Genomic DNA, 72,089 nt, shown 5'->3' with positions numbered 1-72,089 from the left:
TCCGAGCGAGATCGGAATCGGCTCCTAAGTGTCAATATTGTGCATTAGGAATGTTGTTAAACAAACGGAGTATAATGTTTACTAGCTGAAGAACAAGTACATAGGGAAAATTATAATAATATTGAATTCTGTGTTGTATATTAGCATCTCATGCACCCTTGTGCCATGCTGCAGGTGTATGTGTGTATTAGGGTCATGATTTTATTGGATCACTGACGAAATATCGAGAAGAAGAATATCGAATTGCCTAAATATCGAAGGAAAAATATAGAATGCCAAAATATCGAAGCCCTATCTCCAAACAGGGAAGTACAAAAATATAGAATCCAAAATATCGTTGTAAAAAATATAGTTAGTCACAATATCGAATTATTTTAAATGTCTTAAAATTAATGTAAAATTAATGAAATAAAACATATAATTAACTGAAACATACTTAAAAATACTTAAATTACTTTAAAATTAATAAATAATTAATGTAAGTAAAAAAATTATAATATTACATATATATTAACGTAATATTAATTAAAACATGCAATATTTTTTGCGTAGGATAGCGGGCGGGTAAAATTTACTATTACCACTCCAGTAAGTGCAATAGTAGGGAAAACTTTGGATAGCGGAAGGGTAAAAATTACTATTCCCACTCCAGAGAGTGCAACAGTAGGGAAAGCGTTGGATAGCGGGAGGGTAAAAATTAGTATTCCCACTCCAAAGAGTGCAACAGTAGGGAAAGCGTTGGATAGAGTAGGGCTAAACGTTACTATTCCCACTCCATAGAGTGCAACAGTAGGGAAAGCGTTGGATAGCGTAGGGGTAAAAATTACTATTCCCACTTCAGAGAGTGCAACAGTATGGAAAGCGTTGGATAGTGGGAGGGCAAAATTTACTATTCCCACTCCAGTGAGTGCAACAGTAGGGAAAACGTCAGATGGCGTAGGGGTAAAAATAACTATTCCCACTCCAAAGAGTGCAACAGTATGGAAAGCGTTGGATAGCGTAGGGGTAAAAATTACTATTCCCACTCCAGAGAGTGCAACAGTAGGGAAAGCGTTGGATAGCGTAGGGGTAAAAATTACTATTCCCACTCCAAAGAGTGCAACAGTAGGGAAAGCGTTGGATAGCGTAGGGGTAAAAATTACTATTCCCACTCCAGTGAGTGCAACTGTAGGGTAAGCGTTGGATAGCGTAGGGGTAAAAATTACTATTCCCACTCCAGAGAATGCAACAGTAGGGAAAGCGTTGGATAGTGGGAGGGTAAAAATTACTATTCCCACTCCAAAGAGTGCAACAGTAGGGAAAGCGTTGGATAGCGTAGGGGTAAAAATTACTATTCCCACTCCAGTGAGTGCAACTGTAGGGTAAGCGTTGGATAGCGTAGGGGGAAAAATTACTATTTCCACTCCAGAGAATGCAACACTAGGGAAAGCGTTGGATAGTGGGAGGGTAAAAAATACTATTCCCACTCCAAAGAGTGCAACAGTAGGGAAAGCGTTGGATAGCGGGAGGGTAAAATTTACTATTCCCACTCCAGTGAGTGCAACTCTAGGGTAAGCGTTGGATACCGTAGGTGAAAAAATTATTATTCCCACTCCAGTGAGTGCAATAGTAGGGAAAATAATAATTTAATATTTTATTAAAAATAAATACATTATTAATACCAAATAAAAATATTAAAATTAATTACCAATCACACAATATTTAATAAGTTATGTATTATAAATACCAAATGTGTTTTTTATTAATAACCTATTAATAACTAATTAACAACCAATTAATTTTCAATACCAAAAATTAATAAATACAATTAATACCAATTAATAATTAAGACTAAATTAATTAGCAATATACAAAAATTATTTCAATAATTAAATATTTACAATTAAATTAATTCCCACCATATTCTCCTATGAACCCACAACCCGCTACAAATAATAAATTAATACAATTAACATCATTATCAATTAAACAATGAATACTAATTAATTACCAATTAATACAATTTTTTTACCAATTAATAATTAATCACGAACCAATTAATTTTCAATACCAATTAATAATTACCTAATAACAATTAAATTACTTCCCACTCTATTCCCCTATAAACCCACAACCCGCTACAGAAGTAAAACGCAAAATTAAATTACAAATAATTAATAATTCCTAAAAATTATTATTTAATGTACTATAATTAAATTACTTCCCACCCTAATCCCCTATAAACCCACAACCCGCTACGGAATTAAATTACACAAAAATTAAATAACCTAAAATTCGTTACTTTAAAAATATTCAAACATACATTCCAAAATTTATACATACTTTTAACACATATACTAACACTTAAAACACTATAAAAAATTCGATATTTTTAACAACTATATTATGACTGTCGATATTACTTACTTCTATATTATTTAAATCGATATTTTATTTCTTACCTGATTTTCGATATTCTTCACCACTATATTTTGGCAATTCGATATTCTGTCCATTCTATATTAAAAACTCGATATTCTGTCCTGTCGATATTCTGTCCTGTCGATATTTTGAATTCGATATTATGTCTGTTTACCGATTTTATTATAGCAGAACTTTACATAATCCTGCATAAACCAAATTTTAAAAAGCAAATACCTCTTTTTATGTGTTTTGCAAAAGACATCATCTGTGCAAATAGTAAAAAACTAAATTAAAACAAAAGTCTTCTACACATGATGGCATCAATGGTTAGTAATGGATAATTGAGTACAGACCATGTGTTCTATTGTCTTTAAGTCTTTGATCTGTAATCAAATTCAGCCTACATGTATGTTAACACACATCACACACCCATAGAATGTGGCACACAAGCAATCACGCATAATTCAAGGCAAGTGAAATGTTTTTTAAATATTTTTTTCAAGAAACAATGTAAGGTCTCTGAAATCACAAATTATTAAAAAGGTATGCACATTGTCTGATAGATTATTTTACGCATATATGTGGTTTATATTATTTTAATGTAATCATTCTGACTAGCACAGCTAGCCACAATTTCACAGCTGAAAAGCTTATCATCAGATGTTAAAATGTTTACAAAATGAGTTTGGATTTGTGTTACTGGACATGCTTCACCAATGCAATGCATCACATTAATAATTATCATACAATGCCCTTCAATGTGCTGCCTTTTCTTTAAGGGAGCATATAAGAATTTTAGAATGTTTATCTTGAGTCTCTTCATAATAAAATAAAAGGAACAAGTTATTGATTTGCAAATCATAATGCAAGCCTAACACAAAATCATAGTAAGATTGTGACAAGACAACGTGTCATCAATATGTCTATGTGGATTAATGTATAGAAACATATTATTTAACAATATTTTCAATTTGCTCTAACTTTATTGTTATGTTCTGAGGTATTATTTATTTATTAGTTGTCTCGTGCTTTACTTGCATTCCTCGTGGGATTGTCCACGAGAGGGGGGAGATTCTAGAGTGTGGGGGAGTTAGATTGTATGCCAAGGAGAGAGCGGAGGCGTTACTCTGTTGATGCTGAATTACTTGAATAAATACTTGAAAAGGATTCCTGTCTCCGACCCTGACTTTACAATTGGCGACGAGTTGAAAAGGAAGAACCTACGTGTCAAGTTTCTGCTGTCTTGCTGATTACAAGCAATTTTTCTGTTCCTGCCTTCGTGTGTATCCGCTCATCGAAGAACAAGAGTGAAATAATTTCGCAGAAGTCTTTCACCGAAGACGAAACATGCCACAGGTCGTATCCTCCTTTAAAAAAGGGAACTTCTACTCACTATTTCTCTCCTTTTGGCATGTTTGGATTCAAAATTCTATCGTTCCTTCTCGAGCGCTTTCAACTGCCGCGTCTCGCTCTTCACAGCGTCAGCAGAGTTTGCCTTTCCCTTCGGTCACGTCTTTGCTGTGACGTGCAAGTTCACGTTGCGTGAACCCAGCGTGCCACCATTTTGGATTTCCCTTAAAGGAGCCACGCTTTGTTTCGTGTAAGCTTCACAGTATTTCTTGTTCACGGTGATGCGCGCACCTTAGTTCAAGCGCATCAAAGACTCCTTTTTGCCTGTGCAGTGCGTGTGTAAGCTTCACTGTATTTCTCGTTCACGGTGATGCGCGCACCTTAGTACAAGCGCATCAAAAGACTTCTTCTGCCTGTGCAGTGCACAGTCAATGTTTACGGTGATGTGCACACCATTTTAAAAAAAATAATAACAATTTCCTACGTTTAACATCTTTCTACGAGTAAACAGCACATTTTTTTTTCTTTCTTCTTCAAAGAATTGGTAGTGCAAAGAATCTTCATTACTAACTTGAATAGTAATAGCACATTATTAAACAACTCGGTGATGTGCACACCTTTACCGTCCTTATTCTTTTAAATATTTTTTTTTTGGAGCAACTAATTGAGCAAACTCTCACGTTACTGGCCCTATTGTTTTTTTTATCTATTTCTTGTTGTTGGTTATTGCTTTCAGACAATCTTTAACATGACGAGTCAAAGTTACTCTATTCAGCCTCCTCAAGCATTCTGGCCCGCCGGTTCTGAACCATGCATGAAGTGGTCGCAATGGAAGGCGTATTTTCTCAACTTTATTGACACTATTGATGAAGACGGGAAAATGACACCACAGAGGAAGAAGAAACTTTTGTTGCATTCCGTTGGGCCAGGGGGGTTAAAAGCCTATGAGGAAATGACTAAAGCTTTAGGGGGTGGGGACGCAAATGTGTTTGATGCGATCGTAAATGACTTTGATACATATTTTGCACCTAAAGTCTGTATTGGAATTCTAAGATTTAAATTCTTTCAAAGGAAACAAGAAGCCAATGAAACTATAGATGAGTATGTTTCAGCTCTGAGGAAACTTGCAGACGACTGTAAGTTTGATCATTTGGTGGATCAATTCATCAGAGATCAGGTAGTAATGCATAACAAAGATCCTACTGTCCAAGACAGATTATGGATTAACAGTGATGCTGAGTTAAAAGATATTCTAAGCATAGTGAGAAAAGCTGAAATGTCTAGTCGTAGTGCTAAGTTACTTAAACGTGATGCTGCTATCGCAGAGAGTTCTGCAAAAGTTGTTAGCAAAATTAAAACGAATTCGCTTCATTCTAAATCCAATAACTCTGTTAAAATTAAAAATGACACTACTGTAAAAAAAAAGGAGTACATCCGGGGCAGCAATTTTAGATGTTACCGATGTGACAGTCCTTCACATTTAGCTTCGAGTAGAACATGCCCTGCTTTAAGGCAACGATGCTCGAATTGTGGTATTGTAGGCCATTTTACTAAAATCTGCAATAGGAAAAAGAAAGAGAACGTTAAATGTATTGATGAAGTTGATTATGACTCTAGTGAATGTGAGGACAATATAAAAAAACTTACCATTAGCGACTCTAGGAGTTCACAAAACATGGATCCTAAGGAGCTATTCATTTGGAACATTTATGATAACAATGATAAAGTTCTTAAAAAGCCATTATGCACCATGCTCATAGGTGGTATTTCTGTACAAATGTATGCGGATTCAGGTTCACCGTATACGATAGTAGATGAAGAGACGTGGAAATCTCTTTTTGCAACACGTTTAGGCAATAAACTCCTAGAACCTGACATTCAGCCAGTGCGGTTTTCAGGTGAAAAAATTGACATGGTTGGGTACAGGTCATTGCTGTTTGTCTTTAAGAATCGACAGACTACTAGCAAATTGTATGTTGCAAAGAAGGGACCTTCTGTGTTAGGTTGGAAGGATCAAGGGAAACTGGATATAATGCTCAACCCCAACAGTCCAGACCCGGTTATGGTACTTAATGAAGACAATTTCCTTTGTAAAGGGTTGCTAGAGAAATTTCCAAAAGTCTTTAGTGGCAGTATAGGGAACCTGAATGATTTTGAACATCGCATTATATTAAGAAAGGATGCTTGTCCGAAAATCCACAAAGTGAGGCAGATTCCTGTTCTTCTCAGAAATGATGTGGAGAAAGAATTAGAGAAGTTAGTCAAGGCGGACATCATTGAGCGTATTGAATCTGCCGAATGGATTTCTCCGATTGTTGTGGCAAGACGTAGCAATGGTAATTTAAGATTGTGTGTGGACCTAAGACACCTTAATAACAATATCATTGTAGATAAATTTCCTCTTCCCAAGATTTCGGAAATGTTGTCTTTGGTAAAAAAAGCAGAATGGTTTTCCACCATAGATCTTTCTGCCGCTTACCATCAGATTTCCCTTGCTGAGGAGAGTAAAGCGTTAACAGCTTTTATCACCCCTTTTGGGTGTTTTCAGTACAAAAGGCTTCCTTTTGGGTTAGCCTCTGCTGCCGCTATTTTTCAAAGGCTGATGTATCACTTATTTGGTCAAATCAAAAATGTAAGATGCTTTCAGGATGACATTCTTGTGTTTGGAGCCAATAGGGAAGAACATGATAGAATCCTTGATGAGGTCTTTACAATTTTGGCGTCCAAGGGTTTGACAGTCGAGCATTCCAAGTGTAAATTCGCAGTGAAATCTATCACTTACTTAGGTCATACCATTAGTAAAGAGGGTATTTCTCCTAAACGTTCTCTAATTGAGGCCATTCGGGATGCACCAAACCCCACGAACAAAGAAGAAATTCGGTCTTTTCTAGGTTTAGCTGAATTTTATTCAAGGTTTTTAAGGAATTTTTCCGCAAGAATGTTCTTCATTAGACAACTTCTCAAGAATAATGTACGGTTTTTATGGAGTAAAGAATGCCAGTCTGAATTTGATAATATCAAACGAGCCATTGTAGAAGCACCAGCTCTGAAGGGGTTTGACCCTGATTTAGACAATATTGTCACGGTAGACGCAAGTAATAAGGGTTTAAGTGGCGTTTTGTCTCAAATAGGACCAGAAGGGGATGAGAACATTGTTGGTTATGCTTCTCGTGCTCTATCTCCTTCTGAAGAGAAATTTTCTGTTATTGAGAAAGAGACCCTTGCATGTGTTTGGGCAATGGATCATTTTCGATCTTTTATTTGGGGAAGGTCCTGTTTGATACGTACTGACCATAAACCTTTGGTTAAACTTTTGACAACGGAAAGGATGTTGAATGCCTCAGCTAGAATCACTAGATTGTCATTGAGGTTACAGGATTACATTTATCAGATTGTTTATGTTCCTGGGAAAAAGAACGTTGTTGCGGACTTCTTGTCGAGACTACCCATTGAAATGCATGAGTGTGATTCTTATGACTCGGATGATGAACAAGTTGCTTTGATTCACAATCAAGGGTTGTCCAACTTTGATGAGGTTGAATGGTCTAACAATTATAGATTGGATGACACTTTGCAGAAATTAATCATTTTCATGAATAAGGGTTGGCCTTGTAAAAATAAGCTTCCTAATGCATTTAAGCCTTTTTGGGAAATAAGGCATGAGCTTTCTGTTACCAAGGGGTACATTTTTAGAGGTGATAAAGTAATTCCTCCTCTTTCAATGAGAATGAAAATTGTTAAGCTTTGCCATGAGGAGCACAGTGGCATTATCAAAACCAAACAGAGGGTCAAGCAATGGTTTTGGTGGCCTGGTATTGATGTTGTGGTTGAGCGGATTGTGCATGAGTGTGTACCTTGCTGCATGTCGGACAAATCTTTAGTCACCTTAAGGCCAAAATTGGGTGAGTCTTTCATTCCTGAAAAGCCATGGCATACCATTGCAATTGACATTATGGGTCCAGTTGGTAGTGAGAAAAAATACATTATAGCACTCATTGACATTTTTTCCAGGTGGCCCGTAATCAAGGTGGTTGATAAAGCTGACTCTCAAGAGATTTTAAAATTCCTGGATAGAACCTTCATTGAAGAGGGTTTACCAGTTCAGGTTATCTCTGATAATGGAGTTCAATTCATGTCCAACTTAACTCAAGAATATTTTAAAAGAGCTGGCATTAGACATAGGACGACTTCGCTTTACAACCCTTCTGGCAACGGCATGGTTGAAAGATTCAACAGTGTTCTTAAAAACTCTATTCAAATGGCTGTTCAGAACAGTTGTGACTGGGAGGTGCAAATTTGTAAGACTTTATGGAAGTATAGAACTACACCCCATGAATCTTTGGAAGTAACACCCGTTGAAGTAATGAGAGGTCGAAGTGCTAGAACTAAATGCAATCCTGAATGGTTACTGGGAAGTTATTCTACTGCTTTACCTTTTGATGTTGTTAGATCCAGGATTGTTAATAAATGTAACATGCATCATGAAGTGTACAACAAGAAACACAATACTAGGGAGGTTTGTGTAAAAGTTGGTTCTTGGGTCAGGGTCAAGAAGCCTTGGAAAACTAGCAAGGGGGAAAGTCAATATTTTAAACCCTTGCAGGTTAAGAAGGTTTTAAGAAATGCAGTCCAATTGTCAGATGGGAAAGTTTGGAACCTTAAAAGAATCCTCCTCCAAATTTTCATTTCCAAACTCCTCCATTGGTAATCAACCGACCACATGATTCCCATTCTGAATGGGATATTGCTTCAAAGGGGGAAGGGAATGTGATTGATTCTAATACTTCTAATTGTGTTAATGCTGATCATGATTGTATTAATAATGACATAGTTATTCCGAGTGGAAGTGGTATTGTAGAATCATCTCCTTGTGTTCAGCAAAGTGATGTAGAATTGTCATCTGGTGGGGTTCATGAAGAAGATCTGTCTGTGGAACCAAGTTGTAGTACCAAACGTACTCGTTCTAAACCAAAATGGATGTCTGATTATTTTTGTGATGTCGCATCTTAGTTTTTTTTTGTTGTTGTTTTTTTTGCTAATTGTTTTGATTATTGTATAAGGGGAAGATGTGTTATGTTCTGAGGTATTATTTATTTATTAGTTGTCTCGTGCTTTACTTGCGTTCCTCGTGGGATTGTCCACGAGAGGGGGGAGATTCTAGAGTGTGGGGGAGTTAGATTGTATGCCAAGGAGAGAGCGGAGGCGTTACTCTGTTGATGCTGAATTACTTGAATAAATACTTGAAAAGGATTCCTGTCTCCGACCCTGACTTTACATTTATTTCATCTTTATTTTTTATTTTAGGTGATATGAACAAATGCCATGGCTAAGGACACCATTTTTGAAGTCAAAAATGAAACCTTCCTAATAAAGACTTGCAGTGTCATAGAGAGAGAATTTGAAATTAACAAAATCCAGATTCAGTTTTTTTGGACCAGTCAGAGGGGAAAATACTTTTTAGGCTGTAAACATTATGTAAAATAATTGTTGTCTAAACAATATTCTATGGGAATGTGAAACACAAGAACTATCTACAGAAGAAATTGATATGACTGACCGCTGAAGGAAGTGACCCAAATAGGGCCACCCGGGTCACTCTCAACCTCCTCTTGCCTTCCAAGAATGAAAAGTCGATAACACAGTAGAGAATACATTAGTGAGAAGGCTCGAGCTGATGGAGGTCCATGTTGAATTGTCGCGCCAGTGGTGAGGTTTTATACAAAGGGGCCCGTTGGCTGTTGCAAAGGGCCCAAAAGCTTGATTTCAGATGTCTTAGCCACGCAAAGGGTCCATGAGCTGAGGGACACCAATTACGGGTCAGGACCACACTGCAGGTGGGTCCACAGACAGGTGCAGGATGTTGGGGAGCCTTTCATGTCACTAAGTTTCAGATCAGGAGGCCAGCAGACTAGCCCTTGGAGGCAATATGGTGTTATGGGTTCAAGTGTGAAGTTGCAGGTCTACTTCTTTTCTCACCCAGGCAAAAGGCCAGCAGGCAGCATGTCAGTACATCAGGGTAGCAGTTTTTCATAGCAGAATTCCAGCACAATGGCATCCCTTTCATCAACACAGCAGTCCTTAATACTGGCAGAGCATTTATAGGTCCCTTTCAACAGCACGGCAGTGCTTCTTTCTGACAGAGTATCCACAGGTCCAGAAGTGTACTGAAGAGCTGGTGTCTGAGGTCACCATTTTATTCCCTGGTGCTCTAGTCCAGGAAAGTGGAAGAAGCGTCTAGACAGTGGCTTTGAAGTGCATGGAATTTCATGGCCCCCGTTCCCTGGCTCCAAGCTAACTGCAATTACAATGTGAGGTTGTTGGGCCCTTTGTGTGAAGGTAGAACACAGGCAATTCAGTTGCAAGTGAGTCTGTGCTAAGCTCCACCCTGTCCTACCAGCAGATGGCCCATTTAGGCACACCTAATCCCTGTATTGTATGACAGTCTGGGAGGAATTCACAAAGTCTAACTGTCACTTACACCCAGTCATGTAACCCAGGCCATGCTACAGGCACAAAAGGTCTCAGGATGGAAGCATGCAAACTTTCTAAAAGTGGTCTTTTTAAAATTGTGATCAGAAACCTTACTTTGCTAATAACTAGGGCTTTTCATTACAATTGCAAAGACACCAAACATGATATATCTACCAGCTCCCATCTGGAAATTATAGTTCACTAAATAAGGAATCCCCAATGTTATCCCATAGGAGGGGTAGGCCTTACAATAGTGAATATTGGAGTTTTTCACTACCAGGGCATGTACAATTTAAAAGTACATGTCCAGCCTTTTCATGACAGAGCACCCTACCCTATGGACTACCTAGGGCCTACCATAAGATTGTCTTATATGTAATAAAAGGGGTGTTTAAGGCTTGACAAGGGGGTTTCAATTCCAAGTTGACATGGCAGTTTAAAACTGCATTCAGACTGCAATGCTAGACTTGGCACATGTTAAAGGAGCTACCTAAGTTGGTGGCATAGTAAGTGCTGCAGGCCCACTATTAGCATTTAATTTACAGGCCCTGGGTATATGGTATGTCGAACTACAGGGGATTTATAAGTAAATTAAATATTCCAATTGGTTATAAGCCAATGTAACCATGTTTTAGGGGAGTCAGCAGAATCACTTTAGCACTGGTTAGCAGTGGTAAAGTGCACTAAGCCCTAAGGCCAACATGATATTCAAAATGAAGGAGGAGAAGCAAAATGTTTCGGGGAAGACAACCCTAAGACTGACAAGTCAAACAATTATACTTTGCAGTAGCATCTTATGTGAGTTGTAACTTAGTACATGGATATCCGAGCCATAGGTAATACAGGCGCTCCAGTTTTCTTGCCACAACACTTTATGGGGTCGATTCCGATCCATTATAAAAATTCCCGGTACGAACCGTATCAGGATTTTTTTCCGTACGAATCGTACAAGTCCCGTACAAACTGGCAAGTACGACTCGTATGTGAAAAAGTCCATACGAATCGCATTGGGTAAATTCCCCGACACATCCTCGGGTCGGGAAAATTGTCCGGCATGTCCCCGGACAGTTTTACGTACGAATCGGAAAACTGATGTCCGAGCGCGCAAGTACGATCCGTACCGTCCGTTCGATTGTACAACCGTATGGAAAAAAGACCGTCCGGAGCGAACTCCCATAGCAACCATGGAGACGTCCAAACAGGTGCCCGGTACGCGCCGAACACCCCCCCCAGCCCACCGTTTGTACGGCGCGTAACCCCACCCCCCGTATGTACGGCGCGTATACCCACCCCCGTATGTACGGCGCGTACCCCACACCTCCAGTATGTACGGCGTGTACCCCCACCACCCCCATATGTATGGCGCGTACCCCCACCCCCGTATGTACGGCGCGTACCCCCCGTATGTACAGCGCGTACCCCCACCCCCCGTATGTATGGCATGTACCCCCACCCCCGTATGTACGGCGCGTAGCCCCACCCCCATAGGTACGGCATGTACCCCCACCCCCGTATGTACGGCGCGTACCCCCACCCCCATAGGTACGGAGCGTACCACCACCCCCGTATGTATGGCGCATACTCCCACCTCCGTAGGTACGGAGCGTACCACCACCCCGTAAGTACGGAGCGTACCCCCGCCCTGTAGGTACGAGGCATACCCCTACCCCCCCATGTACGGTGCGTCACGCGCTGGGGGTTCCACAGCGTACCTACGGGGGAGATGGTACGCTCCGTACATAGGGGGGTGGGGGTACGCGCCTTACATATGGGGGTGGGGGTACGCGCCGTACATACGGGGGTGGGGGTACACGCTGTACATACGGGGGTGGTGGTACGCTCCGTACCTACGGGGGTGGGGGTACACGCCGTACATACGGGAGTGGGGGTACATGCCATACCTATGGGGGTGGGGGTACGTGCCGTGCATATGGGGGTGGGGGCACACACCGTACACCAGGCACCCCGTATGTATGCGCCGTACCCCCAGCCCCCCATTTACGTGTCGTACCCTGGGTTCACATATGTACGGCATGTACCCCCAGGCCCCCACACCCTGCCCGTGCCTGTACGCACCCTACCCGAGGCCCCTACACCAGCACCCTCACCCAGCCGTGCGCATGTATGAGTCGTACCAAGCCATAGCAAATGTGAGCACTGTACAATAACATGGCCGATGTACACACCGCACAGACGCAAAAAACACACGTACTGAACCAGGACACTGCAAAACACCACAAGGAGAGTCAATTCGAATCGCACAACACCACAAAACACGTCCAACAAGCCCAAATACACCCAATACACTGACCTGCAACAGCCAAACAGGTAAACAGAGGCCCAAAACACAACCACCCCTTATAATACACCCACCCAAAGTTCAAACACAGCCACACCCACAAATGGACCAATAAAAAGGGCCCACACACACAAACCATGAGCCTTTGCAACAGACCCACTGCTGCCAGACCCCACAGACAACCCACAGCACCAGACTTGAACCTTTACTACACCTTACACTTGCACACCTTCACACAACCACCTTCACAAACACCCCCTCAACACATTCACACACACACCTTCACAACCACACCCACACACCCACAACCATCCACACCCACACCCCACACCATGCCCACAGACAGGAATCCAAAGTTCTCAACAGCGGAGCTGGAGATCCTTGTCAACGAAATCATCAGAGTCAAGCCACAGCTCTTTGGAACATTGGTCAGACAGACCAGCATCTCAGAAAAATCAGCCATGTGGCAGAGGATCATCAACAGGGTGAATGCTGTTGCGCCCATCCGAAGGACCAGGCATGAATGCCAAGCCAGGTGGTACGATCTGCGGAGGAGGGTCCGCGCCAAAATGACCGACGAGCACAACTAGGGGAACATCACTGGAGGTGGCCCGCCCCGCAGACCGGTACACTACCATCCCTGGGAGGAGAAGGTGATGCGCACGCTGCCGCCGGTGGGAGTACACAGACTAGAAGGACTCGCCGAGCCTGGTGAGTACACAAACAATTCACCCAACATGGGGGAACCGCATCCACAACCCAACTCCCGATAATGCACGCAACTACCCCAAAGCCATCACCGGACGCAACCACATTCCAACAACACGCACATGCCACTATCGGCTCCATGCCCCATGCACCAAGCAAGGCCATGCCAAGTCACAGGCCACACAAAACACCAACACAAGACAGGATGTCCGTGATGCCGGGAGGGGGGGCCTCCAAAATCACATTGTGCAACTCATAAGCAGACACCAATGCCCTCAGCTCATATGGCCTAGGGCAGAGCTATACAAACAGTGTGTCCCGACACTGTACTGTGTCGCCTGCAAATGGCGGCCGCGTCGCAGGATGACATGGGTATGAAGGCCCAATTTGCACATAACAACAGCTAATGAAGAGGCATCACTGTGAAATAGTGTCAGCACACAACGCCGCTGCAGCGCAGACTCAGAGACACTCTGCCCAATGGGGTCCGGGAGATTCTAAACAAAGTCACATGAACAAGCCAATGGCCTTTGAAAGACCTGCCAAGTGTGTGTGCCCAGGAAGCTGGCCTGAGGTGACAGGAGGGAGGGAGACAGAGGGCGACAGAGGGCGACAGACAGAGGGAGGGGGAGGGAGAGAGAGGGAGGGAGAGGGAGAGAGAGGGAGGGAGACAGAGGGAGACAGAGGGAGACAGACAGAGGGTGGGAGGAGGGTGACAGAGGGAGGGAGAGAAAGAGACAGAGGGAGACAAAATCACCCTTGGGTGGTGTGGGCATGTCCGCACATCAGCAGGTGGACTGTGTGCATGTTGACAAGGTCTGGCAGTGCGTGAAACACCCCTCATTCATTTGGAAAGCACTGGCCCATGTGTCAAACTGTGCACGAGTCGATCCTTGCTGCAGGCACAAACCTAACCTCACACCCAGTATACCCACTCACTGTGTTTGTCAGAACCCTGTCACAAATGCATAAGTTTCCTACCTGCATTCTCCAATAGACATGACAAAGCAACATTTTGCCGCGTACAGTGCAACACGTAAGTTGGTTCTGCAGCGCTCGCTACGCACGCTTGCTACACTGCTCCCTGCGATCAAAACTGATGCAACAACAAATAGTGTGTCACACATAGGAAAAGTGTTGACAGCCGTTGCCAAGGGACATACCCATGCACCATGCACAATGCACAGGGACTTGCCAAGTACAGACAAGGTAGATGACACTTGGCCCTGCTATAGACAGCACAAGGCAAACCTGTGACCACTGTACACTCAAACACCAATTCCACATGCCACCTAACTACCACAGGAACTCAAATTCACTGTCATGCCACCAGGCACCATGAGGGGATAGACACATCACCTGGTAGACCCAATGACAAATCACACCACACCCAACAGCATGCCCGGTCACACCCCCCCCCTTACACAAGCACACACCCCCGGGGCAGCCAACACAAATTGGCACTCCCACAATGGATATGCGACACAACAAGACCAATCCATAGCCAAATAACCATCTCAACACTCATTAGACAGGCCAAACAACCAGGAGTACATATCAATCAGACCCCCGCAACATACCCATCCACAAGTGCACTGTGAGAGGAATGCCAGACAGATCCAACTACCCAGAGCAACTGTGCCAACTTGAATATATATGAAAGATGGATGATGCATGTAACACCATTAACATTGTCTCTCTCTCACACACAGGGCAACGTCGTCGATCTCCCCCCAACACTGGGGGGAAGACACACAGGACCAGGCTCCGCGTGACGATGATCCCACCGGCAGCGATGACTCTCACCATACCGTGGATGACCCGACCAACCTGGCCCCTCTGGTGCCCAAGCACCTGCAGCACCTGCGTCAGGTACAACTGTGCCAACCACCACCCCCATTCCTGCCACATCCCAGGATACACACAGGAGCCCTGCTCGCACACAACGCAGCCAGTCTGACCAGGAGGGATGAGGGACACCGGGCACCCAGGAAGAGGCAGGCGACCCCGCAAATGCCGTCCCTCAGGGGTCCCGGAGACCCGACGTGCCCACAAGGGCAGGCTCAAGTGGGCAGGGGTGGTGGGAGTGGAGGATGGCGGAGGCGCGAGCCTGACCAGCCAGCTGAGGAACCGGTAATGTCACACGTCCGCAACATCCTGGACACATACCGGCGTGACACCAGAGGCATCGACCAGGTCGTGTCAAGACTCTCCGAGATGCAGGGGACCCTTGATGAGATTAAGAACCTGCAGGTCGAGCATCATGCCAGTCATCAACAACACCAAGGATGGATGGAGGCAAGACTGGCAGAGCTCTTGGCGGTGCACAGGGACGTGAGCCAATCACTCTGTCAGATCGGCAAAAGCCTGGCAAACCCTCCCTGTGCCCCCAGGCGTAGACCAGCACCAGACACAGGGAGGGAGGAGGATTCATCTGACGGAGCGTCCCCAGCATCGTCAAGGCCTGCATCTGAGGGTCCCCAGAGGAAGGTGGGTCGTCCACGCAAAAGACCGTGAGAGTCAGCGGACCATCACCATCTCCCAGGTCACCTGGCCTGGCACCTGGCCCTCTGGCGCAACAGCAGCACCTCATCAAATGACATTCTCTGCCACATCGACTTGCTGGTCACTGTCTGACCAATGTTGACAAAGACTGTGGCATGGACTCTAATGACTTCCAATGGCAAGGATACCATCTCCCCCTGTGAACTTTGGATTCTATACCCCCGGTACAGCACCTAATTGCATCCCCCCCAAACACGTACCCCACCACCAATAAAAATATTAGAAATCACGAGATGATGCCGTCATTTAGCATTATTCCATTACATGTGTGTGTTGGCAAGTCAAACCATGCCTGAGTTTTGAAGTAACTCCAACCATGCATTCCCTGGTGTCTGAGTCTGGCGCAGGACACACATGGGTCACAATGTATCATCCAATACAGACATGGAGCACCATACTCACCCGTGATGGGCCCAACCAGCTGAGGGGGTGCCTGCACAACTCTGCGGACAGACCTATTTCGTAGAGCAACAGTCATGCGCAGAGGTCAGGGATCATGTGGAGTGTCCTGGGGTGGGAGTCCCAGGTATGTGTAGCCAGGTGAGAGAACTATGTCCTGCAAGCAGGAGTCAGGTGGATGTGGAGAATGGTGGCCAGGCCAAGGTTGGATGCATGGAGATGGCACAATGGGGTCTTGGATGACAGTGCCACATGGTTGTGTTGGGGGCGTGGTCGTGGGCTGCATCCTGAGTGTGGCCGTGGATTGTGAAGGTCATCCTGCAGCAGACAGTGATCCATTGCCGCTATCCCTGTTGGACAGTGATGTGGCTGGGTTGCCGGATGTTGAAGCAGAGCTGTGCAGATGCACCCTGGATGTGGACAAGTGTCATGGGAGTTGTAAGGTACTTCTCCCAAGAGTGCAGGGTAGGATTGGACTTGGATGTCGAAGTTGACCTGGGGGATGGTCTGTCTTGACTTGAGGTGGATCGAACAGTGGACCGTGTGCATAATGCAGAGTGTTCTGAGGCCTGAGGTACAGATGCTGGTGATCAGCATAGCACATGTGAGCAAGCATTCCATGATGCACACCAGCTTGTGTGCGTGGACACTGTGTGCCTGTGCAGGGCCCTTGCGGGTGGGACACAAGCAGTTGACCCAGCTGTAAGGGGACAATCCGCAGATGAACACCTCAGTCGTGTACAAGTCCAGCATCAGGTGGCCAACGTGCAGCCATCTGCCAATGGATACCATGCATTATTCAATATGGGAACTGGCAAGGAATGCGTCTTTGGGGAGGGTGAGGAGTACCTGCCTGTCAATGGGACACCAGATGATGATGAGATGCAGTGCGCATGTCATGGTGTAGAGGGGTATCCTGGACACATTGTAGACTGACACGCTGAGACATGATACCTGTGCCATGTGTCCCACAATGACACCATACTACATGCAGAGGCCTGGAGTACCACTCACATGGCCATGTTGGGGTACAGAGCCGGTGGGGAGTAGGAGGGACATGACCTGGTTGGTGTGACAGGGCCTGGAAGGCGTGCCAGCGCTGTGTATGCAGTTGGAGTTGCACACTCATTATGCAAAGGTGTTGTGTGAGCGATGAGTGCATGTCTGAGTGCATGCAACAGATGTATTGGATGGACATTGCTTGGTGGGTGGCCTCAACATCATGGTGTAGCGTGATGTGGCACATGCAAGGACATGAGGCACGTGCAATGTGCACGTAGCATGCGCAGACGGTACAGCCTTTGTCACGGCAACCGTGTCACACAAAAGCAGATTACACCAAAATGAATGGGTGGAGGGAGGAAGGGGGTGCGTCTTAGAGGCATGTGTGTGAGGGCAAATCTAGAAACTCTGTGTGTCCTTGCTGCAGGGCCTGCAGCTGCAGGCGCCATGTCCAGGAAACCATGCCACAAGTTGCACACTAACACAAGCATGTCAGAAAGGACTACTGCAAAAGGTGTATGAGAAGGGAGGTGATGAATACAGGCCCCAGCTAGGCCCGCAAGACACAAGGGTTCGCTCTCCTGTAACGGAATCTATAAGGAAGTTGGCACGGAAACTGCAAAGTACAAAAACAACGTTTATTAACCCTTAAGGGTGGTCCTACAATCCACACAACACTCTTCAGTATTGCATGGAGTAGCACACAGAACATTCGTACACAGTCCCCTTTTATACACAACAGAGGGGCTCATAAGTGGGTGGATACAACATGAGGCCGAAGAACATTACCATTTATGGTCATTCTCGATACTGAATCAATATATGGGCGGAGCCAACACACTCCTTGAGCCCGCGAAAGCACATGGTCAAGCAAAGCTAATTATAACAGATGTGGTCAAGTCTGGGCATGCGCCAGACGGACAGGAGAGAGCTATTTATAAACTGTTACTAGGCAGATTACAAGAGCAACTAACACAGAGGTCGGACTCTCCTCGTGACGAACACATGGCAGCATGTCAATACAAAATGGAGTCCGGACTTCGGTCAACATAACGAAGAAAACATGATCGCAAGGGAAAGCATTAATGTTTTCAGTAAATGCGTAATCACATTCTGCCTTAATTTACAACAGACGACCCTTTCAGCATTTACTGAAGACATCCGGTTTCCAAGAATAATCATCATATATGTCAATTAACATCATTCCTTTAACCTCTTTAGCTAGACCCTTTTGATGAGCAACATCGGCAACAGCTTTCTTATCTGGAATGCAGAATGAAATGCATACAGAACAGCACAATGGTCCACATTGAATACACATACAGAAAAGGAACAGAATTGTTATAATAATACAGAGACCAGTTAAGACCTTCCATCCCCAGGCAGTAACCAACGCCCAAAACCATCCAGAAAAGGACCAAGTGCCGTTTTCTGTGTGGATTTCAGCTGCTATTTTATGCAGCTTGTTAATGGCGTTATAAACGGATGGCGTATGATCAGGGATGAACACACAGCAGCTACTTCCAATAATTTTACAGGCTCCTCCTCGATCAGCTAGCATTACATCCAATACCATACGATTCTGCAACGCAACAATCCTAGTTATTTGTAACTCTTCCGTAAGATTCCCAAGAGCAGCGGCAGTCTGATTGGTCACAGCTTCTACCACTCTTGTTAATCTTCGGATCTTCCTACTATTCAAAGCGGCTCCAACAAAGAAAAACAGTCCTAAGTTAAAATCAATATACTGTTGCAAGCTGGTATCGGTCTGATCCACATCATCAATTGATAGAGTACGTTTATACCTGTTTACAGTCACATTATTCAACAATTTCAAATCCTTATGATATGACGCGGGTGCTAGGAATACAGGAGGTAATAGGAATGATACATAGCATACCCCAGACCACCCAGCCGGCAAACGGTAATAACCTTTATTTCCACACACAAAGTAGGTATTATGGGACGCTAGGAAGGTACTGTTATTCAACCCGTCAATATTCAGTACAGTTATACAATCACTGACACCAACAGGGATAAAACCCACACTCTGGACACACAGGTCCGCTTGAGCTTGTGCTACTTGGATTACGAATTTGTCCTTCCCCACAGTGTCTCTGGTGTTCGTGAAGATATAGGGAATGGATTCATTATCCGGTCGGTACTCTTCCCATTCCCAAATTGTCCCATTCGCTTGTGGATACCCATTCTTGTCCTGATGACATTCTTTATTGAGTCTGAAAAGCAATCGTCCCACTGTCGGTTTCCGAGTGGCAAAAAGCAAAGTGTACCATGCTCTACAAGAGCCATTATGAGAGAAAGGAAGTGGTATGAATGGCGTACCTCCTTTCTTCTGATGGGCTGGCATCATCCCACATATTCAACAGTTCGTAGCGTTCGTAGCAACGTGGGTGTGATGCAGCATCTGGATGAAAGTGTTGTTCAAGTAAGATTGTCGATGCTTCAACTCTTGATACGGTAATGTATAAAAGTAGTGCTCCTCAGGCACCGGAGTTGTCAACACAAGTGTTTTCCGAGCAGGAGTTACCTCCTCCACAAACCATGTGGTTATCCCAACAACAGCTACTGTTAGCATGAACCCCAACGCACAAAGGATTTTCTTCTTCTCCATGTCAAAAGAAACAGTACCCTGGTATCTTCCTGAAACTAAAAAGTCTGTCAGAACTCTTCCCCTTGGGCAGCGGTTGATTTCTTCACCAGCGGGCCAAGACGGGTGTCGCTACACTAATGCAGGGCTGATCCCCCCCCCTTGCCTCATCGGCTCTCCGTTTCACTAACCCAAGGGCCGTTCTGACAGTATGTCCCGGTACTGGAAACCTTACTTCCTCGGTCGAAGATGATATCGCCTTCCTCCAGAAGTCGTGTGGTCCGGAAAGAGCTCCTCAGTGTCGTTCGGCCCCGCAGCACGGCCTGTCTCTGCTGCTAGGATTTCTCGTTGATCGGTCAGCACGGCAGACTCCACCAATCCGGGCGGTACCTTTCGACAGTGTAAGGAATGGATCCAATTCTTCCTGTTCGAGACTCGCACTGCCGTCCTCGTTGCAAGGAGGACTTGCTCAGGTCCGACCCATCTCGGCTCCAAACTGTTCGTTCTGTCGAAGACCTTCACCATAACATGATCTCCAGGCCGGAGACCATGTCCTTCGCCGGTAGACCGATCAGGGAGCGCCTCTCGGACCTGTTGATGAATAGAAACCAAGTTATCCGTTAACTGTGCCAGATAATCGCTCATCATTACACAAGGTACATCATACACAGCCTTAGGCCTTGGTGGACCCCAAATGTTCATTGGGCGTCCGAATACTATTTCGTATGGCGTAAGGCCGGTTCGAGAGTGTGGCACTGACCTAATTGACAATAACGCCAGTGGCAGGGCGTCTGGCCAAGTCAAAGACGTTGAAGCTTGGATTTTGGCTATCTTAAGCTTCAGTGTACCATTATACTTCTCGACTAGTCCGGCAGACTGGGGGTGAAACACGGCATGAAACTTCTGAGTGATGCCTAGGCCCTTCAAGACATACTTTATAACATCCGCTACAAAGTGAGGGCCATTATCACTCCACAGAAGTCTACAGACGCCGTATCGAGGGAAAAACTCTTTTAGCAGTAGCTTCGCCGTGGTTATTGCAGTATTGTCTTTCGTAGGGTACGCCTCAACCCATTTGCTGAAAGCGCAAACCACTACTAGAACATACTTCAAATTGTTACAGCGCTCAAGCTGGATGTAATCCATCTGCAGAACCTCAAAGGGTGCAGTGGGTGTCGCAAATCCTCCTGCTGGAGTTCGAGTACCTTTCCCTGGGTTATACTTCAGACAGATCATACAGGTCTGCACCACCCTCTTTGCCGTGCTAGCAATCTCTGGATGCTCCCAGACTTGGGTAAGCAATTTCACAATTGCGGAAGCTCCAACATGTGCTAGCCCATGTGCCATTTGAACCATAGGTTGTACAAAAGCCGTGGGTAATTTCCATCTATCCATCTGTTTATTTCTCCAGCAACCCTCGTCATCCAGTTCTCCTTCGCTAGCCCATTGTTCCCGCTCTTTGTCAGAAGCGGTCCTTTGCATTTCTCGCACTTCCTCCTTCGCATCACGCCATCTCTCCACCTGTGACTTTACTACATACATGGCAGTAGCGCCGGGCTGCATCGCAGTCTCCCGTGCTACTCGATCCGCTAACGCATTCCCTTCTCCAACTTTATCAACCACTTTTCTATGGGCGCTACACTTAACGATAGCAATTTTCTTTGGGTATGTCAATGCAGTTAAAAGATTATAAACTAACTCTCCATGCATTATCTGTACTCCATGTGACGTTAAAAACCCTCTCTCCTTCCAGAGTAGGCCGAAGTCATGCGCTACTCCGAAGGCATAGCGGCTATCTGTATAAACATTCACACATAATCCTGTACTGAGCTCACATGCTCGTGTTAATGCTATCAGTTCCGCTGCTTGAGCTGATTTCTGTGGTATGCGTGCTGTCTCCACTATCGTGTGTAATGTGGTAATTGCATACGCTGCTGAAGTCGTACCATCTGGTAGCTTCAGGCATGATCCGTCTACCCACAACTCTCCATCTACCTCTGAAGAGGGCGTATCCTGGAGATCAATACGACCCTTTGTTTGTTCCTCAGTCACAAGAATACAATCATGCGCTTTCTGCGCCTCAGGCTGGGTCTCGGGGTATGGCAACAATGTGGCCGGGTTTAACGTTACGCACCTTTTCAACGTAATATGAGGAGCCAAAAGCGTCAACTCATATCCCGTTAAGCGGGCACTGGTCAAATGCTGCGTCTTTGTTTGATTGAGCAGGGCATCCACAGCATGGGGAACTAACACCAACAATTTATGGGACAACACAATTCCTTCACTTTGGCGTATTGACACAGCTGTCGCCGCTACCGAGCGAAAACACCCTGGTAATGCTCGGGCGACAGGATCAAGCACAGCCGAAAAATATGCACAAGGGCGCTGCTTATCGCCGTGCATCTGCACTAAGACTGATAATGCACATCCATCTTTCTCATGCACATACAACGAAAAGGGTTTTGTATAATCAGGGGTCCCTAACACTGGTGCTGAACAAAGGGCCTGTCGCAGTTGCTGAAAAGCAGCATCACACTCATCTGACCAAGGGATTGGGATAGGCGTGTCTTTTGTCAAAAGAGCTAGTAATGGCTTAGCTATGTGTGAAAACCCCAATATCCACTGTCTACAAAAAGAAACAAGGCCCAAAAATGCACGCACATCCTTCTGCGTGGATGGTCTCGGTGTGTCCAAAATTACTTGAATACGATCTGGCGTGAGTGCACGCCCCTCCTTAGACAAAAGGTGACCCAAATAAGTCACCTTTGGTCTACAGAATTGCAATTTCTTCCTAGAGACCTTGTGATTGTGGGATGCTAAAAAGGAAAGTAAGGCTAGCGTGCTTTTTTCGCACAACTCCAGGGTGTCAGCCGCCAACAGGATGTCATCGACATATTGGATGAGGGCGACCCCCTCGAGTAAAACAAAGGAATCCAACTGTCGTTTCAAAGCCTGACTGTAAATACTAGGGCTTTCTGTATAGCCTTGGGGAATTCTACAAAAACGATAAGATCTATTGTTTAATGTGAACCCAAAAAGAAATCGGCTATCAGGGTGAATGGGAATGGAAAAGAAGGCATTCTTCAAATCAATCACTGAAAACATGGTCGCCGTAGGCGGGACCAAGGTAAGCAACGTCGTGATATCGGAAACCACCGGGTACTGAGGTATCACGATCTTGTTTACCTCCCTCAAATCAATTATGAACCGATAGACCTTTGCATCCGTGTCCTTTTTCAAAATTGGGAGAATCGGACTGTTACAGATATTATAGGGAACTTCTTCCACTACCCCTACTGTGATCAAGTCTTGCACAATCTGTATGAGAGCCTCCTCGCCCTCCTGGGAAATACGATACTGCGGGAGGCGTGGTAACACCGCCCCCTCCTGGACGCTAATGTGGACCGGAGGGATCACCATTTGTCCCACATCTGTGTCCGAAGTCGCCCATAAAGCTCGGGGGAGGGTAGCCAACAATGTATCCTCTGATATCGTACACATCCGCCCAGACCTGGGATAGTTGTCGTTTAAGATCACCCTCACACCCTCAGGGGAGCAGCGGATTGTAGCCCTAAAGTACTTTAACATATCAAGGCCCATAATATTATCCGGTGTATACGGAGCAAGCAGAAACGGACAGGGCGCAGAAAAAGAATCAACCTTAAATGTAAGGGGCTGTGAAAGAGGGCTTCGGGAAAGTGTACCGTCAAACCCTACCGATGTAACCACTGAGCCGGATGGGGGAGCCCCCGGAACCAAGTACCTAGACAATGCACTACGTGTCGCTCCTGTATCTACTAGGAACTGATCAGTAGAACCTAAAACTTCAGCCGATACATAAGGACCCGTCTGATCGACCGGCACCTCAACTGATTCAGACCCCCATCCAACGCATTCCTATGCATGCTGCGAATCGTGATATCCCGATCGATCGATGTCCGATACATGATACTGGTGCTGGCGATCGAAAACATTTGAGCTATCTCGGTGCTGCCCAGCAGTATCGAAACGGGCATTATCATTAGAATTCCCTCTAAAGTTCGAGGAACCCCCTCTACCTCTCGGGCCACCCGGAGTATGCCCCTGACGTGAAGCACGCAACACTGGGCAATCCCTGGCCCAATGGCCCAATTGCTTGCAATATGCACACTGGTTCCTATTCAAATCAGATCGGCCCGGAGGGGGACCATAAGATCCGCCCCGTCCTCTATTATTACCCCGTCGGGGCGGGCCATATACTTGTGCTAACATCACCTTAGTCTTGAGGTCTTTCGATTTCTTCTCTTCCTGGCCCTTCGCCTCGTGCTCCTGACGCTCATAATACTGAGCGATAGTCAGAAGGGCCGTCGGCGTCGCGGAGGACCAGGAACTCTCGCTCGCTTTTAACCGGGCTGCAACTGCCGGTAGCAGATTAGCCACATATTTGTCCGCGAAAAGGTGGCGGCCCGTGTCGTCAGTAAGCGACTGGCCACTAAAATCATGAAACGTTTCTTCAAAGCGCGTGAAGAAATCTGCAACGGACTCGTCAATTTTCTGTTTACATGCAGCTAACATATTCCAGTCAATCTTTTTAGGGGGGATAATCGTCTTCAACTTAGCCACAATCGCCGCAGGGAGATCTAAAATATTCTGGGGTGGTTTCTGTGCGGGCTTCCGTTCCCTATCCTCATCCTCAAGGTCAGACCACCGGGCCTTGAAGGCAACCGCATCATCTACCTTTCGGACAGAGCGCCACGTATCCGGCGGTAGGATAAGGCCAAAGAACAGGTCTATATCCGCTAAGGTCATAATGCAAGAATTCAAGGCCCCCTCGACTTCTTCATAGAAGGCCGCTGGATTCTTGCGGGGGTCAGGCAATGCATTCTTTAACGCCATAACATCGGCCCTATGCCATGGAGTATAAACCCAATTATATACGAAATATCCCCTTGCATCGGCGGAGTTAATATCCGAGCTAGTCCCTGCTCCCTTAGGAGGAACATACAAAGGCGCCGCCTCTCGCATTGGTTTAGCATGCACTATGTCATCCTTATCTGACTGGGAGGCGGATGGGTGGCCCCCTGCTGCAGACGAATCCGACTGCTTCTCCTCCTCCGTTTGTTGACGTGCTCTCTCTCTAAGGGCCAGCACCTCGTCCCGCAAAGCGAACAGCCGCCGAGCCGCCTCAGGAGCCTTAGGGGGAGAAAAAACACCATTACGTAATGCTCCGGCATCCGAAGACACTTCGTCAGGCTCAAGGACACTAGAATATTTTCGGAAAGCAGCAATTACTTCATCCGCGAAATGAGACAGAAAATACACCCTCTCTCTATCTTGCCACGACCCCCAAGTATGGAACAAGTCCTCCTTAGACATCTTGCCCTTAAGTGCACGGAGGGAAAGTTTCCGAAGCTCAGCCATATGCTCGGCCGATAACATGGACCGTGTGTCTACCTTACCCGAAGCCGGGCCAGAATCTTGCGGCCGCGAAGCAGATGCGCCAACATAAGGGGGCGGAGAGCGATCTAGTAAATAAAAATCATCATCAGGATTATTAAGGACAGGATAAAGTGGCTGGCGAACAACATATTGACCCGAGACCTGTAGCCTACGCTCTTTCTCTTGTCTGTCCGTGTGCTCTTTGTCCTCCCGACGCTTCGCTTCCTGCGCTCGCACATGGTCATTCTTCCGTTGCTCTTTATCAAACAGCGCTTTCTCACGTTTCTCTCGCTCACGCACTTCCTTCACCCATAATCGCACACACTCAAACATATCCTGACGAGCACGTCGCTTACACATACACTGTTCCACATACTCAATCTTACGTATATCAAACGATCCATACAAAGGCCATCGCAACTCAGGATCCTTCCTCGTGTATTTCCTCCATAGCGTGCTGTACATTATGGAAGAAAGACCATGCTTCACATACATATCCCTACTAGGAGTCCCCTCTGGGGGAGCTGGAGCAGATTCCTCGAGGTTCAACCGGTTTCCAAAACAGCAGCACCACTTACGGAGTGCGCTAAAAGCAGGCATGCTAAGAATAATGCAAAATATGCAATATTAGAAAGAAAATGGCACTTAATCGTTGCGCCGTTCAAAGTTTACACAGCTCCTGGAGAAATTTCTCCACATTACCTGCCTATATGTGTTGCAACGCATATATTTTCACAAAGACAAATTCAAAATATGACTAGTCATCATCAATCAAACTCAAATAGCCAACCCAGGCTTCAAAAACTCGGAGCAAGTACCGTACAACGGTTCTTACCAATCAAGAGTCCAGATTCCAACTGCCAAGCTCCACAATCGCCCAAACGGCTCTCACGGCAGGACCGACAGAAGAGGTCTCAGTCGATGACCGGCGCCACCCAGACGGTCAGCTCGGAAGGGAAGGAAGAAAAACCTCGGGATGCCAGGGCTAAGACGCCGCTGGCAGTGATCACGTCCCCGGCCAAACTCCTCACCTTCGTCGCGACCAGTCCTTCGAGCATCCGAGTCTCCGATGAGCCCCACGTGACGGGCGCCAATTGATGAATACAGGCCCCAGCTAGGCCCGCAAGACACAAGGGTTCGCTCTCCTGTAACGGAATCTATAAGGAAGTTGGCACGGAAACTGCAAAGTACAAAAACAACGTTTATTAACCCTTAAGGGTGGTCCTACAATCCACACAACACTCTTCAGTATTGCATGGAGTAGCACACAGAACATTCGTACACAGTCCCCTTTTATACACAACAGAGGGGCTCATAAGTGGGTGGATACAACATGAGGCCGAAGAACATTACCATTTATGGTCATTCTCGATACTGAATCAATATATGGGCGGAGCCAACACACTCCTTGAGCCCGCGAAAGCACATGGTCAAGCAAAGCTAATTATAACAGATGTGGTCAAGTCTGGGCATGCGCCAGACGGACAGGAGAGAGCTATTTATAAACTGTTACTAGGCAGATTACAAGAGCAACTAACACAGAGGTCGGACTCTCCTCGTGACGAACACATGGCAGCATGTCAATACAAAATGGAGTCCGGACTTCGGTCAACATAACGAAGAAAACATGATCGCAAGGGAAAGCATTAATGTTTTCAGTAAATGCTTAATCACATTCTGCCTTAATTTACAACAGAGGAGTGTCTAGTTCAACATGGCACACACACAGACAATGGATGCACATGCAGCAAAGTGGCCATTGTGGGGACTGAGATACCAAAATACCTACACAGCCATGTACATCGTGCACAATACATATCATAATCCCTGAGAAACAGCGTGCATCTTGCTACTCTACACATAGACTCATATGCACAATTTGTGACAACTATGCCAGACATGCCGCATGCACAGTGGCAAGAAACCTGCATTGGCAGAGATGAGGCACCATGGAGGCTGAGGGACACCTTTATTAACATGTTTGCCGGAAGGCAAATGCATCTATATTAACAGATGCACAGGTCATTTGGATGAACATGTGAAACCTACACTGGCACCCCCCTTTGCACCACAGATGCAGGAAAGCCATAGAACTGGCACACAAGTGACAGGTTTGAGGCAAACACCCTGTGCTGCTCACGGAGAGGCTGCAAATCACCATTGAACCACTAATGGGGATGTCCCACACTATGTCAACCCGGTGCATCCCGTATGTTTCCGAGGGCAGTGTTACACACATTGATGCCTTCATCACAATCCACAATCACATTACAGATGACTGTCACCAAGTGTGACTATCAATTCAGGTGAATCCAGCTCCATGTCATGTGACCCATGGTGATTCTACATGTATGCTAAGTAACCAAACATGAACAGGAGCAGTGCACACACATTCCAAACACATAGCACACCCAAAAAGCCGTGGTGCATCCCTTACCCTAAGGTGATTTTTCGACATGTCCGTGCATGTTATGCTGATTCAGCACACGTTGCTGTATTCATGAGGAATAGCAGGAGCACAACAATGCCAACAGCAGACAGCATGCGCACATACCTGGGGATGAGAGACACACAAGAAGTGAGCCAAAAGAAGCACATCCACATGCATGGGCATGTACTCGACACGTATAAGGTTGTCAACATGCTAGGTGAAAATAGTGTCTCAGGTAAGACATACTGTTATTACACCATCACTCGAGTGACACATCCATATACACCTCTGACTCACTTGCCAGACATGCAGATGGACCCACACATTGCAACACATGCTCACCACTAAGCAAAGAAGTTGCATATGAGCAGACTCAGGATGTCCTCTTCCTCCTCCTCCTCGACATCACTTGCCTCGTCACCAAGCCCCTCGTCCTCCACGGGTGGATGTTCCTGCTCATCCGGATCCAGGATGAGTGGCACAGCTTTCTTCACTGCCATGTTGTGCAGCATGCAGCACACGAGGAAGATTTTGCAGACCTTCACCGGTGCATATGGGAGTGCACCGCTGGTCTTGTTGAGGTACCGGAAGCGGCTCTTCAGGAGGCCAAAGGTCCTCTCTATCACTCTCCTGGTCTGCCCATGGGCGTTGTTGTACCGGTGATCGGCAGCTGTTCTGGGGTTGCGGAGAGTTGTGATCAGCCATGGCATGTTGGGATAGCCAGAGTCCCCTACATGGACCGTATCACCATGGCGTACGCCTACGGCGACACAACCATAGTGGTACGGACTCTACACACGCGTGTACGGACCGTATCACTATGTCGTATGCCTACGGCGACACAACCATAGTGATACGGACCCTACACACGCGTGTACGGACCGTATCACCATGGCTTACGCCTACGGCGACACAACCATAGTGATACGGACCATACAGATGCCTGTACGGACCGTATCACTGGAGTAGTGGTGCCCTAGGGGCGTGGAACGCGCCGTACCTGTGTGTGTATAGTGAAATTACATAAGGGACACATGAGGGACAAGTATAAGGGCCTAAATGCATGCTGGTTGTCATGGAGACCCAGTTTCAAGTTCAAATTTATTCATCAGGTGGCCAGCAGAAGTCGGTTGGAGACAATATACAAAGTTTCAAAGTGGTTGTTGACTTCACATCATGCTCATTTTTTTAAACATGCAAAGGCACCCACTGGGGTAGGTTTAAAGGGATTGGAGGAAACGTAGGATGCAATGAGATTGACCAATCACTCAGGAGGAGAACCAGGCCCTGCTGGATGTGATCCTCCCACAGTACCCCAGCCTGTATGGGAGACCAGGGGTGCAGGTGAGTGGTGACTCCATTAGCTTAGACTGTGCCCCTTTTTTGTGACTGTCACTTCTGGCATTGTGTCCAGGTGTGACAGACATGCAATGTTCTTTAGAGTGGGTCCCAGGGGGGGGGATGCCTCATGTCTCCCATGCAGAGCATGCTGTAGTGCATGTCTGCACTCCTCACTTGCATAGTGCTTACTGTGACAATCACTGCATGGTGCATGCCACATTGAGCCTGGCTAATCCTCTTGGGAATGTTGTTTCTACAGTCCTGATGTGATCCTGTGGTCCCCCCAGTGTGACAGGTGACTGTACCCCCAGATGTGTGTGAGTTGAGTGTACCTGTGCTGAGAGTGTCCAAATGATGTGTTCGTCCCCTGGACATTGGTGTGTGTGTAAGTCCCCTGTCATGTGGGTGAGTGTCTATGTGGAGTGTTGCACCCCAGCTGCATGAGGGATGCATATGCCCTACCCATCTGATGTGAGCAGGGAGCAGTGCTGTGTGTCTGACGTGCTGAGCCTGCCCCACACCTGTGACACCCCCCAGACATGTGCAGAGTGATGTGTGTACCCGAAGTTGCCAATGGCAGGTGATTGTCCTGTGCCTGTGTGTGTCTGTGTACCCTGCTGAGGTTGCGTCAGTGGCCTGGGGCATGTGACTGCTTTGAGGTGCTGTACATATTCGTGGTGTAGCTTGTGATGCACAGTGTGAGCCATGGTCATTGTGTCGCACCCCTCATTCCACCTGTGTACTTTCAATGCCACGTAGTGCATTTTGCCTTCCCCAGAGGAGAATGTCCCTATGACAAAGGTGCTATGACTCTGCTGCATACTATGCCCTCTTCAAACCTGCCAAATTGTTCTAATGTCTGTCTCTGTGACATGTAGCATGTATATTTAAGTAGTCTCACTTTCTCATCCTCACAGGTAGGCGTCTATGCCAAGAGGGAGATCTGGAAGCAAGCCGTCAGTGCCGTGAGGTCGGTGGAGGGTCGGAGGCGGCGCCTGCCCCAGGTGAGGAAACGCTGGCGGGATATCCGGTGCTGGACCAGGAGGATCGCCCGGGTCCTGCTGGGGGACTCACCTGAGAGCCACAAGAACCGTGGGCGCCGGTGCCTGACCCACCAGATGAAGCGTGTGCTGGTGGTGGTCTTCCCTGACTTGGATAGGCGCCTAGCGGAGAAGCAGCAGCAGGAAGGGGGTAGGTACATGTGTGTTTGTTGTGTGTCACCAGATTTTGGAAGTGCTCAGTTGCATGGATACACTGCCAGGGCTCATATGTGCAGTACATATCCTGTTCCCCAAAGTAAACCGGTGCTGTTCTTCCTCCCTTCCCCTCCTTGACATGTGTTCCCTGGTCTGTGTGTAGTCACTCTTGCACAAGGTCATCTAGGCTGCCAGTTAATCCAAGTGCCCAATGCTTGCAGCATCATGTGTGGGGGTGGTGTGTAACATGTGTTGGGACCTTGCCTGTGCCCTGGCCAGTTCAGTCAATGTGGGGTCCATGTTAGTTGGCACTGATGCTGAGTCCCGACATAGGAGTGGGTCTGAAAAGTGTACTGCCTTATAGCATGCATGACCAATGTTGTGGCCTCAGACATGATGTGCATGAGTGGGAGATATGCATAGTGCAGGGACGTTTGCTTCTGTTGCAGTCATATCCATCTCGGACCATGGAGGAGTGTGGCCACTACAGTCCCCTGGGGCACCTTTTCCTAGGTATCATGTGTGTCATCCAACAATGTGGACATTCACTGTGTCTTCAGCATAGGTTGGGCTCTGTGGCATTGTACCCTGGCCTAATGTGTATATATGTAAAGTGTGCTACATGTGTCCACTGTACAGGGTGACCCAATTTGGCTTGTGCATACTCACAGTGGCCGGTGCCAGTGTGTTTTGGTACAACTATCTGATGATGGTTGTTTGTCAATGTTATGTGTGGACAGGCGCACAAGGGTTAGTTCGTGTACATTCAGGATTTATTGAAGGGCATTTTAGTAATCCCTGAGGAAGAGGTGTAAGTACTTCCTCTGTGTCACTCACATTGTCTCAGGTAGGGGGGGGGGTTTGTGCGGGAAAGGCCTACATGTCCAAACCATATGTGTCCTTGCCAGGTCTGACCTGTGTGTGATGATTGTCTGGACATACACTCAACATGCAGTGACCCAGTCATGTTGGGCAGGGTTTTTGGTATTTGCTAAGCAGCATGTGCCAAACGTTACAGGACATGGTTCCTGCTCATCCCTTTTTTGGCTACGGTGTGTGGTCCAGATGCTGTACTCGACTGTCCCCAGAGACTTGCTCCTCTGTCTAATTTGATATCAAGTTCTTTGATGTTGTGTCATGCTCTCCATTGTGTCTCAGTGGCATGGTGGGTCAACCAACTGTGTGGTGCAGGGCCTACATATGTGCGTAGTATTGTTGATGTTACTCATGTTGCTTTTCATGCTATGCACTGTGACCTATGTAGTTTTGAATCATGTGTCATATGTATACAGGTGTCTGATTATTTCCTGTCTCTTCACCTTCCCACAGCAGCGTCGGGGAAAACCGAGAGAGACACTGGCACAGAAATTGAGGAGGGATCCAGCAGCGGTGCCACCAGTGCTAGCGAGTCTGTCTCAGCGAGTGGCACGGAGGCGGAGGGGAGTGCGGAGGAGGACCTGTCCAGTCCCACCACCGACTATGACGCAGACGGGTCCGAGGCTGAGCTCCCTGAGAGGGCGAATGCTGCTCCCAGTGCAGAGAGCAGCACTCCATCTGTCGCCGCCCCCTCCATTCCCATCACCCGCCTCCCACCTGCTCGGGTCCCTTCCCACCGTGCTAGGCGCAAACAGGTCTCCTTCGTGCCAGGCACCGCACCCCCTGCCCCTGTCTCCCCTGCTGCCGTCAATGCCGAGTCTGTGGACATTCAGCGGCAGTTGCAGTTTGGTCAGGCATCGATGCTTACTGTCCTCCATGAGCACACCAGACTGCTGACACAGATGTTGTCGTACATGGAGGGCATGTCAGCAGCGATGTCTGATCAACGGATGTTGCTGAAGTCCATAGACTCCTCACTGACTGCAGCAGTGGATCTCCAGCAGCGCTCCATCCCCCCCCTACTCCTGCACCATCCACACTTCCTACTCCCATGCCTGTCCCACGCTCACCCAGACGTCCCCATGCACACACCCCACCAGACACAGGCAGCACACCACCAGGGAAGGCAAAGCGCACTCCTCCAGTCATGCACACACAGGGGGAAGTAGGCACACCCACTGGGTCTGGGGGCAAACGGCAGGCATGCAACCACAGTGGGAGTCCGCTGTCCTCACGACCCACTTCCTCCAAATCCACTCCCCTTGACTCCCCTGCCTAACAGTCGGACAAGGAGTCCTTCATGGCCAGTCTGTCCCTCAGCCCCAGTGTGACACCACCCCACAAGCGGTCGAGAGAGTCCCCGGGAATGGGAGTTGAGTCCCCCCCCTGTCCACACCCTCCCCCAGTAGCGCTGCAACCCATCCCTCCGACCCCCCCCCTCTTTGGGGCCTGTGGTTCATTCGGGTGCAGGGGAGATGCTGGGCGACCTGGCAGTAGTGTGTAGCGCCGTGCTGGAATCCACCTTTGGCGCTGCCCCACCCTCTGTGGTGCAGCTGTCCGTCCCTGCACCCACAACACCTACCCTTGCCCCTCCTGTCCCTGCGGTGCCTGGTCCTTCCCCCCCACATGATGCCCCCCCTTCTGTGGATGAAATGGACATGTGAACAGCGCAGACAAGCTAGGGGACACACGTCCCGATGTGTACCCCCCCAGGACTTTGCTGATGGCCTGGCCCATGGGCCTTGTAAATAGTGGACATTTAAAACAATTAATTTTGAATGCTGAATAAAGCTTTTTGTTTTTCTTTTGCACACTTATGCTTTCCTGGACTTGCTGTTGGTGGTGCTGCTCCATGATTTGGGGTGGTGATAATGTGTTAGGTGTCTGGGAAATGTTGTAGTGTGCTGCTCATGGGGTGGACCCTGGTATCTGTGTGCCATCACAAGGGCTCTGCAAATAATCTTTGATCACGTGTGCTCTTACTGTTTGGTGATATTGTCCCATGGTGTGTTCCTTACTCTGTGGACCCTGACATCTTCCCTGCAGGCTGTTTCCCAATTGTAGTGCTGAGCTGTGTCTACATTTCCTGGATGTGTGACGGATCCCTTCAACTTTGGCCATGCCTGCTCAGCAATGTCTCCACCTGCATCATTAGTGGCATCCTTGGTGGTCACTGTACTAGTGTATGGAGTATATTGACATGTCTTCATGTGGACATGTTCCTTTTTACGCCCCATGCATGTGTGTACTCCCAGCCTCGCACACATGTGTTACGTGTTCTGCAGGGTCTTTGGTCACCTGACTGACAATTGTGGGCATTGTATCTGTGGGTACTCCACCCTTTACCTTCCATAGGAGGCAACAACTTGTTGGCTGCCCCAGCACCTGTACATTCCTATCAGTCCTGGAATGTGCGTGACAGTGTGTGTTCCCTTTGGGTCTCTTAGTTTAGTAGGGTGGCACACGAGTATACAGTCTTGTTGCATGCTCTCATTGTGTGTATTGTGCTGCCAGCACCAGGGGTGGGTATGCATGTGTCATATGTCTGGACACTGCTGGGAGTGATAGGCACCCACCCCTCCTATGTGTGGGCACTGCTGGGGGACTCTGCACCCACCCCTCCTATGTCTGGGCACTGCTGGGGGGACTCTGCACCCACCCCTCATATGTCTGGGCACTGCTGGGGGGACTCTGCTCCCACCCCTCATATGTCTGGGCACTGCTGGGAGTGATAGGCACCCACCCCGCCTATGTTTGGGCACGGCTGGGGGACTCTGTACCCACCCCTCCTATGTCTGGGCACTGCTGGGGGGACTCTGCACCCACCCCTCATATGTCTGGGCACTGCTGGGAGTGATAGGCACCCACCCCTCCTATGTCTGGGCACTGCTGGGAAGACTCTGCACCCACTCCTCCTATGTCTGGGCACTGCTGGGAGTGATAGGCACCCACCCCTCCTATGTCTGGGCACTGCTGGGGGGACTCTGCACCCACCCCTCATATGTCTGGGCACTGCTGGGGGGACTCTGCACCCACCCCTCATATGTCTGGGAACTGCTGGAGGGACTCTGCACCCACCCCTCATATGTCTGGGCACTGCTGGTAGTGATAGGCACCCACCCCTCCTATGTGTGGGCACTGCTGGGAGGACTCTGCACCCAGCCCTCCTATGTATGGGCACTGCTGGGAGTGATAGGCACCCACCCCTCCTATGTCTGGGCACTGCTGGGGGGACTCTGCACCCACCTCTCATATGTCTGGGCACTGCTGGGGGGACTCTGCACCCACCCCTCATATGTCTGGGCACTGCTGGTAGTGATAGGCACCCACCCCTCCTATGTCTGGGCACTGCTGGGAGGACTCTGCACCCAACCCTCCTATGTCTGGGCACTGCTGGGAGTGATAGGCACCCACCCCTCCTATGTCTGGGCACTGCTGGGGGGACTCTGCACCCACCCCTCATATGTCTGGGCACTGCTGGGGGGACTCTGCACCCACCCCTCATATGTCTGGTTACTGCTGGTAGTGATAGGCACCCACCCCTCCTATGTGTGGGCACTGCTGGGAGGACTCTGCACCCACCCCTCCTATGTCTGGGCACTGCTGGGAGTGATAGGCACCCACCCCTCCTATGTCTGGGCACTGCTGGGGGGACTCTGCACCCACCCCTCATATGTCTGGGCACTGCTGGGGGGACTCTGCACCCACCCCTCATATGTCTGGGCACTGCTGGTAGTGATAGGCACACACCCCTCCTATGTCTGGGCACTGCTGGGAGGACTCTGCACCCACCCCTCCTATGTCTGGGCACTGCTGGGAGTGAAAGGCACCCACCCCTCCTATGTCTGGGCACTGCTGGGGGGACTCTGCACCCACCCCTCATATGTCTGGGCACTGCTGGGAGTGATAGGCACCCACCTCTCCTATGTCTGGGCACTGCTGAGGGGACTCTGCACCCACCCCTCATATGTCTGGGCACTGATGGTAGTGATAGGCACCCACCCCTCCTATGTCTGGGCACTGCTGGGAGGACTCTGCACCCACCCCTCCTATGTCTGGGCACTGCTGGGGGGACTCTGCACCCACCCCTCCTATGTCTGGGCACTGCTAGGGGGACTCTGCACCCACCCCTCATATGTCTGGGCACTGCTGGGAGTGATAGGCACCCACCCCTCCTATGTCTGGGCACTGCTGGGGGGACTCTGCACCCACCCCTCATATGTCTGGGCACTGCTGGGAGTGATAGGCACCCACCCCTCCTATGTCTGGGCACTGCGGGGGCTGATGGCCACACACCCCTATGTGTCTGTCCACTGGCGTGGTCCGAGCCGTACCCACGTCCTACGGCCTGGGTATGGGCCGTACCCCTACGTCACCCCAACAATGGCGGTACGGCCCGTACCCATGCCTTGATAGCGTGGGTACGGGTTGTACCACGGACACCCCTACGGCACCCCAATAATGGCGGGACGGCCCATACCCATGCCTTGAGAGCGTGGGTACGGCCCGTACCACCATTGCAGTGGTGATGGAGGGGTACACGTGGTACGGGCCGTACCCACGTCCTACGGCCTGTGTATGAGCCGTACCCCTACGGCACCCCAACAATGGCGGTACGGCCCGTTCCCATGCCTTTGAGACGTGGGTACGGCCCGTACCACGTGTACCCCTCCATCACCACTGCAATGGTGGTACGGGCCGTACCCACGCTCTCAAGGCCTGGGTACGGGCCGTCCCACCATTGTCGGGGTGCCGTAGGGGTGTCCGTGGTACGACCCGTACCCACGCTATCAAGGCATGGGTACGGGCCGTCCCGCCATTGTTGGGGTGCCGTAGGGGTGTCCGTGGTATGACCCGTACCCACGCTCTTAAGGCGTGGGTACGGGCCCTACCACCATTGTTGGGGTGATGTAGGGGTGTCCGTGGTACGTCCCGTACCCACGCTCTTAAGGCGTGGGTACGGGCCGTACCCCTACGGCACCTCAACAATGGCTTTACGGCCCGTTCCCATGCCTTTGGGACATGGGTACGGCCCGTACCACGTGTACCCCACCATCACCACTGCAATGGTGGTACGGGCCATACCCACGCTCTCAAGGCATGGGTATGGGCTGTCCCGCCATTGTTGGGGTGCCGTAGGGGTGTCCGTGGTACGACCCGTACCCATGCTCTCAAGGCATGGGTACGGGCCGTACCGCCATTGTTGGGGTGACGTAGGGGTGTCCGTGGTATGACCCGTACCCACGCTCTTAAGGCGTGGGTACGGGCCATCCCGCCATTGTTGGGGTGACGAAGGGGTGTCTGTGGTACGTCCCGTACCCACGCTCTTAAGGCGTGGGTACGGGCCGTACCCCTACAGCACCCCAACAATGGCGGTACGGCCCGTTCCCATGCCTTTGGGACGTGGGTACGGCCCATACCAGCTGTACCCCTACATCACCACTGCAATGGTGGTACGGGCCGTACCCACACTCTCAAGGCATGGGTATGGGCCGTCCCGCCATTGTTGGGGTGCCGTAGGGGTACGGTCCGTACCCACGCCTTAAGAGCGTGGGTACGGGTCGTACCACGCCCACCTCTACGTCACCCCAACAATGGCGGTACGGCCCGTACCCACGCTCCAAGGGCATGGGTACGGACAGTCCCGCCATTGTTGGGGTGACGTAGGGGTGGGCGTGGTACGCCCCGTACCCACGCTCTTACGGCGTGGGTACGGTGCGTACCACAATTGTTGTGTTGCCGGTTCGCGTCCATGTTGACTTCCTTTGTGGCGGACGCAGGCCTTGGTGGAGACGCCCCCACCCCCGAAGTGACCAGGCCGTGGGGGTCAGGTATGTACAGGGCATGTTTGATTTTGGACTTGGGTGGGGGTTATGTTTCCTGCCCCTGCCCCCCCCTTTGCCCCTGGGTGTTGTTCTGACCTTCTGCGGCGTCTGCGTCGGTTCCTGTACACCAGGTGGACTGCAATGAGGGCCGGGATGACAAGGAGGTTTGGGTCCATGGCTGTCCGTCGCGTACAGGTGCTCCTTGTGCGCGTCGTCCTGATTTCCCAACAGTTTTTGGCTCCCGTAAAATATTGTCCGTGCGGAGTGACGTCGGTACGAATCGTACTTGCTGGTTCGTGAAACGCTGCCTGACTCCGTCCGGAAGTCACGTCCGCGGTGTCCCGGATCGGAATTGTGGGTATTTTTTGTTCGGTCGGTGTATTTGACGATTCGTACGCAAATGGTGTTTGCGTACGAATCGTACTTGCTTGTTTGTGAGGTTTTTCGACCGGGTACGGGTCGGACGGAGAAAACGCTCCGTCCGACGGTTCGTACCCGGTTTATCCAGGATCGGAATCGGCCCCTAAATGTGTTTTTGTGTTGCCATTCACACATGCACATTGTTTGCTACTTGAAGTCACCAATGCATCCTTATACCTACATCTATATATGATTTCTAGGCCAGGGCTAAAATTCTGTTCCGCTTGCGGAAATTGCGATAATTTGACATTTTCACGTTCCGCGGAGAGCGCGAAAATGTCACCACGCCATCATAAGCACACGCCGCCCTGACTCACGACGGCGTGGTGCCGTCATGAGCACCGAAGCGCCCGCCCCCTACCCCCCATGCTGTGGCAGAATTCGCACTGCAGCGAAGGGGTTAACAAACATGTTTTAAGTCTGGGCTCACACCACAAAGTGTCACCTACCTGACAGAAGCGTAACAATTAGAAATAACTATTTTCCTCCTGACTAATAACTTTTATCATGTATACTACATTTAGCTGCAAACATTGAAAGAGGAATATCCCTCTAAGGATGGTTTTTGTGCATGACCACAATGCTGATAGCCTTGCACTATGTTGCATTCATTATGTGACCTCACGTGTGAAGTTCAGGGTATCACCATATTTGCCCAGGCCTTACCTACTTTACAGCTCAACATACATAACTGGTCCAGTCTGGAACACATCGGCTGCCCACTGTGGAAGTGAGCCTTAACACCCTAGTACTGTTTCACATGTCCTTGAACATTTTTGGTTGGCTAAATATACTTCTCACTGCATGTTAAACAAACTGCAAAAACACACACAGAGCACAAATCAGGACAGCACTGTGTTTTGCACATCATAACATTGCACCTCCACATCAAATGATCCCTTCACACAACACTGGCCCTCACACAACTGTATCACTCAGAAACAAACAGCCCTCAGAACAAAGTCACAAAGCAATGTCCTTAGGCAGGCAACTATGGTGCATGTATAGCACGCCCACTCCATGTATAATTTAAAACTTAATTGGGTTTGACTTTCATCAGCATGCAACCAGTTTTAGGTTGAGCCTAGACAGCTCTTGTGCTGCCAGGATGATCTGTTTTATGCACTTTGTGGAGTTGAACCATTCCTATCTCTTGTCATTTGTCTAATTGCATATATTTCAAAATTCCTTGCTTGCCAGTAATTTGTCTTCCTGTTCCCTCCTTTTTGCAACTCATTCACACCCCTGGGGTATTGCCGCAGGACTTGTTGTCTTCAGCTTTTTCCTACTTTGCAATATGTTCAAGAACTTTTTTAAACAAATTCTGAACACCTCTTCAAACTTGTGATCGTGTTTTGAGTGGCTCTGTGTGTGCCCTGTGTACCTTTATCTTTTTTATTTTGTACACACCCACCCAAATCCTGTTTCCTCTCTTCCACCTGCCTGTGTATTCTCCCCATCCCACATGCACTTGTGTCTATTTATTCTCCCCTCCCAAATGAAGTGCTGGCCGCTTCAAGCATTTGATTTTTTTTCACAGACGGGTTGTGCTAAGGCGACGACGGAAGACAGCAGCAGCAGCAACCTCTGCAGAGTGGCACAGGAGAAAACTCTGCACACACAAGACTTTTGTTCCAGCGTTGCATTCCAGTTCACGGCCTGTTTTTGTGAGCTCTCTCATGGGCAGCCTGCGGGAAACTGACTTTACAACGCGGCTTAAAGCACGCATTTTGTTTCAACGCAAGCTGAACACTGCTTACCATAACCATACTTATGGCTGAACCACGCATATGCAAGGTTAAGCCAGTCAGCTTTCTAGCTGCCAGCAGACGTGGAGAGGAACCGGAAAGGAAGACTCAAAGGATGGGGACGCAACGAGGTGAGTTGGGCTGGGGCTGAGGGGGTAGGTTTTAAGGGAGGGGGTTGGTAGTAGGGCTCAGAGTAGAGGGTACGTTTTAAGTGAGGGGGCGATTTTCGGGCTCAGGGCTGGGGTCAGGGTTGGTTTTAAGGTAGAGGGCAGAGTTTAATGGCCCAGGGCAGGGGAGGCAGAACAGTCACTTTCCAGGAGTAGCATGGGCAGTTGTAGGGCTCAGGCCAAGGGGGTTCGGGGTAGGTTTTAAGTAGCGGGCAGAGTTTTAGGTCTCAGGAGGAAGGGGCAGTTTTCAGGGCAAGGGAGACGTTTTTAGGGCTGGGGAGTCAGGACAGTTTAAAATTTAAGGGGCAGGGCCGTTTTCAGGGCTTGAGGGAGTCGGATTATAGGGCAGGGGCCAGGATTATAGGAACTAGGGTGAAGGGAAGGGCAGTGAACCTTACCACACATCCCTTTACCAAACAAGCCTTCACCATGGAATTGTGTGGTAATGGCATGCGTGGTAAAAGCATGCGTGGTAAAGGAATGCGTTGTTGAGACGCATCTGTTGTTTGGGCTGCGTGGTAGAGGCATGCGTGGTTCAACCATGCGTGCCACTGTCATACAACCGCTGCCTGCTCATGGTCACATGACTGTACTGCAGTGGGCACCTTGGGTCTGTGTGCTCAAACACATATGAACCACTTTTCCTCAAAGCCAGATCACAGCAGACCGTTGACAGCTAGGCAAGGACATCCAGGCATCTGCACAACACTACAGGGTCCATATCCGTGGGAACAGGCCCAGCAGAACCAATCTAGTAAAGCAAGCAGGAAAGGAGAAAGACTGAGGTGTTTCCATCACTGTTAAATGTCTGCCAGAAGCTCCAGTTGCAGGAGCTGCCCTGGAATTTAAATGGTCCAGTTCCACTATCTGGTTCCACCACAGGTAGAGCGACTATATCCTTCCTGCTTTTATGCCATGCTTGAAATTATATAGTTTTCTACAAGTTCTTAACGTGTGGCTGTTTGGGCAGAAATATATTTGTTGAAGTGCCCTCGATGTCCCCTGAATGACGCATGATATTGTGTCCAGGCGGTTGCTTGTGTGTCTCTTTAGCGCACTCTGAAGATACATATCGTTTATGTTTAGCACTATATTGATTCACTGTCCGAGAGCACACGTGGGTTGTTAGTCTGCGTTACAGATATTATCTGTTTATGCATGAGGGCATTTTCACTGGTAAATATGGCGTTTGTTTTCTGAAGCATATTGGTCAGTAGATCTCTTTGTCCCTATTAGCAGCTCTTATCGGGTCTCCGACCACAGTTTGTGATAGCTGCTTGTCCACATGCCTTCCAGGCAATTTTATTTTCTAATACAAACTCCTGTGGTACTACAGCCATTTGTCTACAGGCCATTCTACAGTTTTTCTTGAGCATTTCTTTCACAACAGTTGAAGACTGTGTGGAACTTTCACGCCCTGAATCGTTCTCTATCAAAATGCCCGTCTCACACTCTTTGAAATCTGTTTGTGGACATAAGCACTTCATGCAGTAAAAAATGTTCTATAGAAAGCATTTTTTGCCTCTTGCTCTAATGTCACGTGGCTGCTGGGGACATTGCCACCATCTTTAAGTTAGCATGAGCCCAGAAGCCATGATGCTGCTTTTGCGCACGTTACAACATGCCTTTATTTTTACACAACTCTGTTTATGCCTTTCACATGAGAACTCTCTGCTGTGCTCATTCTCTACCTGTTCCTGGAGTTTAGTCTGAACATTGTGAGCAAGGTTGATAAACAATGCCCACTTGTTATTCTGTTCTGGTCAGTCCCTAGCACCTAGACAAAACATACCAATGCAGCTGTTGTTGCAGGAGACTCGTATTTTGCTATTATAGGGAAACATGCTTAGATGACACACACTTGGAGAGGGACCTTTCCAGGGACAAGAGCAAGACGCAACTGTGATATAGAAATACAATCTAAGGCCTGAGAAATGGGGTCTGCTGACAAAGCCCAGAGATTTTCTATTATATAATAATACTTCTTCTTACAGATGGGAGGGAGCATAGGCACTGTAGTCCTTTCTCCATAGTCTTTGTATAATGACGTCTCCCTTTATGATATATGGCCTTCCTGCAATGCTAACGATATTGGTGTTATGCATCTTTATGCTTGTAGTTGCACGTATACTTCATTTTAGAGCACGTTAGGTAAAACAAATATTTTAAACTATCTTCGTGTCTGAGTCAGATCTTATTGTGGACAAGTACAAGAGTGTGAGCGAATAGGTGTTTCTTGTTACCGCGATTCCTAAGAGATCTAGGAGTGTTGTGCTCTGGGGTGTCTAATCATTTGTTTTTCTGTTTGTGAGTAGGAGAGCAAGTGAGACACTAAAGCTCGTCAGTCCTGGGCTTGTGGGCACTAAGGTGGTAGGAAGGCAGAGCCCCTATGCACCGAGGTCCCAAAATCCTGCGCATAGTTCGGTGTATGTGCAGAATCCCTACAATACTAATGCTTTTACTGTGAGAGGGGCCCATGTTGTAGAAATGCAGCATTTAAAAAAGAACTGCACAACTACTTGTACTTCCTGCAGTTTACAAAAATTTTTAAAAGTGCCAAAATACATGCATTATTTAATTTACCTGCTTAAGAAAGATTGGAGAATCATGAATTGTCATTTCTATTTGATAGAATGTAGAGCAGAGGGTTAATATACCTGCAGCTAACGACGTGTACAATGCAGTTCACAGAATATGGCCAAACATACAAGACTGTGAAACACAGTTATAAATAAACCATACAGAAAAGTAATTATTGTCCCTTTTTTGGCACAAAATAAACTTGTTGCGTTGCATTCCTACAAGCATTATGTGGCATTCGATGTTAATGCCTGAAAACAGACAACACATGATCCATAATATTAAAGTCTACATTGGGCAGACAAGTCATTGAAATGAGCTCACACCTTCAATTTGATCACACCCATGATGGCTCCACAACAAAAGAGTGTAAAATAAAGGGAAACGGTAAAAGCAACAATGAAGAACACTATCTCTATTTTGACCAGATGTGTATGTAATTCACACACAGACATTAACCCCTTCAGTGCCCGCCCCTTTCCCCGCCCAGTGCCGGCCGTTGCATTAGCGGGCGGGGTCTATGACGAGCTGGACTCGTCATGGGCACAGCGCCACCGCGGCCCATGACGAGTCCAGCTCGTCATGGGCACTGAAGGGGTTAAATAACTTGTCTTAAAACACAGCAATAAAATCTTCCAAACAAGACTGGATACTATTTCCCAAGATTTTCGAATGTTTGATGTAACTACAAAGCAACATCTGTTGTTGTTGTCCCATTTTACTTTGAACAAAAATTACAAAAACATGCTCACTAGAGAACCACTTAACTTGGCTAATAAACTGTGCACAACACTACTATATGCCAATTGAATATATACAATTCTACTCTACACCACTAAACTCTGCACCATTTCACTAAACAACTCTAGATCACTATGCACCAATATACTTCCAACACTCAAATCTACAACGTTCACTACTGCACTTTTACACTACGCTACTTTACTCTATTATCACCACTCAATGCTAAATGCCATTTCACTAATACCCATTCAATTGTATACAACTGCACTCTACACCACTACACTATCAAACACTATGTCACTATACACCATTTCACTCTACATCACTACAGTCTACACCAATTCACCATAATCTAAGGCATTCTACTATACACCACAGCACTCTATACTACTAAAAAACATTCAACTCTATGCCACTTCACTGTACACTACGTAACTCTATGCCTCTACAGACTACTCCAATCCACTACAGTCTAAAACTTCACTCTACACCAAAACGCTCAACACCAATGTACTCAAAACTAATATTTCCTACGCCAACGCACCTACGCCAACTACTTGGCCTCATTGCACTCTACACCACTATAAGGAACTGCATTCTACTCTATACCACAACACTCTGCACCACTATGCGCTACATCACTCTACACCATTACACTATATGTCTCTACACTTTAAAAAACTGCACTACTTATCACTCTTCGCTATTGTCCAGCACAGTACTCTACCTCACTCTTCTCTACACCACTATACTCTACAACACAGCACTATGTAAACATACACTTTACCGCTCTATTCTGCATAACTACACTCTACCACTACATTCTATATTACTGCACCTCTCAACTCTAATGCACTCAATGCCACTACACTACTACACTCTACCTTAAACTACTGCACACTACACTGCACCACACCACTCTATACAACTATTCTCCACTCTACTGCACTCCACTCTACACCATTGCATTATATAAAATTGCATTTTACCCTACACCACTATAGTCTATACCACAGCACTCTATACTACTCTAACTCACGACACAAAACATGAATACAATCTACACCGCTTTACTCAAAACAAATGCTCTATACACCACTACACCCTATGCCAATATAATCTGCAACACTGTACTTTAGGCCACTCAATTCTAAGGTAGACTACTACAATATTCAATACTATACAATACTAAACTCTAAAATACTATACTCCATTAAACTATACTGCAATAACACTCTAATCCACTATATACCACTCCACTCTGCAGCACTATACTCCATTATCTGCCTTTCACTACTCCCCTATAATCCACTATACAACACTGTATTGAACTCCATTTATACACTACATATCATTTTACTCCACTATATTCTATAACACTATACTCCTGCACTATATAACAATATAATCCACTATACGCTACTGTACTCTACAATACTCTACACAACACCCTTACACTACTACACTATGCTCTATACCACTACACAACACTATGAAACACTCCACTCTACAACACTATACTAAATTCTAGAACTATACTCCAATCTATAACACTATACTCCCCCACAACACCTCATAACACTTTAAGCAACTTGACAACACTACTCTTTAATGCTATCCACGCCACTAAACTCCAATAAATGGCTGATCTATTGGTTTTGCCAATGCTTGTTGTAGCGAGTTGCAGTTACACACCTGTCTATTTACATACATTGATGCAGTACTGCACACAACTGCATAATTTCTATTGTTTTCTTGATTTTTTAAATTATATTATTAAACAAAACGTAATGTCATTGTTATCTGTTTATAAAGATAATTTTAACGCCGTTTCTTGATAATATGCCCCAAAGTTTTTAAAGGATATTGTAGCATAGATTCAGAAATGTTGTGGCACAATAAATAGACGTTTTGTGTAACACTACTCATTTTATTTTTCCGGACTTTATACAGCACTTTAATCTCCCTAAATTCATTCGTTATTAGTTAGTTTTGTTTCTTTGTTTATATCGGGATCATCATAAAAACTAGTTTTATCTTCAGTAAAAGCCATGAACACAAACAATGTATAAAACAGCAAACATAATCTGATAGATAAAAAACAACAATAGATACATTAAGACATAATCAGAGAGTAAAATGTTGCTTTATTTTCTTTACTTTTTCTGTGATTTTCTTTCCCCAGGGCTGAAACTGTCACACATGAAAATTGGGCTCTTGGCAGCGACGCAGATTGCAAACCAAAAGGATATCTAATACAAAAATGGATTTAAGCACATTGTGAAAAACACACTGCTGTATTGAACTTTGTTATCTGGTAATTGTAATAGGGGACGTGGCAAGGATCCACTTGAAGGGGTGGTTGCAACTGTGTTTGGGGCACTTTCGCTGCTGGGGAACCACAGTATCCACAACCCCGTGCAGTTTAGATTTACACGACCAATGGCAGATCCACCATTAGGGCGGATGAGCGCCGCCTCACTGATTTCTCACAGTGCGAGAAGTAGAAACATAAAATGGTATTTTAAATACCATTTTATGTTTCTGCTTCTCGCATTGCGAGAAAGCAGATGGCAGGGTATGCCTGGTTGGGGGCTGGTGGGAGGGTATGCCTGGTTGGGGGTGGGTGGGTGCTCAAGTTGGGGAGGAGTGGCTTGTTGTGTTGTGGGCCCTGACTCTTTGGTCGGCCCTCTGAGATGGGGCAATGCAGTGTGCAGGGCCCACAGGCCGCAGTGCAGGCAGTGGTGTCGGCTGACAATCTGGAGTCAATGGCACTGGCGTTGTTGGACCAAGGCTGCAGAGTGGGACGGAGCAGAGCGTCTTGTAACTTATAAGCGGTGCCTCCAAACCACGGTGCAGGCAGCAGCATTGATGTTAGCTTTTAGCATCATCATCGTTGAGACCAGGGCTGCAGTGCAAAGCGGGACGGTGCTCCGTGTTCTCCACGAGCAGTGTCCACAAGTCACGGCAGCGGCATCAGTGACGGCGTTGCGTTGTCGTTAGGGATACCAGGGCAGTGGTGTGAAGTGAGGCGGAGAGGAGTGCGGTGCAAGCAGCAGCTCGGTGGTGGCGTAGAACGGCGTTGTCCATAAGACCATGGTTGCAGTGAGAAGTGCGGAGGTGCCCTCTGCTGTGCACTCAGGTGACGGAGCTGGCAGCGGCATCGTTCACGGCGTCGGGTTACCTTTTTCCTCTGTGGCAGCTGAAACATCCAGTTCCAGAAGCCAGTACCCAGGAGATGTGGAAGTCTTTGATTTCCCAGAGATGCAAACTCTACATCAAGCCCTTGGAGACACTTAGAATCCAAATAGAACAGCCCAGTCCTTTCCCTGCCCAAGACAGAAGCAGCAACTGCAGGCCAATCCAGCAAAGCACACAGCAAAGTGGTAGTTTCTCCTCACAGTTCTTCCAGGTCTTCTTCCTGGCTGTCAAAGAAGACGCTTACCTGTATCTCTAGCTCTTTTATGACGACGAGCTAACCCCAGTCCACTCGAAACCTCCCCAGGGTCCAGAACTAGTTTAAACTCTGTCACCCGAGAAGTCTCCGAAGGGAAAGGGGGATGGGAGGAAAAGGAGAGAGAGAGAGTGAGTCCTCCTAGAAACCGGGTGCTTCTAATTTCTGGGACTGCTTCGAATATTGCGCGTAAAGGAATGACTCACTGACAACCGGAATTCAATAATCTGGAGAAATACATAAATAGGAGCAATGAATACACCTTATAGAATCTTACAATTGAATCAAGCAACACCAATAATTGTATGTACCTAGTTTGGGAACTCTCTTTTAAACTCTCTTAATTAGTGCGGCATGTGACACTGTCGTTTTTAGGTACTTCTAGGATTTTCTGCAAAGGAAACAAGTAATGACATACCCCGCACATACCAATGCTTCTTGATATATGTTTACCACACTCCTTAATAGTTACCTCTAAATATTAGCAGATATGTGATAAATTATGTCCATAAACAATGATTCAGAGTCTTTAAGGCTTTAACCAGTTCAATCCAGCCTTTTAAACATGTGGAAAATCACTATGTCCTCCTGGATTGCTTCTCCAGAATGAGCTAATAAAAAAAAGATCAATGAACTGTTCAAAATAGTCTTTTGTTCTTGTTTCTTCGTGAAAGTCAACTCAAGGTAAGTAAACTAATTTAAGAAACTCACCAATAGACAGCTGTCAGTTTTTGTTAAACTTATCTGTGCTTGTTTTTTTCAGGTTCTTGGTGATGCCACCGGAAGCGCCGAAGCGGATGGGAAGTGCCGCCAAGACGCCTGAATCAAAAGAGCTGGTCTGTGGAATCAGCCTGGTATGCGCTCCAGCGAGGATCGGGGAATGCCTGGAACGCCGTGAGTCAAACGGAAGAGCTGATCTCTGAAGACGATGCAGGTAAGCGCGTTGTCCCTCAGAATAACGAGACCAAGCGCGTGTGTGCTGATGCGAGCGCTTTAAATACCCTCGGCTCACGTTTGTTAACGAATGTCCGATTTTCACGTGTTGTCGGTTGACACGTGAAAACGTGTACCCAGTTGCTCGAGCTAGTGTTCCAAGGATTCCTTTTACACGTGTTGACAATTAACGCGTGAAAACGTGTTTGATGAACTGCAATGCTTTCTCGACAATGTTCCAAAGGCTCGTGTTTACACGTGTTAACAGTTGAAACGTGGAAACGTGTTTATGAAATACAATCTTGGTATGTGTGTAACAAACATCATAAGCACAATGCCTATTTCCACATTTATATTCTAGACAACCATAAATGTTTACTTCTGGCCAACATAAATTATACATTCTTGATATTAAAACATTTCCCTGTTCAACCAGAGACTCTGGCATGAACCAGGGCCTGAGTGCCCATGACAGTTCTCCCCCGCAAAGGCCGTCCTACAGGTCTTGGTTTAGCGGGATGAAGTGCATGATATTGTCTAACCAAACGAGGGGCATGTACATTAGCAGCAGGTTCCCAGGAACGTTCAGGTACATTGTATCCTTTCCAATCTATGAGGTAATATAACTTCTTATTAATTCTTTTGGAATCTATTATTCGATTAACCTCATATTCTAGATGGTCTCCTATGATAATTGGAGGAGGGGGATTATCTTTCCTAGTACCTGGGTAAAAAGGCTTCAGAAGGGAAACATGAAATGTTGGATGACAGACTTCTGGGATTTTCTGCAAAAGAAAACAAGTTATGACATACCCCACACATACCAATGCTTCTTGATATATGTTTACCACACTCCTTAACCCCTTCAGTGCCCATGACGAGCTGGACTCGTCATGGGCTGCGGTGGCGCTGTGCCCATGACGAGTCTAGCTCGTCATGAACTCCGCCCGCTAATGAAAGGCGCGGCACTGGGCGGGGAAAGGGGCGGGCATGCAAGGGGTTAATAGTTACCTCTAAATATTAGCATATATGTGATAAATTATATCCATAAACAATGATTCAGAGTCTTTAAGGCTTTAACCAGTTCAATCCAGCCTTTTAAACATGTGGAAAATCACTATGTCCTCCTGGATTGCTTCTCGAGAATAAGCTAATAATAAAAAGATCAATGAACTGTTCAAAATAGTCTTTTGTTCTTGTTTCTTCGTGAAAGTCAACTCAAGGTAAGTAAACTAATTTAAGAAACTCACCAATAGACAGCTGTCAGTTTTTGTTAAACTTATCTGTGCTTGTTTCTTTTCAGGTTCTTGGTGATGCCACCGGAAGCGCCGAAGCGGATGGGAAGTGCCGCCGAGATGCCTGAATCAAAAGAGCTGGTCTGTGAAATCAGCCTGGTATGCGCTCCAGCGGGGATCAGGGAATGCCTGCAACGCCGTGAGTCAAACAGAAGAGCTGATCTCTGAAGAAGATGCAGGTAAATCCGTTGCCCCTCAGAATAACGAGACCAAGCACGTGTGTGCTGATGCGAGCGCTTTAAATACCCTCAGCTCACGTTTGTTAACGAATGCCCGATTTTCACGTGTTGCCGGTTGACACGTGAAAGCGTGTACCCAGTTGCTCGAGCTAGTGTTCCAACGATGTGTTTTACACGTGCTGACAATTAACGCGTGAAAACGTGTTTGATGAACTGCAATGCTTTCTCGACAATGTTCCAAAGGCTCGTGTTAACACGTGTTAACAGTTGAAACGTGGAAACGTGTTTATGAAATACAATCTTGGTATGTGTGTAACAAACATCATAAGTACAATGCCTATTTCCACATTTATATTCTAGACAACCATAAATGTTTACTTCTGGCCAACATAAATTATACATTCTTGATATTAAAACATTTCCCTTTTCAACCAGAGACTCTGGCATGAACCAGGGCCTGAGTGCCCATGACACTGGCAGATTCCTTAGTCCAGCAATAATCTAAAGTTCTTGCAGTCAGGGCCCCAATATTTATACCACCTTTTCCTTTGAAGTTGCCACAAACAAAGTTCCTCTGGCACACATAAACCAGTTCATCCTGGCTCAGCACAGGCTCACTTTAGGAGGTGGAGACACCTTTGTGAGAGGCAGCCACAGTCCAATCAGGTGTAAGCAACACCTCCTCCTACTCCAAATGCAGCCAGGTCTATTCAGCCTGGCTATGGGTAATCCATGAAAAGTAGGACAAACCTCAACCCCCCTTGTGTCTGTCTGGTGTTAATGCACATCCCTGGTCCTGTCACTCTTAACCCAGACGGTGAATACACAAATGGCAGAGGCACACCGGATGGTTAAGCAAGAAAATGCACACTTTCTAAAAGTGGCATTTTCAAACACACAATATAAAAATCATTTTTACTCAAATATTTATCTTTAAATAGAGTACGCCTAAACTCAATTTCTCTATCTTGTCCCAATGGAAAGTTAGGCTTGTAAGATGTTAAAAGGTAACTCCCATGTTAGCCTACAAGACAGTTACCTTCTCAATAGTGAAAAATGAAATACGCAGTATTACACTATCAGAGAATGGAAAACACACCAGTACATGTCCTTCCTTTCACATACAATGCACCCTGCCCAGGGGGTGTACCTTGGGCCTACCTGAGGGGTGCCTTGCATGTAAGGGAAGGTTATGGTATGGCAAGTGGGTGCACTTGCCAGGTCGACATGGCAGTAGAAATGCGCACAGACACTGCAGTGGCAGGTCTGAGACACCTTTAAAAGGTTGCCTGTATGGGTGGCACAATCAGTACTGCAGGCCCACTAGCAGCATATGATTTACAGGACCTGGGCACACACAGTGCACTGTACATGGGACTTAGTAGTACATCAAATAATTCAATAATGGAAACACCAATCCATAAACACAATATACATTGAAAGCATATGCACTTTAGCACTGAATAGCAGTGGTAAAGTACCCAGAGTCCTAAAACCAACAAAAACAGGAGGCCAGAAAGCAAACAGTCTTGGTGAACCCGCTGCCAACGCCAAGTCGAACAGTGTCCTTTTAACTAGGCTGCACTTATCAGCTCCTGCAGAAGCTTCTCCACTCACAGGTTGCTATACTGTCGCAGGGGCTGCCACAGGGCTCCTCGCTGAGCCCTACCCTATTCAACCTTTACATGCGCCCCCTGGCTGATATCATCAAGTTTTATGGTTTTGATATCATTATCATACGATGATGATACTCAGCTGATTGTCACCCTATCACAGAACTCTGCTACTGCGACCACATGTCAGAGGTAGTTCAACTGCCTGAAACTAAATTCAGGTAAGACTGAGGCCCTGATCCTTGGAAGGCAGCCCTCAATCTGGTCTCCTAACTGGTGACCGGCATCATTGTGTTCTTTTCCACTGCCAAAGCCAAGCGTTCGAAATCTAGGCATTTGGGTTGATGAAAATCTCACCTTTCACAGTCAAAACACAACCTTAGCAGGAAGGTGCTTTGGGATCCTGAAATTTCTTAAAAACACAATTAGCCTCCTATCTGTACCTGCCCAGAAGACAGTGACCCAAGCTTTAGTTATCTCTCAGCTAGATTACTGCAACACCTTATATGTGGGTGTCTCTCATTAGGCTTATGAGGCTCCAACGTGTCCATAACTCTGCAGCCCGGCTTTTGTTAAACCTTCTGAAACTTGCATCCATGGGCTTGGCACTTCACAAACTCCAATGGCTACCCGAGACAAAAACACCATGCTTTCAAAGCCCTCTGTTTCTCCTACTGAATCTTTAGGAAGACAGGTGCGTCTTATTTGCACCCATTTATTATATCCTATTCTTATCTGACAAGTCTCAGGTCTTCACATGCCTTGTTAGTGCAGGTCCCCAGAGTGAAGAAAGTTCGCACTGGTGGGAGCTCTTTTAGATTCTTTGCATACAAGTTATGGAATTTTCTTCTGCTTCAGTTGAAGCTATCTAAAACAGAACTTCTGTTCCAGAAACATTTAAAAACCTGGCTCTTCAAATAGGTTGTTTCTCTTTCCTTGGGTTTTGCAACCACTTTGGGAGTTTGACCTATTAGTACTAGGACACTGCGGTTGTAGTAGCTGTGAGCTTTAAAGTTTCTTTCATTCATTTACTTTGAGTAAACCTCAAGCCAGCAATATGGCGGCCGTGATGTGGCGGCTGTAATGCTCTACTCCAAACCGCCCTTCATGATGATGTGACTATTCGCTGGTTTTACACCTACCTTGGACTATAATTATGGGAATTGGACCATTTTTACTTTCCTTACTAAGAAAGGCATTTCAAGCTGAACAGGAGTCTGTGTGGGCTGTGGCACGGCTATCCCTCACAGGGAGATTATTTGTTTGGAGAGTAGTGTAGCAACTCCAATGCTGGTTTGACGCTATGCCTCCCAAGACCACAAGGAGTAGGAAACCCCCTGGTAAACACTCAGATGCTGCTGGCAATCTCAGCCACACAGCCTGCTTCTGGGGACTACGGGTCACAAAATGACTTGCAAAGGATTGGGCAGCTATGTCTCTGGAGCCCAGGATAGTACAGAAACACAAAACAAGCCTGTAAATGCTTTGACAATGTTTTTGGCCAAAACCTCCTCACAGGGCGACAAGACAAAAGAAGAGTATCAACCTGTGGGTAGGAACCGATCGACAGAAAGCAAAAAGGAGGCTACTGAAGTGAAGGCCGTGGATTTCCCTGAAGCTCTTTATTGAGGCATTTCAGCAGGTATGGAATAGAGGCCTAAAGTGTATACCGAACTGCTGGTTACACTGCCCACTCCCTTGACTGTTGAGAAGGGGCTACCTTTAAGCAAAATAAGCCTTAATAATAGTTCAGAGGTTGGTACCGGCTTGGACACTTAAATAAGGAAAATTACCACAGATTCTGACGGCAATGGGAAATTAGCACAAACTCCTACACAGACTCAAGCACTAGAGGGAACTGTATTAGAGATTGAACCTGGGGATATTGTTTTCTCTCTCTCAGATCCCTCCAGCCTATCAGAGGAAGAGGAGCTGGAACTGAGTGATTACTCTTTTAGGAAAAGCTCCATAGGAAATATAATAAGTGATGAGAGTTACCAGGGGGAGAGAAACATTCATATAAGATCTCAGAAACATCAGGGAATGAGTCTGGCCCAGTATGGAAAAAGAAAGCTACGGAAATGGCAAAAAACAAAAGTCAAATTCAAAAGTCAGTTGGACAAGACCTACTGTGGAATTATTCACCTACTCTGTCTTTGGGGGGGGGGGGGCACTGGTGAAGCTCCCACAGAAGACATATCTTTGGGAATGATAGATCAAAGTATTATGTCCCATCATGAGGAGACTAAAATTGAGAGCCAACGAGTACAAAGTGCCTGTCGTAAATTGCAGGGGGATATTAGGCAAATATCTAAATCATACTCACAATTTGCTGATAGAATGGGAAAGGTTGAGACTAGAACATCCAAACTTAAAGATGACGCCTCAGCTCAGAAAAAAACAATTAGGATGATGAAAGCTTATGAAGAAGATACCCAATGGAAACTTGAAGACTCCGAAAATGGATTAAGGAGAAATAACTGAAGGGTTTTAGGTATTCCAGAAGGGGTAGAAGGGTCAGACATTCAGAAATATGCGATTGACATATGTAAGAGGCTTTCCCAGAATTGGTGCAGTGGAACTGGTAAAATGAAATTCAAAGAACGCATAGGTACCCATTTAAAGTACAACCCCAAGATGGGTTAGCAGAGGTTAAACTGAGGGCTATCTTGATTTTCTTAGACAATTTTTTGGCATGGCACGTTCTCCATGATTTGGCTTGACCAAATTGGAAATGATCAGCAAAAGGGCAGGAATTTTTTGTTAGGCCGGATTACTGCCATGTCACTGTATAAAATAGATGGCGGCTGAGCCAATTTATACCGCAGTTTCAAGCTAAGGGGGCCCAAGCCTTTTTGCTATACCCGGCAAAACTGAAAATCCTGCTGAGGGATAAAAACATTTTTTTACTACAGAAGTTGGAGCCAAAGGCTTTTGTGATAAATATGAATTCAACAAAGTAGTCTAGTGTGATAGAAAAGAGGGTAATTTGATATTCAATAAATTGAGAATGAGGACGTTTTTTTTTCATTTGCACGAAGGGGCGCTCTGAGAGCTGCACGCCATCATGTTGGACCCATGAGGTCCTAAAGCCCTGAGTGGGTGGCGGGGGCTAGGAATGGTGGGATTGGGGGTTGAGAAGGGAAGGCTTGACGTAGGCACAGGGGGTTTATTAGGGTGAATATAGAGGTTGTTCACAGAATTCAAAGATGTTTAAGAAGGATAAAAGAAGCAATGATTGTGTAGGTGCAATAGGTTAAATAAAAGCAGTAATAATAGATTTTAGGAATTTTGAAGATGTAAGAAAGAAACATTTCTGTAATGACGAATAGAGGATGGCAACAGCAAAAGCAAGTGAATCAATTACACATTACCTCAATAAATATATGTAGCTGAAACGATCGAAACAAAAGGGCTAAAACTGCCCTCGCTTTAAGAGTTACGATATCTGATGGGCATAATTATATGTTAAAAGAATTGGGCCTAAATGTGTTCGCATGTACTCAACAAAATGTGACATCTAGAGGGGAAGCGGTACTTGCAAAGATTCACATATGTATTATACCCCTGTGAATGGTAGATGGCTTAGGACGCTGGGATATTTTAGAATGTAAAATAGGCATAACCTGGTTTAAATTGTGTTCAATCTATGGGGCTAATTTGAACGAGCCAATAATCTTTGATGAATTAAATACAGAATTAGGATCATGGCCCACTCCATTGACATTTTATGGAGACTTCAAAATTAATTTAGATGTGGTTTACAAATATTTTAATGAACAGGTGTATGTAGGGCGGAAGCCGAAGGTTTTCAGGGCCTTGAACGCCTGGTGGAAGATTACGACTTCATAGATGTATGGGATAAGTGCAGGGACCCTGATCCGGGCTTTACATTTTATTCTCATCCACATAATATACATAATAGGATAGCTCGTTTGGATTATTTTTTATGACTGCTTGCAGGACTTATGAAGCTATGATTGAGGTTACCCCTCGAGTGATATCGAACCATAATCCATTGACTCTGCAAAGAACATTAGCAGACCATGGGTATCATGCTCCTTTGATAGGAAATTGCAAGCAAAAGCATCATATGTAGTACACAATTTTTAGAGGTAACTAGGGCAACAGCTTCTAAGAGGGTGGTTTGGAACAACTTGAAGGTTTGAATTAGGGGGAAACTCTCAGTTTTAATTTACACCTTTAAAAAGTGAAAAAGAGGAAATACAAAATGTGTATAGTAGATTGGCAGAATCTGAAGAGGAATTGACACAGAATCTCAGGAATGGCCAGGACTCTCAGAAAACCCAGCAGGAAAAAGCCAAAAGGACAGCTGACATTGATAGATATTTTAGCAAACAAAAAGTACTCAAATATCATACTTAAAATTAGACTGCTATGAGTATGGGAAGGCAACTGGCAGGGGACTGGACAAATATATATGATCAAAGGAGGGTAGAGGAGCTATAAAAGCCATCAAGGATCCTCAAGGAAACATCGTAGAAACGCTGGTAGACATTATTAAAGTTTTTAAAGATCTTTTGCTAAACTCTATGCGAAAGAGGCGGGATCCTCACCAAAAGAACTTGGAAATGCTCGTAGCGAATTAGGAGGTTGTTGAAAGTGAAGAAGATCAAATGGCACTTGATCTTCTTATAACAGCACAGTCAATTTCAGATGCCATAATGTTGATGGCCTCAGGAAAAGTTACAAGGTCTGATACTCTCCCTTTGGAATTTTTTTAGATCTTTTTCTCTGAGCTACTGGAAGATATTCTACTGATGTTCAAAGAGGCACATCAGGGATTTATCCCTCCCTCATAAGAAGCTGCAAAAATAACAATTTTGTAAAAGAAGATAAGCTGCCCCTGTTACTTGGTTCCTAAAGACTTATATTGCTGTTAAATTGAGATGGCAAGGTATCTTGGGGAGAGGACTTGACCTAACGTCGAATCTGGGGAACTGGGTTCGAGTCTCGGCAATGACGCTGAACATCCTGTGATTCTGGGCAAATCACTTAATCTCCCCGTGCCTCACAAAAAAATGAATGTGTCCTCATGTAACGCTACTGGTGCTATGTAAAGTGCTCTGATACCCGTTACCTTCGGGTCAAGTTCGCGCTATATAAAACTTCGAGAAATAAAAATTTTTTTACGAAATATTCAAAAGTGCTAGTGAATAGGTTGGGCAAGATCATAGCTCCTGTTTTAATGCAAACAGTATGGATTTATCTTTGGAAGGGGTACCATAGACCATGTGCGGAGAGTGAGCCCAAAAGAAACCACTTGGACTCATAATATTGGACGCTGAGAAAGCGTTTGACCAACTGAAGTGGAAATATCTATGGTTAGTTTTAGAAGGGTCGAGTTTTGCAAGTGGATTTATGTGGGCTATTAAGGGATTATATAAAAAACACTACTGCCAAGATACAGATAAATGGTCTTGAGTCAGAAACTATATCTATCTCTAGGGGAACAAGGCAAGGTTGCCCTGGTTACCCATTATTATTTGCACTTCATTATCAACCCATTTTTTATCCAATTTGAGAAGAGCAGGATTATTAAACCGATAATTCATAATAGAGTGGATTACATTGATAATGTGGCAGTGACCACTATAGAGTTGACAACTTCTCTAATGGAAATAGAAAAATTAGCTGAACAGTTAGGCCATCAGTCAGGATATAACCTAAACAGTGCCAAAACACAGATAGTCTGCACAGAGCAAGATCATATAGGGGATCAGCGGGTGGTCAAAAGTGCAAGTTATTTAGCAGTAGAAATCACGGCAGCTATGGATCATATGGTTAAGAGCAGTTTGGGCCGGGTGACTGTTAAGATTCAATCTGAATTGGATCGGATTAATCATTGCACCTCTCATTAATAGGGAGATGTAATGTATTAAAGATGAACGTTCTTCCCACGGTATTATATTTATTTTGCTGGATCCCGCTGCTGATCGGTAACGAATGGTTAATGAAATTAGAATCAACATGTTTCAGATTTCTGTGGGGTCATAAAAAAGCAAGGAGGGCAGAGAAATGTATGATTTTAACAAGATCCTTGGGAGGATTATCAGTCCCGAATTTTTACTTGTATTAATGAGCCTGTGTTTTACAAAATAGGGCAATTTTATTAACTGGGGAGCCTCAAGATAGAGATTTAGCTGGGTCACCAACAATATATGAGATGCTCTTAGGCAAAGAAGCTGAAAGTTATGCGATTAAAAATATTGAACCAAGTTACCCTAAAAAGAATAAAAGCAAAATGTGACAAGCAGCACTAAATGTTTGGGGTCAAGTTTAAAAGTATTTGGAATTAGAAACATTTAATTTCTGTATGTCTACATCTGCTTACACTATTCTTCCATCTAGTTTTCATGGTGCAGTAATGAAATATTGGAGACAGAAGGGGATTGTAACAATTGGCTATTTTTAGAAAGATAATGCTCAGCTTCACTCCTTTATTGAATTACAGGATTTGCAAAAGACAGCCTTCTACAAATATTTACGAGTTCGGGTTTCCTGTTTAAAATGATATGAGATCCACATTCTGTTTTGAAACCTATGATGAAAATTCCTTTAATTGAAGCAATGAGATTGTTGTATAGAATAGGTTCCATATATGCACTGTTGATTTAAACTCAGAATAATGACTTAGAGATGCACACCTACACATTTTTTAATGGGGGGGTGGTGACTGTGATGGGAAAAGTAAAAGATGTGTTATGAACCTGGCGAACATAGTGCATGTTTTATGCATGTCAAGAGCTAGGGCCATTGATACAAGGAATAGGTGACTATTTGAGTAGCTTCATTAAGACACTAATTGCGATAATCCCATTGATGATGATGCTGGGGTGATTTGTGAGAGGGAGAATGTAAATGAATTTAGAAGGATGCAGTACTTAGTTTTCATGGCTATGGCTGTAGCAAGATTGTGCATTGCCGCTGACTGTCTAAAACCGGATGCCCCTAGTTTTAATATGTGGAGATTTAGGTTTCTCGCTCGTTGTGTATAATATGGAGATATCCTTATATAAACTTATGGGACTTAAGAAACGGCGGCAGTGGGAAACTATTTGGTCTTTGGTAACAGAATGGTTGGAGGTTTAAAAGAAGATCAGAGGCTATCTTTATAAGATGCATTTATGAATTTATTTTATCTGTGGTATGGATGCCTAAAAATAGGAAAGATGCACTGCATTTTAACTTGAAGTAACTGTCTATTTATGAGAATGATGGAATATACGAATTTGAAGCAATTGATTTTTGTGATTGTTTATTTATGATATGAATGGCTTTTTATGATCCTGTCTTAAAATATGTGATATTTAATGCTTTATAAAATCAATAAAAAAAGAGTATACCTTTATCTAATAGACATCATTAAATAGCTGGAGCTCCCACACCTATAAGCCTATCTGAGTCCCTGAATTTCCATTGCTCAAAAGTTGAGCCTTTTGCACAGAAATCTACTTCATCAGTGCATCTAACCTTCACCAGGACATAGGATGGAATGCCTTTGATGATATATCTGGTGACAATCCTGTTCTAAGAGCTTTAATGAGATAGTTAACTACAAACCAATAGCACCATGCTTTGCTTAAAACATCTGATGCTCCTGCTTTTATCAACACGTAGTAAGGACAGGACTAACTCAATAAATACTGCAACAGGTATAAACCTTAAAGAACCATTTTTCAGAGATGAATAAGCACTGTGTTAAATCGACAAATGAGTCAACAAAAGAGCATCAAAGGTACAAATTCTCAGCCATGAAGATTGTCTACAAAGATAAAGTAGGTAAGACCAAACAATACACTGACAGCACACCTAAAACGTATATCCTTATACCGATCCCACAACACAACACACACAAATGGTCTACTTTTCACACTGTGGGCCTAATTAAAATATCGGGCGGAAAGCCCCTGACCAGTGGTCGGAGGCTTTCCACCTGACTTGGTAGGTTTAAAGACCAACTGCAGTATTAGGATGGAGTTAAATCTGCGGGAGGATTCTTGAAGTGGTTCCGGTGGTCTCAAGGAGCCCGTCGGTGTGTCAGACAGATGCATAATCCCTTAATGCCTGCGGCTCCACCGTCGGGAATGTGATGTTGGTTTCCAACAGCCATTCCATGTCGGCCTTTCCGACATGGAAAGGATGTTGGATAGCAAGATTAGGGGCCCCTAGCAGGGCCCCCTCCCCCCCGTTTCAAAACCTCCATTTCTCAAAGGAAGATTGTGCTGCAGGATTTTTCCGCCCACCGCACAAGCTTCCATTGAAGAATGGAGGTTTGCGACTGTACTATGGGCAGTCGCATCAAAATACTGCGTTTATAAACACCAACCTCAGGATGGGCAGTTCCTTTCGGCAACAGATTGTTAAATGGTAGCGGCAGTTTCAGTCGATAACCTTTCAAGTATTGCCCGGCGGTAATCGCCTCTCATACCATTCGATAATTTACCAATGAAAGAGGCAGGCGCCGGAGACTGGAAGGCAGGAAACAAAGTTTTTATTCCGTCGGAGCAGAACACATCAGATCAGAAAGCAAGGTATCGTCACGAGGTGCTCTAACTGCATCTCTGAGGCCTGGCCTCTTATACACAGGTTTATGACTTTATTGCAGGTTTATCACACATGGCACATTCTTGAGATCACTTTGATGTATGAAAGAACATTCTCAGAATCCCCACTTCGAGCTCGTTCCCACACATATCTACAGTGGAAGTTCCCACCCCACCCACAGTAGGAGATGGCTATCACACAGCTGGACTTTCCGCCAATTCCCGGGGGTGTGTGCAACCGGTCGGGTCTCAGGGGGTGAGGGCCTTGATCTACTGTAATCCCTTTGATGTGGGGCGTTTCCCTTACAGTAGGGACAATGAACTGCATCCGCAGGGCTAGGTGATGGCCTGGGATCGGTTCGGACAATGGGGCGCAGAGGAAGGGGGTTATCAAAGGGATGCATGACCATGTATGGGATGTCGGTCAGGCGTGGGATGCGGTTCCATGGCAGGGTCGCGCAGAAGGAGAGGGTTTATGGCCCGTGTATGAGAGAGCGGGGGTGGCCGGCGCGCGGGGGATGCTTGCAGCGCCAGGGGGACGTGCTGGCGATCGGCAATGAGCAGGGAGAGACCAGGGTGCCTAAAATGGCTGCCGTGCGCTTTCCTGTGTGTCGCACTGGGGAGAGACAAGATGGTGCAGATAATGTTCAGTTTGCAAGCTAAATTTCCACAGTCGGGTGGACGAAAGTCCGTCTGACATCGTAATATGGCCCTATATCTGCAAATGAAGTTTGGGAGTCTTCTCCAGTTCATGAATTACTTAACTTCATCTGTAGGAAGTCCACCTTTTCTGCATGATCACCCATTATTTTATGTCTTTTGCTTGACCCTATATTTTTGTTGGCTTTGGAACTCTGCACTTTAACGCTACTAACTCCTCCTTTAATGACGGTTAAATGGACATATTCATAACTGGTATATTTACCTTACCGTTAAGTCCCTGATACATGGTACAAAATGAACCCAGGGCTTGGAAGTTAATTACCACTAGTTGACTGCAGCATCTATTATGCCATCCACTAAAGTTGCAGTACAAACATGAATTTACGCCTACCACAGTATCCAGACAGTGACAGTTTAAACACAGCATTTCGGCCTGTCAAAAACGAAACCCTTTTGGCAGGTCAAAACCTCCCTTTTATACATGAATATATTTTCACTATGTATGGCTTTTTATCCACAAGGTAGGTGCATGGAATTTAAAAGCAGGACATTTAGGGATTTAATGTTACAGTCCTTACAGTGACTAGCACCGAAAGCAATTGTTCACTTTGTCCAGCCTAGATGTCCTATGTAGAAAACCAGAGTACAGCTTAAAATCCTAAAATGGTATTACATGAATGTACAAGCTCGAAAATAATTAAACAACAAGCGTTAATAGTTAAAAACTATTTCTGTCAGAGTTTTGGTAAATATAAAGGAAAAGTGACATTTCGAAAGTTACTTTTTCCTGCCTGAGGATCCTCAAGGCTATTATGCATTTGCCCTCAAATGTCTCCCAGTGCGGGATTATTATTTGAATAGATGTGAAATGATACCCTGAATCAATCAACAGGCTGACCTAAATGGGCAGAGATGACTCATCTGAACCTCACAGATTATGCAGGATGCGGATTGTGAGCATCCTTTTTCACATAACAGTGTCAAATCCAGCTAGGGTGTCAAATCCTGCTTGTCAGGTCTGCTGTGTTAACATATAACACTGGGGGTGTACTTGAAATAAAGGGAATTGAAACAACAAGAGAATTAATTTTTATCATTGTCTGGTTACTGAAAAACCCTACTTTAGTTTTTCTAGTCTTCTGTCTCTGGTTTGTCATGGGTAAAGTGACTACCTCACACTGAATTTTAGTTTTTGATGTGAGAGGACACTAGAATTACCATAGTGTAGTTCTCACACATACACTGGCCCTCAGAGCCCAAGTTTATTGTGGTGGAAGACAGTCACCATCTTGTAACTGCTTGAAGTTGATAGGGTTGGCCCAGAGGCCTTTCACCTCATTGGTTACGGCATTCCCAGGAGTCATTGTCACCTTTTAGCACATGCCAGGCATAAACATGGCATTCACAGGCGCCCACTTCAGAACAATTCTCGGCCTGTGGAAGGGCAGTAGAACAAAAACCTGCTGTCTGTGGCTTGGAAAAAGTGCTGAAGTACTGGACCTGCGTTCTCGTACTACGACTAAATAAGTGAATTCTGAGTTGAGGTTGACCTCCTGTTCAAGCTACATAGATATTACAAGCTACAAGAGGGCTTTCCTGCAACTGTCCAGCTAATCAGTGGCAACTGTATCTGAACCTGGACCAGACCTTGCTTTTGGCCTCTGGCACCCTGTGGGTCTCTTAGATCCTCCCCTGAGTCATTGATTGGCTTTAGAAGTGTACACCTTTGGAGGATTGGAACTAAGAGGATCAAAGGCAGAAGGTAACATCTTTTACCAGGATTGATTGGTGTATCTCACCTGCACTCCATTGGGGTCAGCATCAAAAAGCACCTAGATCCCGATTCTAACGTGATAATCAACTGTCATTGGCACATTATGCTTCTTCTCGGTATTCGTACATAAAATTAAAAGCATTTTTGGACCCAAATTTGGCGTTTGGTGTCCTTGTTTTTTAAATTAAAATGGTGCTCTATTTTTCTTATTTGGTTTGGGATTTTTATTAATTTACATTTTGACTTTTTTACTGTTTCAGTACGGGATAAATACTTCACACTTTGCCCTAAGTGAAGCCTGTCTGCGTTGTGCCATAGCAACCAGGGGACGAGCTAAGGTCAATTTAGCGACTTTGATGGTTTATCCTGACAAGGGTTGCAATTATTCTTTGTCATGGGTAGTCATCCCTTCCTCTGACTTCCCCCAAATAATAATCCAATTTCTTACATCATTGATGTGAAGTACTGTGATAGTGGTGCAAAATGCACATAGAAGTTTTGGTGGGGAAAAATGCTCTTAAGGATAAATGAATAGAGGATTAAGGAACTGAACATATTCTGCAGATTAATGGTATGGAAAAAAAATCATAGAATGAAGACCAGCAGTAACCTTAAGAGGTTATTTTTTTCATTTTGAGCGTTTATTGCACATCCCATGATCAATATTTATTGGGTGTGGTAAGTACTATCTTCAATAAATATCACAGCCCGTACAAATCATACATGATATTTTTACCAGGTGCGGTATTTACTTGAACCACATCACCAAGCACCTCCGAGACCTCCACTGGCTCCCCATCAAAAAAAGAGTGACCTTCAAGCTGCTCACACACACCAACAAAGCCCTCCACAACACCGGACCCCAATACCTCAACGAAACAATCGCTGTCCACGCCCCCTAGAGAAACCTCCACTCCGCTGACCTAGCCCTGCCCGAAATCCCCCGCATCCACAGAGCCAGAAACGGAGGCAGATCCTTCTCCTACATCATGGCCAAGACCTGGAACAAACTCCCCCTCAGTATCAGACGAAGCCCTACACTGCAAACCTTCAGCCGAGACCTCAATACCTGGTTCAGGGATGGCATACTCAAAAAGGTCCAAATGTCCAAATTCCATTGCACCTAAGATTCCTGATGGATTTTCATGAATCCCCATGTTTGAGCTGCCATTAAATGTCCTGTTCTCAGGCTCACAAGGAGGTGACCATCTTGAGATGAAGATACACAAAAAAAATTACATACAAGATTCATCTCAATTATCCTGTACCATGTATCAACAATATTTAGAAACCTGCCAGAAAGCAGCATTATGGATCACAACGGGGTAAGAAATAAAAATGATCCGATTTAGATCTGGAGGTTTTGGCTAAGTAAGCAATAAACCACCACAACAACCTCATGGGTCACCTGATGGTAAACACTTTGCATATAACCTCCACTTATCTGTGGATGGAGAGCAGAGAAAAAACACAGTGCTATCTTGCCCCATCCAAGGTTTTATAGGATGTCAAGAATTATACAGTGAACTCAAAAAGAGGCTACAGGATACTAGTGCTTGGTACAGGAGGAAGACCAGGGCCACATCTTGAGAACCCATCACACTTGTGTACCTGAGGCTGTTGAAGGAGAATATTATTACCAGCCTTGACTTACTTGAAAGGAAGGACATCAGTGGAGGAGATACCATGAGTGCTCCAAAATAGGAGGTCACCTCATTACACACATTCCATGTGCTAATGTGCATGCATCGGGTAGGATGACAGTCACAATAATGTCTTCTGACATGGTCGACTCGATTGAGCAGCAGGTGTATTAGATGGCTGCATGTGGTAATAATTTCACCAAGATGCTTCATCATTTGACACACACAAAGGTTGCCATCCACAAGGATAATAGACAATGGGGATGGCTATAGGAAGGTCCATTGTAAGACAAATGGACGTGCCAGGCATGGTCTGATACTCCCATCCAGATTACCTGTGCAAGAGCAAGTGAGGCCCTGGAGGGTTAGCCTGCCTAGCATGTTAGATAGAGGGTGACCATGCTAGAAGGGAGCAAAAAACAAAAATTCTAACTAACATGCAAGTTCCAGAATTAAATCTGGCACTGAAATATACTTATGAGTATCACAATACATTCACACAAATTCACATTGTCCTGCTGAATAGTTCAAATAATGCACTCCTTGTAAACGTAACAGCCATGACATTATAATGGTGAGGCACTAAGAAGATAAGAATTGCACGGCAGTCATTAGCTTCTGGGTCTACATCTGCAACTATCTAATCCAAAGGGCTTTACCAAAGCCCATGAAACTGTCAGCACTGACATTTCAGTACATGTCTGTCTCGAGGCCCTGAGGGACCAGTGACATTTCAATTCAATAATAAGAACGTAGTTTGTCTCTGGTGACTCATTAGTGATTCATTAGTATCTAGGAGTAGCCAACATAGGTGTCAAGGTGCAACCTCTGCTCCTCCTGATGACTTGTCCCCTGAGTTCTCTAGAAGACATTTAAGCCATCTTACCCTGTCCCTGAAACTGTCGTCAACTTCACAATAAGGAAAGGAGAGGCTTAGTGGAAATGTGCAGGTAAGTGTCTTGTACCAACGACAATGGTTTCCTCCTAGTGGCTGTTGTTGTTTTGCTGCCTTGAATAGCTGTGTTGATTTCAAAGTATCTACTCTTAATATGCTTGGTCTCTTTCCCTTCGTATTTGCATTGGTAAGTTCCCATACATGATTTGCATATCCTAGGTCAGTATGAAGAGGTGACAGCACCCCTGGTGTCCCATCTGCCGTTTCATTTGGGAGTTTGATGTCGGTTTCGGAATGCCTGCAATAATTTGTTCTCAGCTAGAAACCCAGAGAGCCATCTTTATCCTCATGACTGTTCATTGGGACTTGTTTGACAGCGACTCGATGAGATTATTGAAAATCCACAGGCTGTGCCTGATTCATCGGCGAGCGTCTGATACTGACAGTGGTGTCCAGACCCGGCTGGACATACACTGACCCCTCTCAGCATCAGATGCGGAAGTAAAGACATTGACTGATCAAGGATGCAATCAAAGGAAGGTGCATGGCCCTACGCGAAAAAGGAATGTGAAGTAGTGCAGAGCATGTGGGAAGGAGTCCTTGTTAGGAGGAAGATGTCATTGTCAAATGAACTCACGGGGCCGGGCTCAGAAACCAGGGAGCACAGGGAGGGAGTGCTGCATAGTAACCTTTGACACCAAGCGAAGACACGTACAAGACTGCGATGTGTCCTCAGTTCTGAAGCTTTTTATACAGTGCTGAGAGGAAACCCGGATGTTTTCAACATAAGACGTCTGAAGCTTTTTGAAATAAAGTTTAAATAAAGGTTCTGTAACTTTCTGAAAGTGAGGTAAAAAAAAAGGTTTCCGAACTTCCTGAAGGGTGTTTCAGACGTATTTAGTACATATTTTAAATGCCTCTTGTCTACTTAAATAGATGTTTTTTGTTCAAAATGCAGTGAACGGGATCTCCAATGCATGGCTGTTTCTTCATTGGGGCTCCCGTGACCTCAAGGTGCGGCTGCTGGAGATTTCCTGAAGTGCTCTAAGCAGGGCTGCTGCAGACCTGTACCTTACACGTGCTCAGTCGCTCTGAGCAGCACGCACCATACACACTGGATTGCTCATCTACGTTACTGTCTGGCTTTCATCATCTGTATGAAGGACCACTCTAGCAAAATGACTTCCACCAACTGACTTCACCCAGTTGTTTGCTCTTGATCATGCAGTTTTCAGACCTTTACTGTGGGTGAGTGTCACTACCCGAGCCTCACTCTCAGTAATTTCATGGTAATTGATCTAAGCATGTTTACTAACAGGGTCCTTCTTTCAATTTAAGGCCTCTGTAGTTCACCTCGGGCAAAGGGCACTGGACTGGTTACATGTGTGTACTCGCATTTGCGGACTGAGCTTCTTAAACTAGCATTGTGCCCAGCCTGGTAATTGTGCACAGGTAGCCTATCACAGAAGAGACTCTGCCGGGGATAAATGCTGACCTGGGCCAGGCCCTATAATATAGAGCTGAAGTGTGCAACAAAGTAAAGTAATGGATGGAATGCTTGAATTAATCTCAGCCACTAATAATTGCTTGGGGCTGCATCCCAGTACATCGCTATTTTGCACACCAGGCTACCTCAGTTTGTACCCAGCCATATGCAAATCAGTCTTCACTCTTCTCCAATAGGATCAGTCCACTGAGAACTGCCAGTTCAGGTCCTCACCAAATCAGAAGACAAGTAACCCAAAAGCAGTTTGCCATTATTGGGGCTCATCAGTCAGGTATAGCTAGGACATACCCATCCCACGAAGGATGTTCCATGGATGTACAAAAAAAAGTGAAAGTTGGAATGCTTGAATTAATCGCAGCCATTGGTGATTACTGGTGTTTGTGTTTCAGTCCATCCTTATTTTGTACACAATGCCACCCCCATTGGAACCCAGTCATATGCAAATTAGTCTTGACCTGGCTCCAGCAGGCTAAGTCCAGCCTGAACTGCCAAGCCAGGTCCTCACTGACCTAAAACACAAGCAACATGCAGGAAAGTCTATGAGGATTTGACCAAATGAGTATTTCAGACTAAACGCCCCAGCTTACATATTTTCTCCTTTGGAAATCCTAATAGTTTCCCTTCATGTCAATGGATCTTTGCCACCGTTTTCTGAAGGAGCAATCACTAAAATAGTACACACAGTTTACACATCATCAAATATAAAATACTTTATAGTGCGTCGATGATGAGAATTTGTGAATAATCTAAAGTGTTCTATTTTATAATTTAAGATAGAGGTTTCTCTGAGTCATTATCCATCAGTCAAATATCAATCAAGGAACAGAATTGATCATAGAAAAATATAATTAGGGGAGATCATATTACAATAAAAATACAGCGCGTTCCATTTCAGAAAGAATGCCTATTCTAAGAATTAGGGCACAAATGATGTCAGCCACAACTCATTAAGAGTTAAAAGAATAACGGCAAGATTGAGATTAAAATGAAGCTACTTATTCAATAATTAATAATTGCAGTGTTTTCCCATAAAGAGAAAATAAAGCATAGAGCAAATAAGCCTTGGTTAAGTCAATTAGTCAAAGCATACAGCTTGGGGTTTTAATAGATGTCACATGGACACAAAGCTTGTCATACAGCACTGCAGCTCTGCCTTTCACTCTCTAGCTGCATCTGTGCTCCCTCTGAAGGAATCTCTCTTCTCCCCTGCTCTTGTCTGAATAAAGGTCTGCACTGCATCTCCTCTCCTCAAAGGCAGTCTTCCTTCTAGTTCTGTTCTGCTCTGTTCTCATCTAAGGCAGTTGTCTCCCCTGCAGTTCAAGTTCTGAAGCTCCTATTCTAGGAACGTGTTTATAAATCTGTAAATGTTGCCTAAAGTATGGCATGTTTCTTCATCTCTTTCAATATAAATCCAAAGGCACTTCTTGAATGTTATTTAAAATGATCTCATTTCCTAACCTTCTGATAGAGAACGTGTTATTCTAACTTTTCATTAGCTGCACGAGAAACATGTTATTTAAGCAGGAAAAACATTAGCAACATATTGTGGCAATGCATTTTAAAATACGTATGCTGTTTGTCTCTCTACAGCAAATAAATGAGACTTTAAGTCAGTTCATGAATAGAGCTCTGTTTAAGATAAAGTTCTGCCAGCAACTAACACGATATCAAGAAGAGCTCTGTGGTCACATTCTGAGCTTCTCTATTTCACAGCACATTTCTACTGTTTCTGCAAGGTCAAGTGAAGCTTCTTCCTAGCTAGCTGCAAGCCATTAATTCTGTTTAGCTGGCACTGCCATTGTGCAATTTTTTTAAAATGTCAAGTTAATTTAATACAAATTATACACTACCACACATGTTTAATAACTATTGTAAGGTACAAAAACACATTTTAGTCTTTCCAACAAACACAGCACCAGTTTCATCCTTATGAGGGTTCATCAGCCAAGTATAACTTGGTTCCAGTTCATAGTATTTCTCAAGGTACAGTTTAGCAAATAGGGAACAATAGGGAACTTTGAAGGAAAATCTTAATATCACACAAACAAGAGAGCTAGAGGTATTTTATACTGCTCCACACCCTCCACAACTAACTCACAGCCACAAAAGCTACACCAGCATAGTATATTGTTAATCTACCTAGAAAGAATACTTTACTGATAGGAACACAAAAGCAATAGATTTAGAATTAGAACATAGGACCATTTAATTAAAGAGGAATTTGTGTATTATTGTGCTGAATAATGTAATTACAGTTAATATTGGGTGCTTCAAATACTGCTGGGCATATATCTGTTTACTAATTATGCATTTTGAAAATATTTCTATTTTACAATGCAGGTTTCGCAAATAATGCAGAACTCCACAGAACACAACTCTTCTACTATATGTATGAACAAATAAATCAAAACATAAGAATAAAAGATTGGTATCGTAATTTTCTGTTGTGAGCAATGGCAATAACAGACACATTCAAAACAGCTCAAGAAGCCTGTATGTCCCAAAATGCAAAGCAGTTATCCATATCTCACTCCAGAAACAAAACATTCATTAACAGACATAAATGACATGAAGCAGGATGCAGTATTTCTCTTTTATCGTTCTTATGCATAAATGAGAGGCCTGGCTGGCATCTCTCAGTAACAGGGTCAGTCTACCCCTGCGAAGACGGAAATGATAGTGATGGCACTTAAATTCCACCTATAGATTTAAGCATTACTAAATGACAAAAGCTGCCTTGAGTTTCAGACATAAACTGCATTTTAAAAGTGGCACGCAGACATTCGGTGCATGAAAAGCGAAAACAATGAATGTGGCCGGTCAGATGTTTTCAGTCTAATGAATAATGTAAAACCATGCTCAATTAATTAATTAATGGTTGTTTTAAATGTGTTTAGTTTAAATTTGACCTCACTATTGAATGAACATTTAATTTGAAAAATGTGTTTTGAACTATCAAAGTATATTTGTGCTAAATTAACACGCTTTTTAAAGTGTAGAAAAAAAGCTGAAATACACATCTTGAAATTTAGTTTGCTTTGGGAAGTCAGCACAGGACCTTGAGATGAGAATTGAATGCTCTCCTTCCTGTTTCTGTTTCTTCATGAAAAGACATTCCTTACAATTTACTGTGGCTTGTTTTTATCAGTATGCAGTAGTTTAAACTAAGCTTTAATAATTTCATAACGTAGAGTGAAAACTGCAAAGCACACATTTTTCTTCTTGATTATATAATATGTATTCATTGTTTCCACATAATTAATACTTCTTTGTTGGAGAATATGTAATTGTTTCAGGATGTTAGGAGATGAAATCATTTAGCACATGATTCAAATGTGGTCCCTGGGACCATTGCCTGCCCCTAAAAAATATTTTTCCCTGCATTCACAAAGAGGAAGGGGTCCCCTGGAGACCCCTTCCCATTTGTGAATGGGTAAATTGCGAGTGTTTTGCGACCGCAATTGTGATTGCAAAACAGTCTTACATAGAGTAGCGAGTCGTTAATGGAAAGGGAAGCCCTTGGAACGCCCCGTCCTAATAGCGAGTCTCAAATCTTATTTCGCGAGTCACCCAAAAATTGTGACTCGCTAAATAGGGTTTGCACATGTCCCTATTGTATTTTGAATGCGCAAATGGGTCACAAACCCGTTTGCATCATATGCAAAATAGGATTGGACATCTGGCCCTTCTTACTTTTTGGAGTGTAATCTATGCAATCTATGATATACTATGTATTGATTCAATTTTTTCCTATTTTCAATTCTGTAACCTGATTGATATTGGACTAATGAAGAAAGGGTCAGAGAACCTTACATTTTGATTGGGAAATACATCCTTTAAAACTACTCAGAGCTCTCATTATTGCCTTTAACATTTATTTGCTTTTGAAATGCTCATGTTCAAGGAAATCTACTTTTGAGTCATCACACGGTGGCAAAGTTTAATTGCCTATTAGCTGAAATCAAGATTTGTGGTGTTTTGCATTGAGAGATTACTGTGAAATTTCCACTCCATCAATTGATTTTGCAACGTGGCATCTTGGCAGAGCATCATCCATACCTTAAATGAGCCCATTAGTATTCCATTTGTAGTGTCTCGGAAAATGCTTCTGCATGTAAATGGCACTTTTTGCATGATCACCCCCATTTATTTTTTAGACCCATGCCACTGGTTTTTTGACCTCATGCACTAGGACTGCTAACAAAGCCAAGTGCATGTTCTGACCTCTAAAACATCTTGAAATTGGCTATAGTCCTAGTTGGCAAACTTAACTTACTTATAAGTTGAAGTATACCAAGAGCCTGTAAGTTAAAAGTCGCTACTTCAATGGAGCACCCATTTATGCCACTGTTGGGCCTGGCCTTCTCTACTGGGTCATTCCCAAACCTTTTGCATTTGCCCTCCACTTGTTGCTGAAGTTGTTTTTGCTGGCCTTAGGACTCTGTACACTTTACCATGGCTAACTCTTTAACACATGGTAGAGTTGGCATACCCAATTTGCATATTTAATTTACGTATACCTCCCCGGCAAAGTGGTACTACATGTGGTACTACATGTGGGGAGGGCATGCAAATTAAATGCTATTAGGGGCCTGCAGCACTGGTTGTGCCATCAAATTAAGTAGCCCCTTTAGACATGTTTAAGGCCTGCCATGGCAGTCTCTATGTGCAGTTTTCAAATTGTCATTTCAACCTGGCATAATAAAACTCTTGCCAGACTCAAACCTTAATTTTTAATACATGCAAGCTACCCGTAGGGTAGGCCCTGGACTGCCCACAGGGCAGGGTACAGTATTTTTTAAAGTGGGATATGTACTTTTGGGTTTTACATGCCCTGGCCCTAAAAAACTCTAACACTAACATTGGACTTACCTTATTATTTTTAATATGCTGTAATTTCCAAATGGAAGCATGTGACCAGTTCATGTTTGGTGTCTTTTAAATTGTATTGAAAATGCTAACTTATGGTAAAGATGGGTTTTAAATTACAATTTTGAAAATGCATTTTGAGAAAGTTGCCATTTTCCTGCCTTACCCATTTAGTGCCTGTAGCCTGTCTCTGGGTCACATGACTGGATGTAGTTGGCAGTTAGGCTTTGTGTATTCCTCCTTGACAGCCACACACACTAGGGAGCTTAGGTGTACCTGGGTGGGCCATCACTGGCAGGGTGGGAGGGCAGTAACAGATGAAATAAATGAAATATTGAAATTTAGTGAAAAGAAAACAGCCATTTGTGGTTACGTTTTCATCTATAAATCCTTCTAACTATGGCAGACTTCAAAAGCAATATACCGTTACACCTGCTGGATCCTTCTGGTTGTGGGGTTATATAGGGCTTGTAGGTTCATCAAGAACCTCAAGGTTTTCCTATAGTAAGTAACAGTTGGAATTTAAAAAAAATGAAATTCAGTTGAAAACAAAACAGCCATTTGTGTCTATGTTTTCATCTATAACTTCTACCGTTATGTCTGCTGGACCCTTCTGGTTGGGGGATATATAGGGCTTGTAGGCTCACAAGGAACCTGCGGTACCGAGAGCCAATCCCTGAGCTACACCTTTCAATGTTTTTTCATTGTGTACAGGGGATACAGCAATTCATTTGGAAACATATATAGAGGGAAAATAGGTATCAAGGAAACCTATGCATTTCCAAAATCAGAACAAAATACTGAGTGTAGAAGCAGTGGGTAGTCGCACTTCTCAGAATTTGTGGGTATCCATGTTAGCATGTGAATTAGAGGGCAATTCTCAAAATGACTTTTTTTTTGCATACTGCCTTACATTTGGAAGGCGTAAATGCAGAGAAAGGCAATTAGTAATAACAATTGTTCTACTATTCTGCATTTCCCTTTGTCTCTCAATAAAAATGGTACCTCACTTGTGTGGGTAGGCCTAGTGCCTGTGACAGGAAATGGTACAAAACGCTACATGGACACATCACATTTTTCCACTGAATACTGACCCTTTTTCTTCAATGTGCCTAGCTGTGGATTTTGTGCCCTAGCTCAGCCGGCAACTATAGAAAACTAGCAATTTTGTAAATTTTTGGAATCTAGAAACCCTGTAGAATCCCGGATTGTGGGACTTGGAAATCTGAGGAGAACCTTCCACCCAGCATTCCACCAAGTCTGTCAATAAAAACTTGTATGGGTAGGACTAGGGACCGCAACAGGAAATGGCCCAAAACACAACATAGGCACATCACATTTTTCCACTGAAAACGGACTCTTTTTAGGTCGAGATCCAATTGACCTGTTATATCTCTTCCGTGGGGATTGACACACACACCCATTGCTACTGGTTGCTATCTGTGGGATTCAGCAATGCTGGTTTCTGATAGGTGCATTTCTGTAAGAGTTTCTCCTTTGTATGTTTAGTTCTCTTTCCGGCGATTTCACTCAGAGCATTTTCATTGACCATCACAGAATACAGCATGATTGCCTCTCTTTCCTCCTCCCATCTGGCTCTTGCAGGTCAGGCGCTTTTAGGTCGAGCCTGAGCCAGCGCGCAAGCGCTGCTCTGGCGATGATCTGTTGTATAACCATACAGAGAAGCCCCACCCACACCCGCCCATATTTTTCACTGGCTTGTATCTTTGTCCTTCCAAATGCTGGCTTCGGATTTGGTAATTAAATGTTAATGTAAATACAGTATTTGTATAGCGCGAACAGTTACACAAAGGCATCCCAGCGCTGGGGGCCGTCGGGAATATTAAGCAAGCTAGTGACCGGCCGCCGGTGCCGGGGATCGAACCGTGAGCCCCAGATTCCAGTGTCAGTCGCCCTGGCCACAGCTTCACACCTCTCCCAATTAGCGTGTTAGTCCCTCTTTAGTACAGCCATGTCTTCATGTGTAACATCCCATGGCTACTGGCCCCTTTACTTGGTTGTTACACGGTAGGTGTACTATCTTCTTTATTGAGTTTCTCCTTTGTTAGGCACCACGACTTGCTTTGCTTACATTTAGCGTACAGTGCGCGCTTTCACTTTAAAAGCAGCTGGGACAACGGCGTCC

Source organism: Triturus cristatus, chromosome 4_1 (genome assembly GCF_964204655.1).
Source record: "Triturus cristatus chromosome 4_1, aTriCri1.1, whole genome shotgun sequence".
NCBI classification, from domain to species: Eukaryota; Metazoa; Chordata; class Amphibia; order Caudata; family Salamandridae; genus Triturus; species Triturus cristatus.
The sequence above is the reverse complement of the archived record's forward strand: the minus strand, read 5'-3'. Positions refer to the sequence as shown.